At 41.1% G+C, this 60,948-nt stretch overlaps 1 protein-coding gene, 3 long non-coding RNA genes and 1 pseudogene across 6 annotated transcripts in view; 1 reads left to right on the forward strand and 4 right to left on the reverse strand.

The window, feature by feature from the left end:
• The window catches only part of LOC144459390 (uncharacterized), a 7,397-nt gene extending 6,151 nt beyond the window's left edge, over positions 1–1,246 (reverse strand). The window contains exon 1 of the long non-coding RNA XR_013488361.1: positions 1,092–1,246. This is a non-coding gene — a long non-coding RNA (uncharacterized LOC144459390). The remainder of the gene's footprint in view (positions 1–1,091) is intronic.
• A 1,355-nt stretch (positions 1,247–2,601) lies between these two features.
• LOC144459389 (uncharacterized) lies at positions 2,602–18,315 on the forward strand (annotated as a pseudogene). Its single transcript, XR_013488360.1, has 5 exons — positions 2,602–3,207; positions 10,150–10,273; positions 16,693–16,784; positions 16,997–17,059; positions 17,922–18,315. The product of XR_013488360.1 is annotated as an uncharacterized LOC144459389 (transcript).
• On the reverse strand, positions 10,270–14,295 carry LOC144459391 (uncharacterized). Its single transcript, XR_013488363.1, has 3 exons — positions 14,169–14,295; positions 11,755–11,830; positions 10,270–11,654 (listed from the first exon to the last, which is right to left on the reverse strand). It is a non-coding gene; the product is annotated as an uncharacterized LOC144459391 (long non-coding RNA).
• An 11,542-nt stretch (positions 18,316–29,857) lies between the features above and the next one.
• On the reverse strand, positions 29,858–32,987 carry LOC117247264 (uncharacterized). The gene is made up of 3 exons (XR_013488404.1): positions 32,760–32,987; positions 30,552–30,627; positions 29,858–30,448 (listed from the first exon to the last, which is right to left on the reverse strand). It is a non-coding gene; the product is annotated as an uncharacterized LOC117247264 (long non-coding RNA).
• Positions 32,988–42,300: 9,313 nt separating this feature from the next.
• sncgb (synuclein, gamma b (breast cancer-specific protein 1)) lies at positions 42,301–59,892 on the reverse strand. Of its 2 annotated transcripts, XM_033612001.2 has the most exons (6): positions 59,400–59,736; positions 53,579–53,620; positions 52,385–52,512; positions 49,882–49,899; positions 45,320–45,361; positions 42,301–43,767 (listed from the first exon to the last, which is right to left on the reverse strand). In XM_033612001.2, the coding sequence occupies exons 1-6, from the start codon at positions 59,518–59,520 to the stop codon at positions 43,759–43,761; spliced, it is 360 nt and encodes a 119-aa protein (XP_033467892.1). In that variant the 5' UTR covers positions 59,521–59,736; the 3' UTR covers positions 42,301–43,758. The 2 variants fall into 2 exon arrangements, with proteins under 2 accessions (XP_033467892.1, XP_033467893.1); XM_033612002.2 differs by lacking the exon at positions 49,882–49,899 and having other exon boundaries at positions 59,400–59,892.
• Between the last annotated feature and the right edge of the window lie 1,056 nt (positions 59,893–60,948).

A 60,948-nucleotide genomic window follows, 5' to 3' on the forward strand; every position in this document is an offset into this window, starting at 1 on the left:
AAAATAATTTCTGTCCAAACAAGATACAGAAAAACTTGCTCATGCTTTCATTTTCAGCAGGCTGGACTATTGTAACGGTGTCTTCACAGGCCTCAGACTATATCTGACTGAGCCTTAATGAAAGCTGTTGTCTTGTGTTTGAAAAAAAAAAAAAAACCTTACAGTCAAACACAGTTTATTCAGCCTGTGTAGCTGAGGGGACAGGACAAACTGATATGATGCTGATTTACAGGAGAATTCATGTAAAATGGAGGTTAAACCATGTAGATAAACTACAGATTGCCTGTAAAGCATTTTAATAAATTAATCTATCATAATTAAAACAACTAGAGACTGAAAACAAACTGATATATGGGTCTGATCACTTTTTTAATGAACTGTCATCATTCCAGACAAAACGTGATTTAGAAAAAACATAAAAGTTGTGAGTGCTTAGTGTCCACCTCCCCTCCCCCCACTGTTCACATGATAACGACATAACTGCTCTCATTCTGCTGGTTTCAACTGGTGTATTTTTCTGGGGAATCGCGGTGAGAACGGCCACAGTAAAGATATTAGAATATCCTGCAGGTCAAAGCATCGCTCTTTTGTTTTGAGGTGAATTTATTTCAGAGGATTACCTAGCAGTATAATGTACAATGGGCGCGGTCATCTGTTTCAGAGCAGCGCAGCTCATCAGACTAGTTCATATTATTGTAGCGCAGTGTGTGGTGACACACACAGAAAATATGGATCACTTTGAAATGACTGAGTGATTCTGTGTGCCAGTCTGAGTTCTCCAGATATCGCCAGATATCTCCAGATATCGCCCAGCCCTAATACAGGTCATATAAAACAAGAGATGTCAAGTTGTAAAACTGGATGAGCTGGATGAGCTGTCACGGTTTAGTGTTCTCATCAAAGCGTAAGAGCTGCAGGCTAAACTTTTTACTGGCAATCATCGTGCTGTATACAAAGCCATGAATTAGCCCTATCTTGTAAATAGTTGACTTGTAAATAAGTTTTTAACCTTAACTTATTATCTACATTTGAATCAAATATTCCTTAATATATTAACTTAAACATGTACATAATCAAATTAAACAACTTACCACATTAATTTATCAGTCCTTTTCCGTGGATTCATGTGCTGACCTGACGTGGCTTTCCTGCATTGCCTGGTCTGACTGTGTGACTCTGTGTGTGTGGGTGTGTTCATACTGTCAATGATAACTTCCAGCTGTTGTCTTTCCTTCCTTATTCCACTGCAGGCAGTGGCCAATGACTTGCATTTTTTGCTTCTTTTATTTGTGTGTTCCGCATTTATGGTTCAAATAACTTAAAAGTCAGAAAAGGCACAACCACATGCCCTGAGAAATTATAGTAAATATTAGGTCAGTCCAGTGAACGGTTTGAGAGATATGTGACAGAATGACACACACACACACACACACACACACACACATCGTGCATTGTTAGATAGATGGCTGGTATTTGTCATGGTCCAGTAACAACAGATGTCTTTGATGTCTCTTTAATTTCCTGTTTTCTTCTCTTTTCCCTTCTAGTGTCTGTGCAGGAAAGTTTAGAGAGGAAGTTTGGGAAGCAGGGAGGGCCCATTCCCATCGTACCCACCGCTGACTTCCAGGCCAGAGTTGCTGTGAGTAACATCAGATTAATGCTGGTCAAAACTGAAAGAATGATTTTTTTTTCTACTTTTATTGGGAGCTTATTTATATCGAATCTGTATTGTTACGTACTTGGCTCACACTCTAAAGTCTGACACTGACAAAAGCTCTTGGCATCACCCACCTACTCAGCTTATATATGTTATCAAATTAGCTGCCAGCACTGAACAATATGACTGTGGTTCGTTAGATTTTTACCTTAGGCAAGATATGACACAGCAATCAAACTTGATATTCACCCAGATTTGCTATAAAAACTAGATGTATTTCACTTTTTCACCAGTAGGGCGCAGCCATCTTAAAACAAGCTAGTTAGTGACGTCACGCGAATGGTTCGGCTCTGTCGTTCTCTGTTCGCCGGTAGGAGTTAGTGAAGTGGTTGGCAAAATGGATGCTGGTAGAGAAAGCAAAGGAGACGACAAAAGGAGAACCCGAGGAGGATCATTTTGTATTGCTCCTGGGTGTTCAAATGAGTTTTATCGACTTAAAGAAGGTGGTAAACTGGTCCATTTTCACGTCCTTCCTGTGAGGAGACCACAAGTGATGCGCCGCTGGCTGTCTGCTTTGAAACGCGACAGTCCACCTGTCGGACCTGGACTAAGAGTTTGCAGTGACCACTTTCTGCCATCAGATTATGTGGAGGAGGGAGGCTTCGATGAGTCCGGAAGATTTGTTCGTCGGCCCACAAATCGGCTAAAGCCAGATTCCGTGCCATCAGTGTTTGATTTTAGCTGGTACAGTGGTGGAAAAAAGTTTTCGGACACCCCATGCATTTGTGAAATATTGCATTAAGAATCACTCTTAGGTCTTCAAGTGCAATTTCTTTTAGTACAGTCACAGCCAAAATACTAAATAAATCCTAAGACAGCCATTAAAAACTTAAAATTGATTGGTTCCATAAAAATACATAAGAAATTTTGAGTACTGGGTCATTTTGGTACCAGTGATGAAGGTCGTTCTTTTTATTAAAAGACACAATTTTTGTTGCCAAGCTTTGTGTCTACATAAAGCCAGCACATTTGAAAGTTCTTCAGACACAAAAATGGCTAAAACAAGGAACCTAACGCAGGAAACACGCCTGAAGATAAAGATTCTCAGCCAGGAAGGGTACAGCTGCCGCCAGATAGCCAGGAAGTGCAGATGCAGTCTTTCAGCAGTTGGATACACTCTGCAGAAATACAGACGAACCAACAGCTTGGAAGACAAACCAAGATCTGGGCGTTCAAGGGTTTTTTCAGCAAGAAATGACCGCATCCTGATCCACATGTGCAGGCAAAACCGCCGAATGACATCACAGGAGCTTCAGCAGCAGTGGTCAAACCAAACTGGTGTCCAGTGTTCCACCCGCACTGTACGTGGCCGACTTTTAGATCATGGCTTAAGGTCCTACAAGGCTATCAAGAAGCCCCTGATCAATGAGAGACAGAGGTTAGCCCGGCGTCGTTGGGCCCAGGCACACAAGAACTGGACAGCCAGGAATTGGAAGAAGATTTTGTGGTCAGATGAGTCCAGTTTCCAGCTTTACCTTCCTCCTACTAATGTGAGGGGACGCAGAAGGCCAGGCGAAGCATTATCTCCAGCATGTACAGTACCTACTGTCAAGCATGGTGGAGGCAGTATCATGGTTTGGGGATGCATGAGTGCTGCTGGTGTTGGTCATCTCACTGTCTGTGATGGCACATTGAACTCTACCAAGTATTGTACCATTCTCGAAACCCACATGCTCTCTTCTGCGCGTGCACTGTTCCGTCGAGGTAAAAACTGGATGTTTCAACAAGATAATGCCCTTTGCCACACATCCAAGGCCAGTAGAACTTGGCTGCAGGAGCCCAGTATCCAGGTCTTAGAGTGGCCAGCTCAGTTTTGTTAGTTTTTCTTGTAAACAATAAACCAAAAAATATAATTTGTATTTGTTTGTATCTGTCTAATGCAGCCACACCTTTTGAAACACAAAAAAGATTTTTCCACAAATATTTCATGATAATATTTGAGATTGTGTAAAATTTTAAGGGTGTCCGAAAACTTTTTTCCACCACTTTACAGTGTAGGGGAAACGGACAGACCACTACATACGGACACTACGGACTCTGTTCTCCGCCGGAGGGAAAGGGCACAAAAACGTGCGAGCCAGGCAGAAGAGTGAGAGGTAGTGTTACTGTAAATGTAGCCTATAATATTGTAGCGTCTGCCAGGACCATAGACTGTGGCCAGGACGTGTGGAAGGATGACGCGGTTATTCAGCAAACCACCGTTTATTACGTAGGCCTAAGGGATAATTTATAAAGCCTCTTTCACACAGAGCGCGATTTTCGCAGCGCGCAAGACAGGATTTGGGGGAGTACAGGCTCGTTCAGGAGCTACAGCTCCATGGTGACCTCTTCCGGGTCTACTTCAGGCTCTTCTCTGTATTGGACGCCCCGAGGTGTCATCACAGCGTGTTGCGGTGAAATTAAAAAATGTTCAATTCGAGCGCAGGCTGGCACGGCGCAGACGCCGCGGCATACGCCCTCTCGCGCGCCGCTCAGCCCGGCGGTAGAGCGGTGTGCTCTTGAGCCGCGGTAGCACATACTTAATGAATGGGTTCGTCGGCGGAGGTCTGCGCTTTGCGCGCTCTGTGTGAAAAGGGCTTAATGAGCCGGTGGTGAGCCTCCGCTGCACGTCGGGGTTCTATTCCCCTGTCGGGAGTTGTTTTCCCAGTATTCACCCGCTCATTATACATTATCCCGCTTATTACACGGCTAATTATCAGTTAAATAAATAATGTTGTCTGCCTCCGCAAAGTGCATTAAAACCGACCGGATTCGACAACTTTTGGTGAAAGTTGTGTATACTCACCCAGGCTTAGTGGACTGAACCGAGGCATAAAACTTGACTGCCGACTGTGTATTCAAATCCGTGTTCTTTTGTTTTTGGCAGAGAAAGTCCGTATTCTTATTCTTCAGCGGCATCCCATTCCTCAAAATCCTTGTAGCTACTCTCCAAATAAGTTAAAAGAAATGTTAAAATCAGCCACTCTGTTTGTTTTTTCCCTCGGAAGTTGTTTGACAGCTGCAGTGTTGCAGGACGGCGTCCCTAGCAACGCTGGGCTACGTAGCAACTGTGTAATGACCGTTGCTACTAGCAACGGTCATTACACAGTAATATCAGACCACTGAATGCCGCGACTGACCAATCAGAATACAGCATTTAATAGAGCCGTATTTTAAAGCAATAAAATGTATAAAAATCATGGATGAATGGATCAGGATTGTATATTTAGACAATTTTGACCATTTTATTTCATTCTTTCTTTGTTTTTATTGCTTTGTGCTCAGTTTGTAATTTATACTGATACTTTGTTGTGAGCTTGATATTGTAATGGCTAGACTTTGTTTATATGATAAAGATAAAATAAGTCTAAAAACATGTATTGGAGTTGACTAGAAGTGAGGAAGCATGTCAGGAACTGGAAGAAAGTCGAGGCAGCAGAATCATGGTGAATGTCAGTACCCAGACTGACTTGGTGGAAGATGAAAGTGAGGGCAGTGGAAGAACACGTGTGAGCATAGGTACAGTCACCGATGACATAGAAAAGAACATGGTACTCATCAACGACCATTCCTACTGTACATCAGTGGATGACTTTGGTGTATTGGATAGCATCCCAGTGCCAAGGGCTTCATCACCACAGCATAGTGAGGTATCATTCATCATCATCAAGAAGAAGAAGAAGAAGAAGAAGAAGAAGGGGAAATGAGCTTGATTGATGTCAAAGATGAGGAGTTCAATCTCTCAGATGACAGGAAGAGCATAGTATCTGTGCAAGAGCTACTGAAACTGTTCACTGTGTGTCATTGGGAGAATTGTGGAAAATGTCTTGTTGAGCCGCCAACTGTTTCCAAAAGTGGATTTGGGATGAAGGTGAAGACTGAGTGCATTGATGGCCACAGCTATACCTGGCGTTCCCAGTCCCTGGTGAGGGGTGTAATGGAGTGCAATGTGTCAGTACCTGCAGCAGTATTTGTCACAGGGAATGAATGCACTCCATTCATTGAGCTCTGTGAAACAATTGGCTTAGAGAGCCTCTCCAAGAGACAGTGGTTCAAGATTCAAAAGGCCTATGTCATCCCTGAAGTGAATCAAACCTGGTGTTCACACAATGAGGCTGTAATGAGTGCAGTAGGTGATGAACCACTGGTGGTGTCAGGTGATTCAAGGTATGACAGCCCAGGTCACAATGCGTCATATGGCACCTACTCCTACTCCGTCACTGACACAAAGTCAGGGCTGCTGGTTGCTCAGGAGACCGTGAATGTCACTGAAGTAAAGACCAGTTACTAGCTAGAGGTTGAAGGTCTGGAGAGATGCCTTGCAAAGCTGGACGAACACAACGTCTCCATCTCTGTGCTAGCAACTGATTGCCACCCGTCTGTCCAAAGGGTAATGCGAGAAGAGTATGGCAACATCAAGCACGAGTACGATCTGTGGCACATTGTTAAAAGTGTAAAAAAGAGTCTGCTGAAATGCCACAATGAGGACTTGCTTGAGTGGAGCAGGATGAACACCAACCACCTATGGTACTGTGCTGGCTCATGTGATGGAAGTGTGACCAAGCTTAAGGAGAAATGGATATCTGTGCTGCACCACATCACCAACACTCACCAATGGGCATCTGGTGAGATGATACGGAAATGTGAGCACCCTCCCTACAGCCCTGAAGAGGAAAACAAATGCCCATGGCTCCTTCCCAGCTCTGCTGCATTTAAACACCTGCAGAAAGTTGTGTTGGACAAACTGCTGTTGGAAAAAGCTGGAGAAAGTAACAGAGGGCATTCACACTGGCACACTTGAGTCTCTCCACTCCGTCTAAACAAAGTATGTCACAAAGAGAAAGAAATTCCTGAGGGAGAGCTTTGAGGCTCGGCTTCGTGTAGCTGCGCTGGACCACAACCACAACGTGATCAGAGAGACGGCAAAGACCAAACAGGGAGAGGAGCAAATGAAGCACCAGTTCTCCAAGGCTTGTCAGCAGTATGTGGTGGTACCAGTGAAGGTCTGCAAAGACTACAGCTTCAGAAAGGACATTGTGGCAGGAGCACTGAAGTGCTGTGAGGCAATCTCCATTCGGGCAGCACTGAGGGAACACACCAAAGAGAAAGCAGTGACCATCGGCGAACATAGAGGAGTTAAAAAACCAGACAAAGCCCTGTCAGTAGCAAAACATATCAGCAGATTTTCAGCAAAGCCCAGCACTACAGATCCATAAGCCAACATTATTAGTCCGTTGTACCCCCACAACCCTGACAGGTGCATTTCAAGTTCAGATACCCTTCAGTGACACCACCTGTCATGTAGAAAATGTGTTCATTGAAAATGATTTGAAACTGGATGCTATTATTACTATTGATCATATATTATTTAAGTATTTTTTGGATGGGGTGGTATTGCCTTTATTACATTACAGCTTAGAGAGTGACAGGAAAGAGCTATCTGGGTGCCACATTGATTGAATATTGTTGAATATTGTTATAGTATTGTTTCATACAAGACATATTTATCCTGGAGTTTTTAGGCTTGCTCTCTTTCTTCTGTATGTTTGATCAATTGCATGTGTTAGTTATTAATTTTGACTTTTCTGTTAACTAGAGTTTGAGCAAACTAGTTTTCAAGAACTCTGAATTACAGCAGCTGGTGTTCAGTTAATGACTCAGGTTGGTGGTAAACTGTACAGTCCGCTTATCGTTGCTGTTGCTAGTTTATTGGTTATTGTGACTATCAATATACTGCCAGCCACAGTTTGTGATCCTTCTCACAATTTTTCCTTGTACTTTGTGGTGACTGCAGAAGTACACAGTGAACTACACCCAGGTTGGGAATCACTGGCCTGCAGCATGTCATTTAATCATTTTTAAAAATTGTTTTACTGTAATTTCAGCTACAATTAATTCAAAACATGACAATTGATTCAAAACATGATTGGGACGTTGCTACCCACGTCTTGCAAACACACAACTGTCACAGCCCTCTGGCCCACTGGCACTGCTCCTCCCTCATTCATTCATACTCCTCGCTGAGGAGGAAGGATGTGGATCAGCTGCACGCTGAAACAATGGACGGGCACAAAACACACAGGCACGTAACATATACTGTGACATTTTAATGACATTTTGAGTGGCACACTATAGTATGTCTTCTTTTTTCACGATTTTGGACGACATGCTATACTGTGATGTTTGTTTCGCGATTTTGGACGACATGCTATACTGTGACGTTTGTTTCACGATTTTGGAAGACATGCTATACTGTGACGTTTGTTTCACGATTTTGGAAGACATGCTATACTGTGACTTTTTTTCACAATTTTGGATGACATGCTATACTGTGACTTTTTTTCACGATTTTGGAAGACATGCTATACTGTGACTTTTTTTCACGATTTTGGACGACATGCTATACTGTGACTTTTTTCACGATTTTGGATGACATGCTATATTGTGACGTTTGTTTCACGATTTTGGATGACATGCTATACTGTGACGTTTTTTCACGATTTTGGACGACATGCTATACTGTGACTTTTTTCCACGATTTTGGATGACATGCTATACTGTGACTTTTTTTTAACGATTTTGGATAACATGCTATACTGTGACTTTTTTTCACGATTTTGGAAGACATGCTATACTGTGACTTTTTTCATGATTTTGGATGACATGCTATACTGTGACTTTTTTCACAATTTTGGATGACATGCTATACTGTGACGTTTTTTCACGATTTTGGACGACATGCTATACTGTGACTTTTTTTTAACAATTTTGGATGACATGCTATACTGTGACGTTTTTTTAACGATTTTGGATGACATGCTATACTGTGACGTTTTTTCACGATTTTGGACGACATGCTATACTGTGACTTTTTTTCACGATATTGGACGACATGCTATACTGTGACGTTTTTTCACAATTTTGGACGACATGCTATACTGTGACGTTTTTTCACGATTTTGGACGACATGCTATACTGTGACTTTTTTCATGATTTTAGATGACATGCTATACTGTGACTTTTTTTCACGATTTTGGACGACATGCTATACTGTGACGTTTTTTCACGATTTTGGATGACATGCTATACTATGACGTTTTTTCACAATTTTGGACGACATGCTATACTGTGACGTTTTTTTAACGATTTTGGACGACGTGCTATACTGTGACGTTTTTTCACGATTTTGGACGACATGCTATACTGTGACGTTTTTTCACGATTTTGGACGACATGCTATACTGTGACCTTTTTTCACGATTTTGGACGACATGCTATACTGTGACGTTTTTTCACGATTTTGGACGACATGCTATGGATGACGTGCAGGTTTACATTCATACTGCACGGAGCAAAATGCCTCTCATTTCAGCTGAAATTTAATCATAATTTAGATGTTTTATTAACTTTAAAGTGACTTGCTATCAAGGTTCAATGTGCCCCACATTTCAGAGGCAGTGTATTTATTTTAGATGTTATTGTAGTGGTTAACTTTTGAGTTGCCGTCATGTTCACATTCATACCGCACGGCGCAAAGTGTCTCGTACTTCAGCGGCATTTTAAATCTAACATGGTTGTTGAGGATTGTGATTAAAGGCTTCAAAGGGCTGTTAATGCACACACTATTTTTGGGACAATGCTTCAAATACTTAACAATAAATTGTGCTAAATTTTGACTTGTTTCCTGAGTGTTTTCCTTTTTCAGACTAGTTGACTGGTCTTCATTAAAATTTTTGTTTAGTGGACAGGAAAACTAGTCGCCAGGATCATCCCTAGTTGCTGGTGGCATTTTTGCACATCAGTTATAGGCGTTTTGCATGAAAGAATTCCCATTTCTCTTTTTGTCTCAGCTTGTGTCGCTGCTGTGATGTGGGTGGAAATGTGATGCCACACACATCTGAGCCCCAGGCAGGAATGAGCAACATTTCACCCTAAATCTGATGACAGTTATCGGAGCTGCTGGCTTTTGCGTCCAGCACTGTCAATCTACTCTGATCAAACCACACCCCAAACTCCTAATAAATAATCCCTGAGAGTGTGTTTACCTTAACTTTTAAATTGGATTGTTGCGTATCTGGTCATGAATATTTAATGTTAAAACAAAAAATACACACTAAACCATGAATGTGAAACAACAAGCAGAGTAAATTATTCTGAAAACAAGACGCGGGAGTCATGTAAACAACGATCAAGCCTTCATTGTGTACGCAATAGATTTTTATTGAGGTCTTCTGCTCACTTTTACATGTTTCTTCAAACACATTTCAATCACACAAATATCTTTTTTCCCCAAAAACATTTCATTTACAGAAAATAGAAAAAAATTCTCCCCAAATCAGATCTTAAAAACAATACAGAGGACATTTTAAATCAAAGATAATCTTCCACACACAGAGAGGGTAGAGATCAAACAGCCAGAGGTCTGATGAGTTTGTGATGTTTCATCCTGCAGGACATGTACCTGAATGCTGGCGGTGTGACAGTGTCTTATTTCGAGTGGCTGAAGAATCTCAACCATGTCAGCTATGGAAGACTGACCTTCAAATATGAGAGGGACTCAAACTACCACCTGCTCAGTGAGTACAAGGCTGCTCTTTGTTTCCTCTATAACCTGCAGACAGACCAGAGTGTGCTGAGGTCATACAACACAATCAGAAGATACATTATCGTGACATTTCTGTGACACATTCTGAAACAATATATAAACACCAAAACAAATTTCCCCTGTATGTATGAGCACCAATGTTTATAAGAATCTCCCCATACGCTATTAAGTCGCCATGTCAAGGCATCTATATTGCTATAAACTGAAAAACTGCAAAATAAAACTCACACACAACCCAGGGGAAACCGTGCCTTACAAACTAAATACAAATCAGAAAACAATATGTAATAGATTTTACAACCCAATTACATATTCCTAAAATAAAGTAGTAGGATAAAGCTTTAAGAATCAGCTATTTACAGTGTTTTATTCTGTGTTTTTATGCCTTTGTGGGGACAGTGGTTATAAAGCATTCGTGTTTTCACTGTAAGAGAAACTTGACTGGTGCGCAGAGGCAAACAACAGCGTGGCGGTAATTCTAGTTTCTCTCCTTATTCATCAGGCATTCTTTCTCTTCAGTTGGCTGGGTTGGGTGGTGTGTCAAGTGTGCCCTCACCCTCTTGCTCATCAGGATGTTATTCCTCATTGTTTAAGGTTAACCTTCCCATTGCTGCTGATAAGTCAGTTGATTGGGCCGTTTGTCTCATTTGTGGAAAATCTCTCTCAAACCTCTTCATTAGCTTGCCTTCTACCACAACTTTTACATTAGGATATAAACATATAGTACCTTTTTTGGACTTGTACCTGGACCTGAGTTTGATAAGATCATCCTGTGTTGTTTTCTGAAGTTCAGGATATGTTCTCTCCATTTCATCCAGCCATTCTGGTACATGTTTGCTAAAGAAAATGAGGTTGCATTTGGCACCAGTAGCCTTTGTGTCATAAAAGAGAGTGTCTTCCCTTTCACGCAGTTTTTTATTTTTGTACATTTTCTTCTTTTTGCCCTTGAGTCCCTCAGGGTACATAAAAAGGTGAGCTCTATTACCAGTACTATGTATACCTGGCCGGACCGTTTGTTTCATATTTTGAAAATGGTCCTCAAACCTCTCCATCAGTACTTTGCCTTGTACCACAGCCTTTACACTCGGATCTAAAGTTATGATACCTTCCTTGGACTGAAGGATGATTTTACCATCCTGTTGAGTTTCCTGAAGTTCAGGGTATTGTTGCTTCAGTGTATCCAACCATTCTGTTAAACGTGTGCTGAAATACATGAGGCTGCATGTTTGACCATCAGCACCTGTATCATAAAACAGAGTGTCTTTTTTGCTACGCAGTGTTTTGTCTCTGAATGCTGCCCCGTCCTCTTTGCCTGTGTGTTCAAAAGGTTGATCGATATGGCCAGCAGCCATCTGTTTTAAAACAAAAAAAGAACCATTATATCTTACAAATTGACATGCTACTGATAAACGGCACAACACATTCAGTGCCCACTCTTCTGTGGTGTTATACCTTGTATTTCTCTGGGCGTTGTGATGCTCTGGATTTCTCAGCAGGACGGCAGATACTCCGGCTCTACAGCTGCTTCCTGAAGCCACAAAGCAAACCTCACATCAGGATTTACAATCAGATACAGGCGTTATGAAGTCTAACCTACCCATAGTATAACAAATCTGCCTGGGTGAAAATCTTTAGCTGTAGGAAGGTTTTCCAGTTGTTTCAGTACAAGCTGTGGTTGCTGATATAAGCTTTCATAAATTGGGATTTCCCACACAGTCATTTATTGGTGCCACTTCACCACAATATCAGCACTGGACTCAGGGTCACTGGGATTTTGCATCCGTCTCACTCTCGTGAACGCGACATCACAAATTTAGCACAAACATTCACTTGAACTCAACAATGAACTGATTGTATTTTGGGTGGTCAAAGGTCACTGTGAGCAGCTGGACTGGTTTTGAACTGCATTTCTCTTCACTTACTCATAAATCACAACATTTATATGACTCATTGACAGGGTTGCCAACTCTCACGCATCTGGCGTGACTGTCATGCTTTCACCATCAATGTCACTCTCTCACGCCCGTTTAAGAAATCTCACTCCACCGTTGCCGAGTCCTTTTTAAAAAAAATGTTTTATGCCCTCTAGTGCGCTCACCTGTGTGTGTTTGTTTGCGTGCATGTGTCTGTGTGTGTGTGTGTGTGTGCGCTCGCGCACACGCACCGGGGCCGAACTCCGCCGTGCGTGATACAGAGAGCAGAGAACTGTAAACGTGCCACCATGTAGAGACAGAAATGACATGCCCTTGTGTAAATAAGATAAACTAGTCCATACCCATTGAGTACAGCATACCATACCATGACTTAGTCATACATAAATTAGAAAAAAAACAAACAAACATTGGTCCACAGGGGGAGCCACAGCGATCGGTCGATTTTAACCATTTCTAAGCATTTTTCTGTTGTTATAGCGCCACCCAGTTGCCAATTAGAGTTAAATTTCTCCAGTCACCTTGAGACGTCCTGTTCTACATATCTACCAAGTTTAGTAAAAATCAATGTGGCGGTTAGGCCTAGATAAGAAATTAGCTCTCTAGCGCCCCCATTTTGTTTGATGGGGTCAATAATGGAGGGGTCCCCTCAGATTATGTGTGGTCATATGCCTACAAAGTTGCGTGGTGATGGGTGAAACCCTTGAGATGTTATACACCTTTATGTGATGAGCCACGCCCTCCGCAATATTCATTGCCTTATAGAAGCTCAGTTTTAGTAAGTTTTCCAACTTTTGCCAAGAGGGAACTTTAGATATTGGTCCCTAGATTATGTTCACCCAGTTTCATGCAGATCGCTCAAACTTCCTAGGGGGGCGGCATGAAAATAGGATTTAACAGCATGAATTTTCAAAATTTTCTCGGGGGAGAATCCCCCCAACACCCCATGAAATCTTTCTTTTTGTCACAACAGGACATATTACTGGATTTTTTAAGCAGATGATCAAACAGATTGATGACGTTGACCTTAAAACAGCGCCGTAAAACAAATATTGAGGGTCTATGGACGTATGTGGGGCTTAGGCCTATAGATATGAATATGTAAACGTACAGTATTTTCTTCTGTTTGCCACATGTGCATATTAACCTTTTTAAGGTAAAAAAAAACCCCAACAACATGCTGCCGTGTCCACGTCTGTTCATGACCACGCACGCACAAGCAGATATTACGTCACAAGGTGAAATCTACGTGGCTGTTATACATGACTGACAAGGCTGCTAGTGTATTTTTAAATGATACATTAGGAGGGATGAAAGAGATAAAAAAGAATAGCAGTCAATGAGGTTTGCTTGACTAAACATCACAGGGTCTTTTGTATGATACCTCCACAAAATCAAGTCATAAGGGCCGTACGTATATCACCCACTTTGCCCAGAATTTAATGAACACATTCTTCTGAAGATGAAGTGAAAAAGGTAATCTTTTCCATAACATAAATATCATTTACAATATCTGTCCACTCCTCTATTGTGCAGGGTTCATGAAGCAACCAACGCCTTGTGAGGGCTTTCTTGCAAGCCGATAGCAAAACACCAAACATATATTTGTCAGAACGCTTGGCCTTAAAATCCATACATCCTAAAAATAATGTAGAGAATTGCAAAGGAAGATCAGAGTTAAGTATCTTTTTTAGTGCTTTGTGAAATTCTGTCCAGAGAGGTCTGATCACTGGACACTCCCAGAATACATGCCAGTGACACGGTCCCAGCACCTGGCATCCCCTCCAGTGAAATGTGCCTTCTGCTTCGGTGTGATTAAAAAAATGAATAAAACACATTTGTTTGTTTTTGATTTAACTTTAAGACATAGGAAACAAATCTACATGATCAATTCTGTCAGCAATAATTTACAGATGAAAACAGACTTATTCTTACCGAGTCTGTGGCAGTTCAGCTTGGGTGATGTCCCTTTGTAAATTCAGCGTCAGTTGGTGTCAGATGATGTGAAGTGTCTGTCCAAGAGATAAGACCTCCTATTCATTTATACACTGTCTTGTTCACATACAGCCAATCATGAAACAGCATCATCATTTCTACCATAATAGGCCATATCCTGTAAAACAAAATATGTCAAGTTGTAAAACTGGATGAGCTGGATGAACTGTCACGGTTTAATGTTCTCATCAAAGCGTAAGAGCTGCAGGCTAAACACCGAGCTAAATGAAGAAATGAGTCGTCGAATTGAAGACCGTTTTGTGGACGTGGACATTCCATTTATGTGATAGGTGTGCGAGCATTTCCTGGTGTCTTCTTGACATTTTTTGCCTACGCACCTGATGTGAGTTTTTCTTTGGACTTGTAGCAAGAGCGCAAACACCCTCTCCTTCTTCTTAATTGTCATTGTAAGAAATTAATATGTATATGTTTTTAACGTTTCAACATATATAACTGACACACAAAAACGTATAAATATCCAAAATATTTTCTTAAATTGTCTTATAAAACCTTTTCCCCGCAGCTGGCTTTTGATCATATTTAGTCTATATATCCAATTCCCGCACCTGGCTTCTGATTATGTGTGATCAAAAGTCAGGTGCAGGGGGAAAGTTTGAGGAGAGTTGGTGGTTATTGTAAGTGTGAGCATTGGCGAGTTAAATCAATGACTGACATGGATCGGAGAAGGCATCTTGGTGCAGTTATTGCAGCAGGACTGCTGTACCTGCAGGCTGAGGAGGAGGCTGCCCAGCTGAGGAGGCAGATCCCAGAAAGACAGCAGAGAATGAGGCGGAGGATGAGACGTGCGATGCTTGCATGTCTCTATTGTTTGATGTTTGTCCAGTTGTGAACAAAGTACCCAGAACAAGTAGTAATATCACAACAATGAACAAAAACTCAGTCACAAGTAAAAGTGCTGCAAATCTGACTGGAGTAAAAGTATCTGGGTATTGTCAGCAAAATGTAGGACTACTTAAAATTAAAAGTTCAAAGTACTCATTATGCAGAGTGACCCAATTTCAAGTGTTGTGATCATCATATACATGAATATGTATTGAGTATTAATTGATCAACGTAGGCTACATGTAAGCAGCATTATATACTATACTAGTCTAATGTATAACAACACACAGCAACTTGTAAATATGAAACTTACAACATATAAAACAAACTGTCTGAAAAGTAACTATAGCTATCAAATAAATGGAGCTTGAGTAGAATGTACAGTATTTCCCTCCAAGTATAAAGTAGCAGAAAATGGAAATACCCAAAATACAAGTACATCAAATTTGTACTTAAGTACAGTAGCTACTTGAGTAAATATACTTAGTTACTGTCCATCACTGCATTTGTCTCATCATTATGCTTTCTGTCTGCATTTTTATGGAGACTTGACAATTTACTTGGTACACCTAGAAAAAACAAAAGCAGTTTAATATTCAGTCTAACATTATATTGAAGTGTTGAGTTGTAGATTGTGGTGCTGTTGAACTGTACTGGATTACACTGACAGCAGTTTGTCATTTAGTCTGCCCTCACCAATATAAATGGGATCAAACAGGTCAGATGTTCAGAGGAAAACTTTACTCAGCCCCACTTCAGGTATACAATTCATATCAGATAATCAATATTTAAAATGCTGTTGAATAAATACTACAATAAATACAATTAATCTTTAAATACAATAAATAAATTATTGAATGGTAAAAACACATAAATAAGCAAAAGAATACAAACAAAGAACAACAATTAACAATGTTACAACATTTAATAATATAAGAATATATCTTATACTGAGACTGAATGTTGCTCATTAGACATTCCCCAAACAAATTACATTTCATATTTAACCACTACAGAGATATCAGCCACGAATTTAAAAGGACTACCTGAGAGAGGCTGCACTCTGTGGGGCAGCCTGAGCGCTCATACACACATTATCTATGAGCGCTGACACCGCTGTCATCTAGCGGGACCTCACATTCAAGCAGGCTCTATATTAATACATCGACCACGGGTCTGACATTTAAACTACGCATGTTAACACTACGTTCCCTGACAAAACAGTAACATATCGGTAATTACGACTTACAATTGTGCGTCTTTCCCTCACTTGGCATTTCTGATGATTGTTGCGAAATGCATGCTGGGATACCTGGCTGTCTGAAGTCCACACAAGTCTGCTCCGATGCATCCCCGGTGAAAGGGGTGTGGCAAGAACACATCCAGGAATTTGGACTGAACTTGGCTAGATGTCAGCTTTGAATTGGAACAGTACTTGGGCTGTGACTGATGACGTGTCACAAGTCCACACAAGAACACATATTGAGAAACGGCTGGACAGACAGACACACACAGACATCGTGCATTGTTAGATAGATGGCTGGTATTTGTCTTGGTCCAGAAACAACAGATGTCTTTGATGTCTCTTTAATTTCCACTTTTCTTCTCTTTTCCCTTCTAGTGTCTGTGTAGGAAAGTTTAGAGAGGAAGTTTGGGAAGCAGGGAGGGCCCATTCCCATCGTACCCACCGCTGACTTCCAGGCCAGAGTGGCTGTGAGTAACATCAGATTAGTGCTGGTCAAAACTGAATGAATGATTTTTTTTCCCTACTTTTATTGGGAGTTTATTTATATCGAGTCTGCATTGCTACGTACTTGGCTCACACTCTAAAGTCTGACACTGACAAAAGCTCTCAGCATCGCCCACCTACTCACTTTATATATGTTATCAAATTAGCTGTCATTAACATTCACCTTCCTTCGCAGGGTGCCTCTGAGAAGGACATTGTTCACTCTGGGTTGGCCTACACCATGGAGAGATCTGCCCGGGTAAGTGATCACAGACCATAACACAGTCCAGCCTGTTTTAGTGAGCAGTCAACATATTATCCAGTATAATAAACTGAGATGAAACATTCACCTCGCACTTAAAATGAGTGTGCAAGTAGTACATTATGACTGTTTGGGCTGCAGGGCATTTTACATTGTATAAATTAGCCTAGTGCCTAGTGATCTTTTCCTCTTCTCATATGAAGCCAGGGACAACAGCAACATTTAACAAAGGTAATGTTACAAAATTCGGCTCCATTACAACTCACAAGGTTCACTGACAAAACAACTGTCTTATACTAAACACGTTTTCCAAACAAATACAACATGCTAACGTTATTAGCACACGCCTATGGCATTTTACATTGTATAAATTAGCCTAGCAGCTAGCGGAGATTTCCTCTGCTCATATGAAGCCAGGATAAATCACACACAAGACTTAAAATGCTATTTTTGTGGAGGCTTTATTGTCTTCACAATTTATTGTTTCTTATCTGTGAAATTAAAGTAAATAAAAGCTTTGTTTCCACTGAGGGAAATGGTTTCAGCTTACAGAAATAGACAGGAGGTCTGCGTCGCCACAACGTGTGGTTACGTTTCTGGGGAGGTGCACGTCAGGCTACAGCTTAGGCTCTATGTAGACACAGAGCCTACGCCGTAGATATGGCGTCGATTCAACGCCTAAGTATAAATTCCTCCTTACAGTGTTAAACGTCAGCAAGCACAAGTCTGCAACTCCTGCTCTAGTCTAGTTGGTTGCTAATGGTACTGAAGCAGCTCTGTCCTTCAAGGCTTTCTATCAGAGATGTTTGAATTGCTGTCAGCCATGATTGTATAATATGTTCTCTTCTGCCTTTTCTAGCAAATCATGCGCACAGCAAGCAAGTACAACCTGGGTCTGGACCTTCGGACGGCCGCTTATGTCAATGCCATCGAGAAGGTCTTCAAAGTCTACAACGAAGCGGGGCTGACCTTCACATAAATGGCCAAGCATGACCTGCACTTCCTCCTCCCCTCCACCCTTCTGCTATTGATCACCCTCTCCTGCGTTCTTCCACCTTCTCAGCAGCCTTCAGAACATATCACTGTTTGCCGCTGCTCTGTGGCTCTTGACACACACACACACACTCACACTCACACAGTGAGACATTGGCTTGCCTGGTATTTATCCTGTAATCTTTGTGCTGCCATTATACTGTATCTGCATCTCTGTATAAATGTTGCCCCTTGATGGCCACTTAATCCCTTTTCATTAAAGTAAATTTGAGATTTAACTTCATTTGAATAAAAAGAGAACAGTAATTTTATTACTCTTGCGTTTGTCCTCACTTATTAACAAAAGGTTAGTAAGTTGCCAACGCTTAGAGTTCCCGACAAGGATTTCTGTTTTCATAGTTGGTGTTTTTACTGTTGAAAATAGATGTTTTTCAAAAAATGAAGTGAGACTTGGCTCGAACATAAGGGTGGGGAAGTTTGGGGAACTCCAGCCCAGGCTGCTACAGCCTGATACACCTGTATGAACCATACCCAAGGTGGTTCGAAAAAAGATTACACAGTTAAGACATGACTCAGCAGAATGAGAGAACCCTGCCACCAGTATGTTCGGGCTCAAGTAGGAAGGGCTAAAAGAAAAAGGTGGAGAATCACCAGAGTCTTCACCAGCATAAGGGAGAGCACAGAGAGTGAAACTTCAGTCTTGTTCTGGAGCTTGACTCATGAGTTGTATGTGTTGTTGCTTGTGAACACATTAAACTCGGTTGCACCTGATTCCACATGTCTCCAGTGATTTTCTCAGCACCAGCCTTCTGATTCTGATACTTATTTGAGTAGAAGGCGAGCCCAGCCAAAGAAGTTGAAGACAAGGTCTGGAGCCAACTGGCCCGGCTTCAGGCACTGATTTTTGCTTCATCAATGGGCTACTATACTATGACATTTTGAGTGGTCTACTATACTATGTTGTTTTTATGACATTTCCAGTGGCATACTAAACTGCCACGTCCTCGCTGGCAGGTCTAGGGCATGAGGGGAGTAACACAGTGAAGCAGAGGGAACTTTAAAAAAGAAAAAGGTAAGCAAAACAAATAGCCGGTTTAAAGGAAGTTTGTTTAAAACAAAGCTGGGAGAAAAGACCACCAACGAAAAACGAGGTCAAGAAGGGAACCGGATCATCTGTAGAAAGGAAACACACAAAAGAGAAAAGACTGATTACAGCCAACCAAATATCACCGCGCTAACCCTAACTTTTCCTTGTTACCCACGTCTTGAAGACACAACTGTCACAGCCCTCTGGCCCACTGGCACTGCTCCTCCCTCATTCATTCATACTCCTCGCTGAGGAGGAAGGATGTGGATCAGCTGCACGCTGAAACACACAGGCAAGTAACATATACTGTGACATTTTAATGACATTTTGACACAGACTATACTATGACGTTTTTTCATGATTCTGGATAACATACTATACTATGACGTTTTTTTCATAATTTTGAACGACATACTATACTATGAAGTTTTTTCATAATTTTGGACAGCATGCTATACTATGACGTTTTCTTCATAATTTTGAACGACATGCTCTACTATGACGTTTTTTTTTTATAAATTTGGACGACATGCTATACTATGACGTTTTTTTTTTAATGAATTTGGACGACATACTATACTATGAAGTTTTTTCATAATTTTGGACAGCATGCTATACTATGACGTTTTTTTCATGATTTTCAACGACATACTATACTATGACGTTTTCTTCATAATTCTGAACGACATATTCTACTATGACGCTTTTTTTTAATAAATTTGGATGACATACTATACTATGACGTTTTTTCCATAATTTTGAACGACATCCTATACTATGACGTTTTGTCATGATTTTGGACGACATGCTATACTATGGCGGTTTTTTTTTATAAATTTGGACGACATGCTATACTATGACTTTTTTTTTAATGAATTTGGACGACATACTATACTATGAAGTTTTTTCATAATTTTGGATGACCTGCTATACTATGACGTTTTTTTCATGATTTTCAACGACATACTATACTATGACGTTTTCTTCATAATTTTGAACGACATGCTATACTATGAGTTTTTTTTTTAATGAATTTGGACGACATACTATACTATGAAGTTTTTTCATGATTTTGGACAGCATGCTATACTATGACGTTTTTTTCATAATTTTCAACGACATATTATATTATGACGTTTTCTTCATAATTTTGAACGACATACTATACTATGACTTTTTTTTTATAAATTTGGACGACATGCTATACTATGAAGTTTTTTCATAATTTTGGACAGCATGCTATACTATGACGTTTTTTTCATGATTTTCAACAACATACTATACGATGACGTTTCCTTCACAATTTTGAACGACATACTCTACTATGACGCTTTTTTTTTTATAAATTTGGACGACATACTATACTATGACGTTTTTTCCATAATTTTGAACGACATCCTATACTATGATGTTTTGTCATGATTTTGGACGACATGCTACACTATAACGTTTTTTTCATAATTTTGGACGACATACTATACTATGACTTTTTTTAATGAATTTGGACGACATACTATACTATGATGTTTCCTTCATAATTTTGAACGACATACTCTACTATGACGCTTTTTTTTATAAATTTGGACGACATACTATACTATGACGTTTTTTCCATAATTTTGAACGACATCCTATACTATGACGTTTTGTCATGATTTTGGACGACATGCTATACTATGACGTTTTTTTCATAATTTTGAACGACATACTATACTATGACTTTTTTTTAATGAATTTGGACGACATACTATACTATGACGTTTTTTCATGATTTTGGACAGCATACTATACTATGACGTTTTTGTCATAATTTTGGACGACATAATATACTATGACTTTTTTAAATAAATTTGGACGACATACTATACTATGACGTTTTTTCATGATTTTGGACGACATGCTATACTACAGTGGTGGAAAAAAGTTTTCGGACACCCCATGCATTTGTGAAATATTGCATTAAGAATCACTCTTAGGTCTTCAAGTGCAATTTCTTTTAGTACAGTCACAGCCAAAATACTAAATAAATCCTAAAAAAGCCATTAAAAACTTAAAATTGATTGGTTCCATAAAAATACATAAGAAATTTTGAGTATTGGGTCATTTTGGTACCAGTGATGAAAGTCGTTCTTTTTATTAAAAGACACAATTTTTGTTGCCAAGCTTCGTGTCTACATAAAGCCAGCACATTTGAAAGTTCTTCAGACACAAAAATGGCTAAAACAAGGAACCTAACGCAGGAAACACGCCTGAAGATAAAGATTCTCAGCCAGGAAGGATACAGCTGCCGCCAGATAGCCAGGAAGTGCAGATGCAGTCCTTCAGCAGTTGGATACACTCTGCAGAAATACAGACGAACCAACAGCTTGGAAGACAAACCAAGATCTGGGCGTTCAAGGGTTTTTTCAGCAAGAAATGACCGCATCCTGATCCGCATGTGCAGGCAAAACCGCCGAATGACATCACAGGAGCTTCAGCAGCAGTGGTCAAACCAAACTGGTGTCCAGTGTTCCACCTGCACTGTACGTGGCTGACTTTTAGATCATGGCTTAAGGTCCTACAAGGCTATCAAGAAGCCCCTGATCAATGAGAGACAGAGGTTAGCCCGGCGTCGTTGGGCCCAGGCACACAAGAACTGGACAGCCAGGAATTGGAAGAAGATTTTGTGGTCAGATGAGTCCAGTTTCCAGCTTTATCTTCCTCCTACTAATGTGAGGGTACGCAGAAGGCCAGGCGAAGCATTATCTCCAGCATGTACAGTACCTACTGTCAAGCATGGTGGAGGCAGTATCATGGTTTGGGGATGCATGAGTGCTGCTGGTGTTGGTCATCTCACTGTCTGTGATGGCACATTGAACTCTACCAAGTATTGTACCATTCTCGAAACCCACATGCTCTCTTCTGCGCATGCACTGTTCCGTCGAGGTAAAAACTGGATGTTTCAACAAGATAATGCCCCTTGCCACACATCCAAGGCCAGTAGAACTTGGCTGCAGGAGCACAGTATCCAGGTCTTAGAGTGGCCAGCTCAGTTTTGTTAGTTTTTCTTGTAAACAATAAACCAAAAAATATAATTTGTATTTGTTTGTATCTGTCTAATGCAGCCACACCTTTTGAAACACAAAAAAGATTTTTCCACAAATATTTCATGATAATATTTGAGATTGTGTAAAATTTTAAGAGTGTCCGAAAACTTTTTTCCACCACTTTACAGTGTAGGGGAAACGGACAGACCACTACATACGGACACTACGGACTCTGTTCTCCGCCGGAGGGAAAGGGCACAAAAACGTGCGAGCCAGGCAGAAGAGTGAGAGGTAGTGTTACTGTAAATGTAGCCTATAAAATTGTAGCGTCCGCTAGGACCATAGACTGTGGCCAGGACGTGTGGAAGGATGACGCGGTTATTCAGCAAACCACCGTTTATTACGTAGGCCTAAGGGATAATGTATAAAGCCTCTTTCACACAGAGCGCGATTTTCGCAGCGCGCAAGACAGGATTTGGGGGAGTACAGGCTCGTTCAGGAGCTACAGCTCCATGGTGACCTCTTCCGGGTCTACTTCAGGCTCTTCTCTGTATTGGACGCCCCGAGGTGTCATCACAGCGTGTTGCGGTGAAATTAAAAAATGTTCAATTCGAGCGCAGGCTGGCACGGCGCAGACGCCGCGGCATGCGCCCTCTCGCGCGCCGCTCAGCCCGGCGGTAGAGCGGTGTGCTCTTGAGCCGCGGTAGCACATACTTAATGAATGGGTTCGTCGGCGGAGGTCTGCGCTTTGCGCGCTCTGTGTGAAAAGGGCTTAATGAGCCGGTGGTGAGCCTCCGCTGCACGTCGGGGTTCTATTCCCCTGTCGGGAGTTGTTTTCCCAGTATTCACCCGCTCATTATACATTATCCCGCTTATTACACGGCTAATTATCAGTTAAATAAATAATGTTGTCTGCCTCCGCAAAGTGCATTAAAACCGACCGGATTCGACAACTTTTGGTGAAAGTTGTGTATACTCACCCAGGCTTAGTGGACTGAACCGAGGCATAAAACTTGACTGCTGACTGTGTATTCAAATCCGTGTTCTTTTGTTTTTGGCAGAGAAAGTCCGTATTCTTATTCTTCAGCGGCATCCCATTCCTCAAAATCCTTGTAGCTACTCTCCAAATAAGTTAAAAGAAATGTTAAAATCAGCCACTCTGTTTGTTTTTTCCCTCGGAAGTTGTTTGACAGCTGCAGTGTTGCAGGACGGCGTCCCTAGCAACGCTGGGCTACGTAGCAACTGTGTAATGACCGTTGCTACTAGCAACGGTCATTACACAGTAATATCAGACCACTGAATGCCGCGACTGATCAATCAGAATACAGCATTTAATAGAGCCATATTTTAAAGCAATAAAATATATAAATCATGGATGAATGGATCAGGATTGTATATTTAGACAATTTTGACCATTTTATTTCATTCTTTCTTTGTTTTTATTGCTTTGTGCTCAGTTTGTAATTTATACTGATACTTTGTTGTGAGCTTGATATTGTAATGGCTAGACTTTGTTTATATGATAAAGATAAAATAAGTCTAAAAACATGTATTGGAGTTGACTAGAAGTGAGGAAGCATGTCAGGAACTGGAAGAAAGTCGAGGCAGCAGAATCATGGTGAATGTCAGTACCCAGACTGACTTGGTGGAAGATGAAAGTGAGGGCAGTGGAAGAACACGTGTGAGCATAGGTACAGTCACCGATGACATAGAAAAGAACATGGTACTCATCAACGACCATTCCTACTGTACATCAGTGGATGACTTTGGTGTATTGGATAGCATCCCAGTGCCAAGGGCTTCATCACCACAGCATAGTGAGGTATCATTCATCATCATCAAGAAGAAGAAGAAGAAGAAGAAGAAGAAGGGGAAATGAGCTTGATTGATGTCAAAGATGAGGAGTTCAATCTCTCAGATGACAGGAAGAGCATAGTATCTGTGCAAGAGCTACTGAAACTGTTCACTGTGTGTCATTGGGAGAATTGTGGAAAATGTCTTGTTGAGCCGCCAACTGTTTCCAAAAGTGGATTTGGGATGAAGGTGAAGACTGAGTGCATTGATGGCCACAGCTATACCTGGCGTTCCCAGCCCCTGGTGAGGGGTGTAATGGAGTGCAATGTGTCAGTACCTGCAGCAGTATTTGTCACAGGGAATGAATGCACTCCATTCATTGAGCTCTGTGAAACAATTGGCTTAGAGAGCCTCTCCAAGAGACAGTGGTTCAAGATTCAAAAGGCCTATGTCATCCCTGAAGTGAATCAAACCTGGTGTTCACACAATGAGGCTGTAATGAGTGCAGTAGGTGATGAACCACTGGTGGTGTCAGGTGATTCAAGGTATGACAGCCCAGGTCACAATGCGTCATATGGCACCTACTCCTACTCCGTCACTGACACAAAGTCAGGGCTGCTGGTTGCTCAGGAGACCGTGAATGTCACTGAAGTAAAGACCAGTTACTAGCTAGAGGTTGAAGGTCTGGAGAGATGCCTTGCAAAGCTGGACGAACACAACGTCTCCATCTCTGTGCTAGCAACTGATTGCCACCCGTCTGTCCAAAGGGTAATGCGAGAAGAGTATGGCAACATCAAGCACGAGTACGATCTGTGGCACATTGTTAAAAGTGTAAAAAAGAGTCTGCTGAAATGCCACAATGAGGACTTGCTTGAGTGGAGCAGGATGAACACCAACCACCTATGGTACTGTGCTGGCTCATGTGATGGAAGTGTGACCAAGCTTAAGGAGAAATGGATATCTGTGCTGCACCACATCACCAACACTCACCAATGGGCATCTGGTGAGATGATACGGAAATGTGAGCACCCTCCCTACAGCCCTGAAGAGGAAAACAAATGCCCATGGCTCCTTCCCAGCTCTGCTGCATTTAAACACCTGCAGAAAGTTGTGTTGGACAAACTGCTGTTGGAAAAAGCTGGAGAAAGTAACAGAGGGCATTCACACTGGCACACTTGAGTCTCTCCACTCCGTCTAAACAAAGTATGTCACAAAGAGAAAGAAATTCCTGAGGGAGAGCTTTGAGGCTCGGCTTCGTGTAGCTGCGCTGGACCACAACCACAACGTGATCAGAGAGACGGCAAAGACCAAACAGGGAGAGGAGCAAATGAAGCACCAGTTCTCCAAGGCTTGTCAGCAGTATGTGGTGGTACCAGTGAAGGTCTGCAAAGACTACAGCTTCAGAAAGGACATTGTGGCAGGAGCACTGAAGCGCTGTGAGGCAATCTCCATTCGGGCAGCACTGAGGGAACACACCAAAGAGAAAGCAGTGACCATCGGCGAACATAGAGGAGTTAAAAAACCAGACAAAGCCCTGTCAGTAGCAAAACATATCAGCAGATTTTCAGCAAAGCCCAGCACTACAGATCCATAAGCCAACATTATTAGTCCGTTGTACCCCCACAACCCTGACAGGTGCATTTCAAGTTCAGATACCCTTCAGTGACACCACCTGTCATGTAGAAAATGTGTTCATTGAAAATGATTTGAAACTGGATGCTATTATTACTATTGATCATATATTATTTAAGTATTTTTTGGATGGGGTGGTATTGCCTTTATTACATTACAGCTTAGAGAGTGACAGGAAAGAGCTATCTGGGTGCCACATTGATTGAATATTGTTGAATATTGTTATAGTATTGTTTCATACAAGACATATTTATCCTGGAGTTTTTAGGCTTGCTCTCTTTCTTCTGTATGTTTGATCAATTGCATGTGTTAGTTATTAATTTTGACTTTTCTGTTAACTAGAGTTTGAGCAAACTAGTTTTCAAGAACTCTGAATTACAGCAGCTGGTGTTCAGTTAATGACTCAGGTTGGTGGTAAACTGTACAGTCCGCTTATCGTTGCTGTTGCTAGTTTACTGGTTATTGTGACTATCAATATACTGCCAGCCACAGTTTGTGATCCTTCTCACAATTTTTCCTTGTACTTTGTGGTGACTGCAGAAGTACACAGTGAACTACACCCAGGTTGGGAATCACTGGCCTGCAGCATGTCATTTAATCATTTTTAAAAATTGTTTTACTGTAATTTCAGCTACAATTAATTCAAAACATGACAATTGATTCAAAACATGATTGGGACGTTGCTACCCACGTCTTGCAAACACACAACTGTCACAGCCCTCTGGCCCACTGGCACTGCTCCTCCCTCATTCATTCATACTCCTCGCTGAGGAGGAAGGATGTGGATCAGCTGCACGCTGAAACAATGGACGGGCACAAAACACACAGGCACGTAACATATACTGTGACATTTTAATGACATTTTGAGTGGCACACTATAGTATGTCTTCTTTTTTCACGATTTTGGACGACATGCTATACTGTGACATTTGTTTCACGATTTTGGACGACATGCTATACTGTGACGTTTGTTTCACGATTTTGGAAGACATGCTATACTGTGACGTTTGTTTCACGATTTTGGAAGACATGCTATACTGTGACTTTTTTTCACAATTTTGGATGACATGCTATACTGTGACTTTTTTTCACGATTTTGGAAGACATGCTATACTGTGACTTTTTTTCACGATTTTGGACGACATGCTATACTGTGACTTTTTTCACGATTTTGGATGACATGCTATATTGTGACGTTTGTTTCACGATTTTGGATGACATGCTATACTGTGACTTTTTTTCACGATTTTGGACGACATGCTATACTGTGACTTTTTTCCACGATTTTGGATGACATGCTATACTGTGACTTTTTTTTAACGATTTTGGATGACATGCTATACTGTGACTTTTTTTCACGATTTTGGAAGACATGCTATACTGTGACTTTTTTCATGATTTTGGATGACATGCTATACTGTGACTTTTTTCACAATTTTGGATGACATGCTATACTGTGACGTTTTTTCACGATTTTGGACGACATGCTATACTGTGACTTTTTTTTTAACAATTTTGGATGACATGCTATACTGTGACGTTTTTTTAACGATTTTGGATGACATGCTATACTGTGACGTTTTTTCACGATTTTGGACGACATGCTATACTGTGACTTTTTTTCACGATATTGGAAGACATGCTATACTGTGACGTTTTTTCACAATTTTGGACGACATGCTATACTGTGACGTTTTTTCACGATTTTGGACGACATGCTATACTGTGACTTTTTTCATGATTTTGGATGACATGCTATACTGTGACTTTTTTTCACGATTTTGGACGACATGCTATACTGTGACGTTTTTTCACGATTTTGGACGACATGCTATACTGTGACTTTTTTCACGATTTGGGACCACATGCTATACTGTGACTTTTTTTCACGATTTTGGACCACATGCTATACTGTGACTTTTTTCACGATTTTGGATGACATGCTATACTGTGACTTTTTTCACGATTTTGGACGACATGCTATACTGTGACTTTTTTCACGATTTTGGACGACATGCTATACTGTGACGTTTTTTCACGATTTTGGACCACATGCTATACTGTGACTTTTTTCACGATTTTGGATGACATGCTATACTGTGACTTTTTTTTACCGATTTTGGATGACATGCTATACTGTGACGTTTTTTCACGATTTTGGATGACATGCTATACTGTGACGTTTTTTCACGATTTTGGACGACATGCTATGGATGACAAGTGCAGGTTTACATTCATACTGCACGGAGCAAAATGCCTCTCATTTCAGCTGGAATTTAATCATAATTTAGATGTTTTATTAACTTTAAAGTGACTTGCTATCAAGGTTCAATGTGCCCCACATTTCAGAGGCAGTTTATTTATTTTAGATGTTATTGTAGTGGTTAACTTTTGAGTTGCCGTCATGTTCACATTCATACTGCATGGCGCAAAGTGTCTCGTACTTCAGCGGCATTTTAAATCTAACATGGTTGTTGAGTATTGTGATTAAAGGCTTCAAAGGGCTGTTAATGCACACACTATTTTTGGGACAATGCTTCAAATACTTAACAATAAATTGTGCTAAATTTTGACTTGTTTCCTGAGTGTTTTCCTTTTTCAGACTAGTCGACTAGTCTTCATTAAAATTTTTGTTTAGTGGACAGGGAAACTAGTCGCCAGGATCATCCCTAGTTGCTGGTGGCATTTTTGCACATCAGTTATAGGCGTTTTGCATGAAAGAATTCCCATTTCTCTTTTTGTCTCAGCTTGTGTCGCTGCTGTGATGTGGGTGGAAATGTGATGCCACACACATCTGAGCCCCAGGCAGGAATGAGCAACATTTCACCCTAAATCTGATGACAGTTATCGGAGCTGCTGGCTTTTGCGTCCAGCACTGTCAATCTACTCTGATCAAACCACACCCCAAACTCCTAATGAATAATCCCTGAGAGTGAGTTTACCTTAACTTTTAAATTGGATTGTTGTGTATCTGGTCATGAATATTTAATGTTAAAACAAAAAATACACACTAAACCATGAATGTGAAACAACAAGCAGAGTAAATTATTCTGAAAACAAGACACGAGAGTCATGTAAACAACGATCAAGCCTTCATTGTGTACGCAATAGATTTTTATTGATGTCTTCTGCTCACTTTTACATGTTTCTTCAAACACATTTCAATCACACAAATATTTTTTTTCCCCAAAAACATTTCATTTACAGAAAAAAGAAAAGAATTCTCCCCAAATCAGATCTTAAAAACAATACAGAGGACATTTTAAATCAAAGATAATCTTCCACACACAGAGAGGGTAGAGATCAAACAGCCAGGGGTCTGATGAGTTTGTGATGTTTCATCCTGCAGGACATGTACCTGAATGCTGGCGGTGTGACAGTGTCTTATTTCGAGTGGCTGAAGAATCTCAACCATGTCAGCTATGGAAGACTGACCTTCAAATATGAGAGGGACTCAAACTACCACCTGCTCAGTGAGTACAAGGCTGCTCTTTGTTTCCTCTATAACCTGCAGACAGACCAGAGTGTGCTGAGGTCATACAACACAATCAGAAGATACATTATTGTGACATTTCTGTGACACATTCTGAAACAATATATAAACACCAAAACAAATTTCCCCTGTATGTATGAGCACCAATGTTTATAAGAATCTCCCCATACGCTATTAAGTCGCCGTGTCAAGGCATCTATATTGCTATAAACTGAAAAACTGCAAAATAAAACTCACACACAACCCAGGGGAAACCGTGCCTTACAAACTAAATACAAATCAGAAAACAATATGTAATAGATTTTACAACCCAATTACATATTCCTAAAATAAAGTAGTAGGATAAAGCTTTAAGAATCAGCTATTTACAGTGTTTTATTCTGTGTTTTTATGCCTTTGTGGGGACAGTGGTTGTAAAGCATTCATGTTTTCACTGTAAGAGAAACTTGACTGGTGCGCAGACGCAAACAACAGCGTGGCGGTAATTCTAGTTTCTCTCCTTATTCATCAGGCATTCTTTCTCTTCAGTTGGCTGGGTTGGGTGGTGTGTCAAGTGTGCCCTCACCCTCTGACTCATCAGGATGTTATTCCTAATTGTTTAAGGTTAACCTTCCCATTGCTGCTGATAAGTCAGCTGATTGGGCTGTTTGTCTCATTTGTGGAAAATCTCTCTCAAACCTCTCCATTAGCTTGCCTTCTACCACAACTTTTACATTAGGATATAAGGTTATGGTACCTTCATTGGACTTGAGTGTGATCATATTGTCCGGTGTGTCTGGACTAAGTTCAGGATAATTTTGCCGCATTGCACCTAGCCATTCTTTTACAAGCATGCTAAAGAACATGAGGTTCCATCTTGTAGTAACCCTATCTCTGACAGCAGTACAAAAAAACAAAGTGTCGTGATTTTGTCGCAGTTTCCTGTTTCTGAGCCGACGTTTTTGCTCATTTGTACGTGCTCCACGGAACATAAAAGGACGAGCTCTAGTGTTAGCATTGTCAGAGCCTGGCCTGACCGTTTGCTTCATTTGTGGAAAATCTCTCTCAAACCTCCCCATTAGTTGTCGGCCTTGTACCACAGCCTTTACACTCGGATCTAAAGTTATGATACCTTCCTTGGACTGAAGGATGATTTTACCATTCTGTTGAGTTTCCTGAAGTTCAGGGTATTGTTGCTTCAGTGTATCCAACCATTCTATAAAACGTCTGCTGAAATACATGAGGCTGCATGTTTGACCATCAGCACCTGTATCATAAAACAGAGTGTCTTTTTTGCTACGCAGTGTTTTTTCTCTGAATGCCGCCCTGCCCCTTTCGTTCCCGGCGTATTCAAAAGCATGAGCGATACGGCCAGCAGCCATCTGTTTTAAAACAAAAAAAAAAGAACCATTTTATCTTACAAACTGACATGCTACTGATAAATGGCACAACACATCCAGTGTCCACTCTTCTGTGGTGTTATACCTTGTATTTCTCTGGGCGTTGTGATGCTCTGGATTTCTCAGCAGGACGGCAGATACTCCGGCTCTACAGCTGCTTCCTGAAGCCACAAGGCAAAGCTCACATCAGGATTTACAATCAGATACAGGCGTTATGAAGTCTAACCTACCCATAGTATAACAAATCTACCTGGGTGAAAAACACTGAAGTAAATAGCGTGGAAGTCGCCTGTTGTCAATACATTGCTGGTGAGAATTGTACCAAGGTAAGGAAATTGCAGACGATATGAAACCATGTGCCCTGCCTGAATAACTAAAACACACTTATGATGAAAAAAACCTCTTTGTTATTTGAGTCTTTAAGAAAAAAACGAGGCAAGAAGAAGAGAGTAGTTCTAATAGGCGTCCTACTACACAAGAACATGATGAGGTAGGCTAATGTAATGCACTTGTTTATTATCTGTTATCTATTTCTGTATGAAATTGCATGAAAATAGGATTTAGCAGTATGAATTTTCAAAATTTTCTCGGGGGAGAACTCCCAAAACTCCCCGTGAAATTGTTCTTTTTGTCACAACCAGGGGTGAGTGTACACGTGTTTGAGATCATAAACGGTTATGAAAATTAGTACACGAAAAACGTTTTGTTTGTTTTTTATAGGGGGAGGGGGCTGATACTAATTGTTGACTAACTGTGATAGACAGTGAATATGACAAGAAATGGTGTGAGACCGGGTTTGGCAACAGGTCAGTAGCCTGGTTACAGGCCGCCACTCCGAAATACCGCCATTCCGACAGTCCGCCATCCTGAATTCTGGTCCCTGAGTCCTGACAGTAAGCTATGGTGAGCCTGTAGAAGCCGTATTTCCCATGCATGTCAGCAATTTTCACCAGGGACACACGCAAATAATTCAGGCTGACATGACCTGTTTTTCAGGGAACAGAATTCAGAATGGCAGACCCTTTGAAAAAAAGAGGAAGGGCCGCCACTCCGATAAATGGAAATTAATTTTCAGGATGTAGATCCTTCGGAATGGCGAACAACGCCTCAGTAGCCTACGTGCTCCATGCTATTAAAACAGCGCATTGGTTAAAAGGGCCCGTTCGGTTGGTATTCGGATAACTGGGGCTTTACTGGTATAAAGCAATAGCATCACCCAGCGGTGAAACCCGTGTACACGTTTACACGAAAAAAATTATCCACTCTAAATGTTTGGAGATTTTTGTACACGAACTCACCCCTAGTCACAACAGGACATATTACTTTTCTTTTTTTTTAAGCAGATGATCAAACAGATTGATGACATTGACCTTAAAACAGCGCTGTAAAACAAATATTGAGGGTCTATGGACGTATGTGGGGCTTAGGCCTATAGACATGAATATGTAAACGTACACTGTTTTCTTCTGTTTGCCACATGTGCATATTAACCTTTTAAAGGTAAAAAAAACAACAACGTGCTGCCGTGTCCACGTCTGTTCATGACCACGCACGCACAAGCAGATATTACGTCACAAGGTGAAATCTACGTGGCTGTTATACATGACTGACAAGGCTGCGAGTGTATTTTTAAATGACACATTAGTTTTTAGAGGAGGGATTAAAGATACAAAAAAAAAAATAGATTGGCAGTCAATGAGGTTTGCGTGACTAAACATCACAGGGTCTTTTGTATGATAACTCCACAAAATCAGGTCGTAAGGGTCTTACATATATCACCTACTTTGCCCAGAATTGAATGAACACATTCTCCTGAAGATGAAGTGAAAAAGGTAATCTTTTCCATAACATAAATATCATTTACAATATCTGTCCACTCCTCTATTGTGCAAGGTTCATGAAGCAACCAGCACCTTGTGAGGGCTTTCTTGCAAGCCGATAGCAAAATACCAAACATATATTTGTCAGAACGCTTGGCCTTAAAATCCATACATCCTAAAAATAATGTCAAAAATTGCAAAGGAAGATCAGAGTTAAGTATCTTTTTTAGTGCTTTGTGAAATTCTGTCCAGAGAGGTCTGATCACTGGACACTCCCAGAATACATGCCAGTGACACGGTCCCAGCACCTGGCATCCCCTCCAGTGAAATGTGCCTTCTGCTTCGGTGTGATTAAAAAAATGAATAAAACGTTTCATTCGTTTGTTTTGATTTAACTTTAAGACATAGGAAACAAATCTACATGATCAATTCTGTCAGCAATAATTTACAGATGAAAACAGACTTATTCTTACCGAGTCTGTGGCAGTTCAGCTTGGGTGATGTCCCTTTGTAAATTCAGCGTTAGTTGGTGTCAGATGATGTGAAGTGTCTGTCCAACAGATAAGACCTCCTTTTCATTTATACAATGTCTTGTTCACATACAGCCAATCATGAAACAGCATCATCATTTCTACCATAACAGGTCATATCCTGTAAAACAAAATATGTCAAGTTGTAAAACTGGATGAGCTGGATGAACTGTCATGGTTTAATGTTCTCATCAAAGCGTAAGAGCTGCAGGCTAAACACCGAGCTAAATGAAGAAATGAGTCATCGAATTGAAGACCGTTTTGTGGATGTGGACATTCCATTTATGTGATAGGTGTGCGAGCATTTCCTGGTGTCTTCTTGACATTTTTTGGCCTACGCACCTGATGTGAGTTTTTCTTTGGACTTGTAGCAAGAGCGCAAACACCCTCTCCTTCTTCTTAATTGTCATTGTAAGAAATTAATATGTATATGTTTTTAACGTTTCAACATATATAACTGACACAAAAAACGTATGAATAGCCAAAATATTTTCTTAAATTGTCGTTTAAATCCTTTTCCCCGCAGCTGGCTTTTGATCATATTTAATCTATATCCAATTCCCGCACCTGGCTTCTGATTATGTGTGATCAAAAGTCAGGTGCAGGGGGAAAGTTTGTGGAGAGTTGGTGGTTATTGTAAGTGTGAAATAAATTAATAACTGACATGGATCGGAGAAGGCATCTTGGTGCAGTTATTGCAGCAGGACTGCTGTACCTGCAGGCTGAGAAGGAGGCTGCCCAGCTGAGGGGGCAGATCCCAGAAAGACAATGGAGAATGAGGTGGAGGATGAGACGTGCGATGCTTGCATGTCTCTATTGTTTGATGTTTGTCCAGTTGTGGACAAAGTCCCCAGAAAAAGTAGTAATATCACAACAAAGAGCAAAAACTCAGTCACAAGTAAAAGTGCTGCAAATCTGACTTGAGTAAAAGTATCTGGGTATTGTCAGAAAAATGTAGGACTACTTAAAATGAAAAGTTAAAAGTACTCATGATGCAGAGTGACCCAATTTTAAGTGTTGTACTCATACATGAATATGTATTGAGTATTGATTGATCAATTTACACGTAGGCTACATGTAAGCAGCATTTAAATGTTGTCATGGTAGAACTAATTTTAACACCTTTCACTAGTATACTAGTCTAATCTATAACAACGCACATCAACTTGTAAATATGAAACTTACAACATATAAAACAAACTGTCTGAAAAGTAACTATAGCTATCAAATAAATGGAGCTTGAGTAGAATGCACAGTATTTCCCTCCAAGTATAAAGTAGCACAAAATGGAAATACCTAAAGTACAAGTACATCAAATTTGTATTTAAGTACAGTAGCTACTTGAGTAAATATACTTAGTTACTGTCCATCACTGCATTTGTCTCATCATTATGCTTTCTGTCTGCATTTTTATGTAGACTTGACAGTTTACTTGGTACACCTAGAAAAAACAAAAGCAGTTTAATATTCAGTCTAACATTATATTGAAGTGTTGAGTTGTAGATTGTGGTGGTGTTGAACTGTACTGGATTATACTGACAGCAGTTTGTCATTTAGTCTGCCCTCACCAATATAAATGGGATCAAACAGGTCAGATGTTAAGAGGAAAACTTTATTCAGCCCCACTTCAGGTATACAATTCATATCAGATAATCAATATTTAAAATGCTGTTGAATAAATACTACAATAAATCCGAATCGGAAATACTTTATACTTTATTATATTATATTATATTATGTTATATATAAGTTTTAGATGTGTGAACAATGAGAATACTGAGATGATTTCAGCTGATCTGAATGTGTTTGCTTTGCAGAAGTGGAGAAGTACAGGAGAGGAAGAGACATGAAGTCTGAGGAGCACATACCGCAATGTTTAGATAATTAGTTTCATATATGGTAAAAAGAATAGAAAGTGATATACAGATAGTAAGGTACAGCACATGTAGGGAGTTGTGTTGTTCTCTTGTCTTTCAAAACAGGAACCACGCCCCCACCGCCAGCGGGAAGGAGTCAGATTAACACGAGGCAGGGGCGTGGTGTGGTGAAGGAGGAAGTGGAACTGCCAATGAGAAGAGGACAACGCCTTGCGTGCACAATGACACTCTGTTACGCTCAAATATACTGGGTCAGGCAAAGGACAGGAGGCCAGACTTCGTGAACTGACACACCTTTGTTGTTCGTCAGGGATGTGAAGTTGAGACCCAGAGCTCTGTAATTTTATTCCTTTACTGCTTAATAAACTACATTAACTGAGACCGAATATCTTCTCCTATTGCTTCATTAAAGAACACGCAGGACTGAGCTCACACATAGCACATTAGAGAGTAGGATGAGACTCTTAGTCCATCAATATATTTATAAATACAATGAATCTTTAAATACAATAAATAAATTACAATAAATTCTTAAAATCATTATTGAATGGTAAAAATACATAAATAAGCAAAAGAATACATACAAAGAACAATTAAATTAACAATGTTACAACATTACATAATATAAGAATATATCTTATATACTGAGACTGAATGTTGCCCATTAGACATTCCCCAAACGAATTACATTTTGTTCAAAATCATGAAAAAATATCATAGTATAGCATGTCATCCAAAATTATGAAAAAAACGTCATGGTATAGTGTGTCGTCCAAAATCTTGAAAAAACGTCATAGTATAGCATGTTGTCCAAAATCATGAAAAATGTCATAGTATAATATGTCGTCCAACATCATAAAAAAACATCATGGTATAGCACGTTGTCAAAAGTCATGAAAAATCGTCATGGTATAGCATGCTGTCCAAAATCATGAAAAAATGTCATGGTATAGCATGTTGTCAAAAGTCATGAAAAATCATCATGGTATAGCATGTTGTCCAAAATCATGAAAAAATGTCATGGTATAGCATGTTGTCCAAAATCTTGAAAAAACGCCATAGTATAGCATGTTGTCCAAAATCATGAAAAAATTTCATAGTATAGCATGTCATCCAAAATCATTAAAAAACGTCACGGTAGCATGTCAACAGCATGTCGTCCAAAATCATGAAAAAACATCATGGTAGCATGTCAACAGCATGTCTTCCAAAATCATGAAAAAATTTCATAGTATAGCATGTCGTCCAAAATCATTAAAAAACGTCACGGTAGCATGTCAACAGCATGTTGTCCAAAATTATGAAAAAAACGTCATCATATTGTATGTCGTCAAAACTCATGAAAAATCATCATGGTATAGCATGTTGCCCAAAATCATGAAAAAACGTCATAGTATAGCATGTTGTCAAAAGTCATGAAAAGTCGTCATGCTATAGCATGTTGTCCAAAATCATGAAATAATGTCATAGTATAGTATGTCGTCAAAACTCATGAAAAAACATCATGGTATATAGCATGGTGTCTCAAATCATGAAAAAACGTCATAGTATAGCATGTTGGCTAAAATCATGAAAAAACATCACGGTATAGCATGTCATCCAAAATTATGAAAAAACATCATAGTATAGAATGTCATCCAATAATATGTCGTTTTTATGATATATTGAGTGGCATACTACACAATGTTTTTATGACATTTTCAGTTGCATACTTTACTATGTTTGTTTTTCTTTTTTCTTAATTTTCAGTGTCAGACTATACTATGACATTTATGACACACTATGTCGTATTTATTTTATTTTATTTTTTTTTAATTAATCTTTTTATTGAAAGTTTGTGCAGCAGACAGTAGTAGAAGACATCAATTCCACCCTATTAGATATGCCACTATGTCATATTTATGACACTTTTAGTGGTATATTATACTATGGCATTTTTTATGACATTCTGAGAGCCAAACCAAACTATGTCATTAAGACATTTTACGTGTCGTTTGTGTTACATTTTCAGGGGTATACTTTAACATTTTTAAATTGTTTAAGAATGATTTGTAAGGACTTTTTCACATGACACAACTTTATTGTAACTTTTTATTATGTTTAATGACATACTATTTAAAAAAAAATGATGATGGCATTTTTTTTTATAACATACCATACCAGGCCTTTTAAAATAATGTACTTTTGACTTTCCACACCATGACTCTTTCATGAGATCTTTTATGGCATACCATGACTATTTTTTTTTAGCATTTTTTTTATTTTTATTCATACAAGTCTTTTAATATGATGCACTGTGACGCACCGGACCAATAAATGTTTCAGCTGGTGGCTGACAAAATTTGAGCTTGACTGTGTTTTGGAGCCCCATCTCACTCCGAAGTCATCGAAATCTAGTGCTTGGGGAGTGACTTGCGGCATCAGAAACCAACAAAAAAGGCGTCGTGGCAGGACAAGGATAAAAGGTAAGGCGGAGAAAGTCCAAGTGGGGCGCACAGGAGGGGTGGTGGATGCGTCCAACAAACACTGACTTTCACCCCGGGGGGATTGGAGTCCCATAAGATTCTAAAGCCAAACCCTGTTCTTTTTTCCTAAACCTTACCACGAGTTTTTGTTGCCTAAGACCAACCACATCTGTTTGTTGTTGAAGGAAAAATAAATGGCAAGTTGCTGTGTTGTACTGACGTAGTGCATTTATTTTGAAAGATACAGTATGTAAACGATATATTTCCTGTGAAAACAGAAGTACATCTTGAAAGAAGACAATGCATGTAAGAGGCAGAACTTGACACGGTGTCCCAGAACGTGAACAACCAACACACCCAGGGTACCTTGCACGTCGTATGTGGTCATATTTGGAGGAGTCTCTCTCTCAATCCGCTTCTATACTCTTTGCGTCTGTGACGGTGGGCAAATGACAATGTGCAGTGATGTAGTGGTAGTTGATGAGGCCGGTGTACTGCTAGGTTGATGTGTAGGTTACTGAGGAGGAAGTGGGTATACTCTCCAATATATTTTTGGCTGATAGGTGGTTGTAATGTAAACAGCCAGAAAAAGAGGTGGGTATATCCCTTATACCTGCGTATACCCTCCACTGCCCACTGAAAATGCAGATGTATGATCTGCAGTTGGAGCAACAGCTCTAGAGCCAGCAAAAATTGGTAAGATTGAGAAAAGTTTACCACAGTTCATTTACACATACTATCCACACTGTTATCACATGCAGCTGGTTGAGAATTAGCAAAGTATTCTTCTAACCAAGAAATGTCATTCTGGGAGCAAAACTTTGAGGCATTCTCCCAGCAGCTTATGGAGATGACGGCTCGCCAAAGTGCACACTGCCCTATTTGCATACTTTATGCACAGACTTGACAGTGCTATCAGTTATCTGTTCTTAACTTTGGATGAGAAAGCAAACAACAACTAAACAAATTCTCACAAGTCTGCAGCTAAGTTATTCCTTGTGGTCCTCAGTGGGAGAGTGGGGAGACGGTGCTTTCCTAGTGGCAGCAGGAATGAAGCAACAAATTCTGGGTTTAAGGTGGAACATTAACTTGTAATGTTACTCGATGCATGAGGTGACGACGTGAATCCATCAACACACCTTAAATTTCACTGTGACAACTTTGACCATCACTTTAGTTTTTATATGACAAACACTTTGAGTAATAAGTGGATCTTCAAGTGTTTATATATATTAGTTTCGGTTGGGTTATGTGAACTGCATATATTCTAACCCTCACTCAGAAAAAAAAAGCATCGTAGAGCGTTGTTCCTGTGGGCTCCAGCAACACTAAACCCCTGAGCTTGCCTGAGAAGGACTAAATGCACAAACCTGCTATTTTTAAATATCCCATGGAGAGAGACTCTCACTGCAGCCTGTTTTATTTTGTTCTGAAAATGTCGGCGTGCAGCCTCGTTCTGTGGACGATAAACGAGGTGCAGACTTCCATCTGTGTCACCGGTAATGAGGAAATACAGTGAGTGCTGGACGGAGCAGTGAGTGACAACAACCCCGCCCACATTTAAGAGGACTGTTTGCAGTGGAAACACTAGGGTCTAGGTACCATGTCTGAAGGGTTACTGTTGGTTCCAAAGGTACCATACAGAAAGTGTTTGGTGGAGACGGGGCTTTCCATGGCTTTAGTTGCGCTTAGATGCGTCCTAGTTGCAGGGGTGGAGTTAACCATTTTTCAACCTTAAGTGATGGGAGGGGCTTAAGAGAGCTTCCACAATTTTTTTTATACTAAGTTTAGTCGCTTAACCAATTTATTCAGCCATTTTTTATTTAATTATGGCAACGATTACTTAAAATTAAACATTTCAAACAAAGTCAGACTTTTCATTCCAGCCTTTTAGATGGCCCCCTTCCCATTGGAGTCCTGGGTAATCAGTCCCACTTGTCCCCGACATTGACACCCCTGGGTGGCAGCTCCAAGGATTTAATGGAAAAATGGGAGAAAAATGAAAAATGATCCCCCTCCTTTGACAGATCAGACAAAACCCGAGACGTAAATGTTTTCAAAGGCCTTTGTTTGCTATAGTCGCTTTAATATTTTAAAATCTTTCATGTTTTATAAATTGAGCTCCCAAATTTCAGTTCCTCTTCAGGATTTGTGCACGTATGATATTGCCTTGTGATTTTCTGTTGCCATTTGTTGATGTTATTTCACTCGCTATAGTCGCGCTCTTCACTTGTACAGGACTTTGGTCAATATGAATAAACATAACTCATCTGGCCCTGGCTGTGAGATCAGAAATAAAAGATTCTTGACACAGTTGCTGGATTTCAACAAAACCTTTTTAATTTCACTGGTACTGTTTATAAAATCAGCGAGTCTGCTTTGATGCCAACTTAAACATGGTGTGTGTGTGATTTGTGTTTGTGTATTTGAGGTGGGATTAGTGATTGTGTATTGTTGAGAGTGCGCCGTGTGTTGGTACAGGTGAGGTGTCGTGTGTGGTCTGTGTGTGTGTGTGTGTGTGTGTGTGTGTGTGTGTGTGTGTGTGTGTGTGTGTGAATGTCAGATTGCTTGATAAGGCAACATGCAGTCATCAGTTTCCATTGGCCTCAAAGTAAAAACACACAAACCTGCTCCAGACACAAACACACACACACTTTGCTGGCTGAACCGGTTCTATATTAACACACACATAAATATACACACATACACACACACAGTACATACAGACACACACACACACACTGTTGCCGGGCAGACGAGCAGTCAAAGGTGGCATCACACTGACTGAGAGGTGAAGAGAGTCCTCTGACTGGCTGAGAGAGTTGATGGACGGGAGCTTCATAACAGCCAGGGTTCTGACTAGTTAGTGTGAAATAAAAAACTGCCCTAAAAACAACTACACATCCCAGAATTCAAGCTGTACACAGAACTACACATAAAGCTGATCCACGACAAAAACCCGAGCTCTCATTCTGCTCTCTGAGCGGACTGATTCCTCACAATGTTTTTCATCACAGACTTGTTTCTCCTGATGGCATGCAAACCGCTTTCACAAAGACTAAAAAGCAACTACATGATAACAAGAGGTGACCGGTATCAGCTGCTCATATTTCTTCCTTGAATTAACCCCTTACACCTAGTTTCCCTTTTAATTTCCCCTTCAATAGCTTTAAATCTGAAAAAAATCTGACATATATTCTCTACCAGCCTGTTTGAACTCTTCCTTGAATCTTTTTGATGTTCACATTGAGGGAAATATTCAAACACAAGATGTTTGTTTTTTTATGGTCATCACATTGAGTTATTATAATTGTACAGTGCAGCTTTTGAAGCACATTCCCCTTGATATTCAGTTTGTAACCACTGGAGAGGTTGAAGATGTTAATCAGCTTCTTAAATAACTCATACATTCTTCTCCGAAGTTCGAGCAACACTGGTGAAAAAGGAGATGTCAGGGATTTCCATGAACCAGTCGGAGTTAAGGCACCGTCACACATGAGAAAATGGCCAGGGCAATATTCATGCTGGATGTGGGCGGTGCCTGATGTTAATAAACACCGCAAATTATGATGTTATTGCTGCGTTTACCATTATCTTGAGTTCCACGTCTGTCTCCCGTTAGCATCTCTCATGTGGGGCAGTTTGTAATTTTCATGGCCAGTGTCATACAATATTGACTGGTTGCATGCAGTAACAATCAGTTTCTCCTTCACGTCAGGTCACTTCTTGGTAGATCGCCACCTAAAACTCAAGAGACTACTTTGACTGTTACCTTGAGGACTTGTTATGGATCTCTGCTGTATTTCTATAAAGATAATATGTCGCCAAGTGAAACACTTTGGAAACACTGGACCTTCAAACACTTCAACAAACCCTACGTCACTCTGATGACATGTTCAGGTAAAATGGGAGAGTCAAGTTTGTTTTTTTAAATGGTTAAATTCATTTAGTAGTGACGTCATACATTTATGAAATCTTTAATGTTACCTAACTTCCAACTTTTGCGTCATGCTTTCCCTGTTTTCTCGCTGCCTGTTTCCTTGCACTGGACTCACTGCATCACCTTTAATAATTATGAGTCAGGTGGAATTTACACTTCTGGGTTAAATTGTCGCAGTAGCTACGGCGTAGGCTCTACATCAATACAGAGCCTACGCCATCGCCTGACAAGCACCTCCCCGGAAATGTACATGTCGCAGCGACGTTGGTGTGTCTTGTGTGTGATTTATCCTGGCTTCATGTGAGCAGAGGAAATCTCAGCTAGTCGCTAGGCTAATTTATACAATGTAAAATGCCATAGACTTGTGCTAATAACGTTAGCATGTTGTATTTGTTTGGAAAACGTGCTTAGTATAAGACAGTTGTTTTGTCAGTGAACCTTGTGAGTTGTAATGGAGCCAAATTTTGTACCGTTACCTTTGTTAAATGTTGCTGTTGTCCCTGGCTTCAGTTGAGAGGAGGGAAAGTTTGCTGGTCGCTAGGCTAATTTATACAATGTAAAATGCCATAGGCTTGTGCTAATAACGTTAGCATGTTGAATTTGTGGGGAAAATGTGTCCAGATAAAGACAAGTGTTTGTCTGTGAATGCTGCGAGTTATAGTGAAGCTGATTTGTGTACTTGTGTTTGAAATTGTCTCTATTAAGCCATGTTTAATGTGTGTTTAATGTGTGTTTTGAATCAACTAAACTTTACGGCACGTCACAGAAACCTCCACCGCCGACTAGTGTTTTAAAGGTGTAACTGCAGAGTGACACAGACACACCACCGCACAAGTATAAATGCTCACAACGGCGTAGGTCACGTACGCAGGCTACAGCGTAGGGTCTGCCGCATAAGTATAAATCCTGCTTCACAATGGCACTAAACATGTCTGTAATATTACAGGGGGCACACAAAAAGCATAAGTTATGATTTTATGGCACCTGGTAGCCTAAAAACATGCTGGTTTCACTACAGAGAAATATCACATTTTAGCTGAGTGCATTACTCACACAAAACCTTCCCATAAAAACTTAAGTGTATTGTGAAAATATAATGATAATAAAAATGCAACATCCTTAAGCCATTTTTGGCATTACACCTTGTTTTAGCTGCAGTACTCCTATTACCAAAACCAACATTACAGATGGCTTTCCTTTCCTTTTCCTCTTTTGTTTAAATCTTTACTCTGCCCACCCTCATTATCTCAGACCAATAAAAATGATTGTTTTATGCACAGCACCTTTTTAGTAACAATGCAATAACATGTTTGTCGACTTGCTGCTAATATTTAAAGAGCCAGACATGTAAAACCATATTTGTCCCATTTTACCCGACTTCACCCTGCTCCTTTGCAGGTCACAGTTCAAAGCTGAACTCCAGGTGATGCGCAGATGCAAATCTGTTTTTCCATCGGAAGCGTATATTTTATTTTCCCCTTCGCTCACTTTGAATGGAAGTAAACGGGGGCAAATTTCACTCATGTGTGACTGTGCCCTTAAAGAACCAAAATCTGCTTGTTGTCTCGCTTCGGCTTTGCTTATTTAGCCACAAATATTGAACGTTACAGAGAAATTGTGTGAAAATCTGAAACTAAACACCAACTTGCTCGTTTTCTCATGCATCACAAGAACACAGTTCAAAGTTTCCGCTCTAACAGCTGAGAGAAATGAGCATTGTGTATTGCTTCCTGGTTAATAACCCTGTTTCTAATATCGAGGCCAAACTCACACAAAGCCATACAAAGCTACACAGAATAGCTGCTACTCTACAGTTACAACACGAGACAAGTCATTCTACACATCTGTGCATGCAGTCTACTGTAGCTAACTAACTAACTACTGCACACATAACAGAAGGATATCTGTCCTTGATGCACCATTCCCTGCACAAGCCTCTGGAGATTTATTTTATATGCCAGCAGCTACACATGCACACACACACACACGTAGATAAGCTAACATGGACACACAGGCACACAAACAGCAGATCACACACCCTCTCATACCCTGCCTCAGTCACTCAGTGACTTATTGTTATTGTTAAGGAATGCAGAGGCTTAACTGTATTTACACACCCAAAAAATTCCCAATGGTTGCCCGGTGTGTGTGGCTGTGCTGGCATTTGCGGTATGTACTGTATGTGTGTGTGTGTGTGTTTAATGCGTGTGTTAAGTGAAGGTGTGTCTCTTTGTTTGTGTGTACGTGTGTGTTTGTGAGATTTCCCTATCGGTTGGTAGGCGAGGGTGGTTGGCGAGGGGAGGGGGGACTGTAACAACACCAGGGTTCATATCAGGACGACACTAACACACAGGTGAGGCGGAGACGGGCAGTGGAGGAAAAGCTACAGGCTGAAGAAAATCAGAGGGGAGGAGACGGGGTGAGGACAGGTGGCAGCGGGCTGCTGCTGCTGGGAGGGTGGGGGTGAAGGGGGGCATCACAGAGTGACGAGGCAGAGGGGGAGATAGGGGCTGAGGTGCGGCATCCGGAAGAGTCTGTTTCAGTTGATTTTGGTTCTGTAAAGTCACAAAAAAATATGTTGAACATCTGGAGTCTGGTACAGCGAGGCAAGGGGAGCGAGGGGCCGCTGGAGAGCACGGGAGGGAAGGTCCTGAAGACGACTAATAACCCTGGAAGAAAGGAGGGAGGGAGGAAACACGTCAGTTGTGGGAGACATACTCAAATTCTTTAGTTGGATAAAAGTAGCACACCACAATGTCAGAAAAATAGGCCTTTAAATGTTAAAAGGGCACTCTGCGGAGATTAACTATCAAGATCAGCTTACTGGTTACTGAGCAGTAGTGGAAAGTAACTACGTACATTTACTCAAGTACTGTATTTTAACCCGTTCAGATCCTCCTCAGAGTGAATTTAATGTTAGGGTCCACTGCATTAATGTGTTCCGTGAAGGTTTCCACTTCCTCAGTTTTGATCTTGACCCAGGTGTCGTCCACATACCTGAACCAGTGGCTAGGAGCAGTTCCTCTAAAGGTGGTCAGAGCTCTCTTCTCCACATCTTCCATGTAAAGATCGGCCACTATAGGGGACACCGGTGAGCCCATAGCACAGCTGTGCTTTGTCTGTAAAAACTAGCCTCGGTTTTTATTCACTCTGAATTTTGTCTGGATTCTGGTTCCGGTCTAGAGAGCGGATGCAGAATTCACCAAATTCACCAAAGTAAAACTTTAAATTCTGGCGCACCATCGATTTGGGGTGATGAGGGGTGTAAGAAAATCTATTAACTTAATGGCTTGGGGCTTTTCTTGTAAATTATATTCTTTAAATTAAAAGTTTCACCGCATTTTTATTAGCTTGGTGCTTTTATTTTGACGGAAAGGCGCAGCCATCGAATTCCGGATCCTGTCTCACTTGCCCTGGTTCCGGTTCCTTACCAAAATGGCCACTAACGGCCCCAGACTAGTAGAAACCCTCGTTGTACTTGAAGTGGGTGGTGGTCAAACTACGATCCAGCAGGTCACAAATGTGGTCTGGGTGAAGTTGGTCCTGTCTGGAAGGGAGCTGTCTGGTAGCAGATGTGTCCTCACAGTCTTAACTGCTTCTTTGATGGGAATGCAAGTGAAAAGTGAAGTGATGTCGTATGATACCATAGTTTTGTCAGAGTCCAGTGTTATCTCTCTGGTCTTGTTGGTAAAATCCCGAGAGTTCCTTACATGGTGTGGACTGTTGCCAACCAGGGGAGCTATGCTATGCTATTTATGATCAGTAATGTTTGTGGTTTGATATGGCAACAAATTTGACCAATTTTATCAACAGTAACAAGATAAGATGCTGTTAATTAGGAGGTACTCAGTTGAGGACATTGGGACTTTACTGTTGTCTTGTTTGAAGACACTGGGCCTTAATTATCATTGACAAGGTTTAGGGTTTTTTTTTACACTTATCGGGTACTACTGATCCCAAATAGCTAGATGAAAATAAAAATACATACCAAACAGTAAGTTCGGGTCTCAGGCGGATATACATATACATGTGGTAGAACAAAGTACAAAGTCTTACATAATCGAAAAACCTTGATAAAGAAGTCATAAAGAATCACAGAGTGAGTAAATGTATTTAGTTTCTCTCCACCTGCACTTAGCCAAATGAGTCACATAATTTGATTTAACTGAGCTGCTTCTCATAAATGATCTGCTGTGCTTTGATACCAACTTGTTTTCTTACCTCTCCTCCTTCCCCACCCTGCTCCATTCCACCATATTCTCCCTGCCAGAAGAAACAAGAAGAGTGAGAACAAGTTAGACACATAAAAAGAGGTGGAGTGGAGATGATGAAAGGATGAGGTGATGGCAGGGCGGAGGGGCCTCAAGCACCGAAGGCCATCTAGCTTTCGTTTTCCTCCAACTCTGATGTAATAAAGCAGTTAAGACTACAAAGACCATGCTGTAGGATTGACTCGGGTCTTATTATCATGCTCAAGAGTTCCAAGGGGGTTCGGTTAGTTGATTAGAGCTTTACAGCATGTTGCCGGGCTCCAGGTGCACAGGCCTTGCTCAGCCTGAGCAGTGCATGAAGCCATTTTGGTGCATGCCATGAATATATTCACTTGCTAATCTGACGTGCTGGAGATGTGGCTTAGCACTTGTAGGTTACTTAATGCTACCCAGGAGAGCTACATGGTTAGAAATGGAGAGTTTTAGTATCATTGTTGCCTAAACCACACCAGTGAGTGCGCGTCTGAGAGGTCAGAGGAAAATGTTTGCTATATTCAGAGTAGGAAATTGTGACATGTTTTTATGCTGTTAAACCATCAATGGAAACAATAATAATGGAAGCAAAAAGAGACATAAGTATTTGAATTTTACAGCCGCTGAATACTTAATTGTAAAAGGTAAACATCTCTGGATTCATGATTTTGAAATATTTAACTTTGAAAAACGTAGCTAAATTTATTTGTTCTGAATTTACCACTTTGAAATTAAAACATGAAATTTTAGTTATTTGCAATTTAAAAACTGAATTTGCATATATTTTTTGTCAATGTTCAGAAATTTAGATAAAAAAAAAAAAAAAAGAAAGTTTCAGAATTTCCAAAATTAGATTCAGGTTACTCAGGTCGTCTCACAGCAAGAGGGTTGCTGGTCCAGTGTGGGTTTCTCCAGGTACTCCAGCTTCCTCCCACAGTCCAAAGACATGCAGGTTAACTGGTGACTCTAAATTGTCCGTAGGTGTGAATGAGAGTGTGAATGGTTGTCTGTCTCTATGTGTCAGCCCTGTGATAGTCTGGTGACCTGTCCAGGGTGTACCCTGCCTCTCTCCTAATTTCAGCTGGGATAGGCTCCAGCCCCACTGTACTCATGTCTCTTATTTGCTTCCACATTTATCCAAATACTTCAGCATGTTTTGTCCATTTTAATTTCAGAAGCATCACAGCAGCTTCTGTTTCTTCTTTCCCCTGCTGACGCTCACTTAGTCTGTTGTGGGCTCTTAGCTAATATACACTGAGTTACCAGTTTATTAGGTACACTTGTGCCATTTAATGTAACCCAACACAACAGTCCTGCAGTAAATCCTACCGTAAAACATTCTGCAGGAAAAGTCAGATTTATTGCAGGTTAACTGGATTAGATTGTACAGGCATAACCAATAAACTGGTAACTTTGTGCATGTAGCATGCAGTGTATCCCCCCCCTTTGGCTGCGGTCGAATAGTCAAGAAAAATTACATCTTCCATCTTCCTAAAAACTTTTGCTTGACCTCAATGGAAAATGTCATGGGGTCAAAGAAAGATGGATAAGAGAATTCATGATGACTAAGAAGAAGATAACCTCTGTGCTAAAAGAATCCAACTTCACTTACACTAAGCTACGTAATTATGCAATGTTGTTGACATGGGTCTCCTGTGCATGGTGAAACTACAATATGCTACTACTTACGAAGATGGACTATGAAAAGTGTATCTTAGATGTCCCTTGGACTCTTCTAGTATTTTTCTGATCAGTCTAACATGTTTTTTGCAAAGTTTTACATTCCTACAAGTAAAGTTGAGTGACTAAAACCTCACCTTCACATTTTCAAGAAAGGAAGTGATCTATAGAGACAGAGCGCAATGCGTCATAATCTGAAAGCCACGCCCCCAAAGGGGAAACAAGGCCAAAGATACTGTACTATAACAAGATGGCCCACCTACAATATACCCCTATTGTATGAAATGGTATACATTTCCGGTCTCCTACGTAGGCGTTGTCCCCCGTAACCCAATCAAAGATGATGGAGAACCGCCAATCCCGTTGTCGGATACGACATGAAACTACTCCAGTTAGCTCAATCATGTTGTAACTAAGACATCCACTGGAAAAAAATATTTTTTTAATCCAGTATCTTTGGTAAAACTGCACTGATTTCAGCACCAGAGAGGAGCTTTCTGTTGCCAGATCTTGCGAGAGTGTGTTTTGGTGCATTTTGGTGTCGGAATGTTCTGAAAATATGTGGCTTGTGATAAATGGGTCCAATATTTGCTTCCGTGACTATGGGGCGAAAGAATCAGCCATAATCTGTAATCACGTTCATTTCTCCCACTGAAGTCAATGGACTCAGGACCTGCTGTTAGTCTCCTAAAGGGGCGTGGTGGTCGCGAACCCCACGTGACACTGATACAGGAAACTGACTTGCAGTGGACCGTCTTGGTTTATCCACTGTCTTTGACGAGGCCCGCTTTCCCCTCCATTCCCCGCCTGCTGAGTTTTCACTAAGCCCAAATGCCGAAAAGTTGCTGTGTGGTGGGCTGCACGGCCAATAAAAACCCAGAGCTTAGCTTTTATCAGCTGCCGAGCAGAAAAATGGAACCTTGTAGAAGACAAAAATGGATACAGACAATAAAACGTGAGGCTTCAACAGGGAAGAAATTGTGGAGCAAACACTTTGTCAAACCCTCCAAATGTATTTTTTAGAGTAACAGTTAACTGTATTTATGTCCATAAGCTAAAGCACTGACAGTATGAATGCAAATTCTGTTATAATTGTGCCCAGCGCTCCGCGACTCAAGCAGTCCATTCCAGCGGTCCGCTCTAGCACCTCTATCAATCTACCAGCATGTAGAGGCATGTCTTAAAACAACAACGTGTGCCAGTAGGAGCAGGCTGACGGCTGTTCACTGCACAGCAAACAATAAAAAAAAAAAAAAAAAAAAAACAACACAGAATTGCAAGTGAGAATGGGGAAAGAAGAAGTCTGTGGCTCACAGCCATCAAACGGCAGGGTACAGACGGAAAGCCTGTCACTACACCTAGCATTACATCTGTGGCAGGCACTTCATCACAGGTTAGTTGGCTAATGTTAGCTAGCTAGCTAAAGTCAGTTGATCTCAACAATAACATGAGATATTCAAAGCCAAGAAGTTAATTCTAATGAATGTTGAGTAATGAATCGACAGGACATGAATTGAATGAATGAATTGACAGGGTCATTCGTCCACACAGAGGCTAGACTCACATGTCAGTCTTTAGACGCTTTGCTTAACTAAAGACTGATGTCTTTCTCCCTGATTTTGTGTTTAGATGGGCGGATACAATTTCAGAGTTTAAAAAAACTCCCTTCGTTGCAGAACCAATAGTAAATCCGCAGGGCGGTCCTTCGGTGGCTCGCTGAACTCTTGTGCTCATAAACATAGTCCAACTAGAAACATGTGTAGCAGTACAAAATGGCTCAAGTCACTGTAAGTCCTTCATTTCCACAATCTTGTTGACTGAGCACACGTTTGATAAAACGGAGTTAAATCTCTTGGCATCTATTTTCAAGCTCTCTGTGTGTTTGTTTCCTTGCGGACGAGAAAAGGGGGAGCGCACATTTCCAGGAGGGCGTGTCCTTTTCAAAAATGCAAGAGGCGTTGCTTTGTTGCTGGCCGTTTTCGCCGGTGTGTTAAACACACTTTAGAAAGGAGTGTCCCCAGACTATCAGAAGCCGGAGATCTCTGAATGTCTGGTGGCGAGACTACACAGAGGCTGGCAGCTGAAAAGGGCACACACCTCCTATCATTTTAACTTTCTCGTCGTACCGAAGGCGATCAGGACCTCTTAAACTCTCTCCGTTGCATGTAGCCTGACTGGCCATTTCATCCGAAGGGGAAAGACTCAACTGATTTGTTTTGATTTACACTTTATGTGTGTGAAGAGCTCTGCCGCCAGTCAAAATCCCATGTTTCTATCACCTATGACATCACCGGCGCGCGACCTGTTGTAGCCCTGTTGAAGTCATGTATTGCACTGACTTTAATTTGGGAAACTAGCTTAGCTCTGAAGAAGCACAGAGGTATTTTAAAAGAAGCACAGGAGCAGCACACTGATGATGTCAGAGGACTGCAATGTTTGTCCAGGAGCACGATGTGGGATGTTGATCCAGGATCATGCCCAACTTGGCAAAATCACATTGCGCATAATAGACATATGGCTTGTTTTCATGAATGGCAAAATGGCGTGTCACTTGAACTGTTGCTGCTGCAAGCTAACGTGGGACGGCACTATCTCCTTTCCTTTCGTAAAGGATGGTCCAGTGTATCCTATGCAAAAGGAGATCAGAAAGGAAGCACTGAGGCACCTTTCCTTAGCATTTAAAGATTTCAACCAGCTCTTGTCATGGCTGCCACTTAGATACTTTCAGGTCATGACACTCAGTAAGGAACCTTCCTAAGAAAAAAAAAAAAGACCATTCCACCGCAGCCCGTGTTTCTCCTTCACTCCAGCCCACCCCAGCATGACCTATGACCCCACACTGCTCTGTCCAATATGCACCTCGTATACAGGCTCCTCCTATCAGGGAAACACAGATGAGACACACAACATGAACAACACAAGCAGAGAACAACAGCGACACAGAACGACACACAAGACAGAAGCACTGCCACAGTATTGTGACAAAAGAAGTGACACACAAGACAAAAAATTTAAAAAAAAAAAAAAAAAAAAGACATGCATAAGGCACAAAAGTTAGATGAAGGCCATCTAACATCTGAGTCAAGTGTCACGAAGTAAACAAATAACTGTAATATAACTGTGTGGTATACGTGGGCTTTAATGGAGGTGGCATATTTTAAGACCAGGTTAAAACAGTACATAGTTACTAAAACAGTGCAAATACATAATAATTCACATTCTCATGTTGGTCCTTTTAGTGACAACTGACTGATGAATCAAAATAAACACTGCTGATGATCAATTAATAATTTAAGTAAAGCTAGACTGATAAATCAACCACACTAATATAAGTTACAAGAAGATCTGTTACAGAAATTTATCTGTATCAAGATTGTTTCATCTATTTTATGCTTTTTTTTAAAAAAAAATATATATTGGCTGACTTATTCAATAAAAATATCGATACCAGTCTCTGCCTCAAAAATCCAGTATGCCACTGTAAATGCCAGATTTAGTTTGGTCAGCTACACTTTTCTCCATCAACTGTACCCAATCCCTCAAAAGTTACACTGGTATAATCCTACAATTCCAAATATCTGTTTCAGATGGCACTGCACAAAATTAACATTTTGATTTGTGTGACACACTCACTAAAATGATGCACACAAAATTCAATTTCTCTAAGGAAATGTTTAAATTTGAAACTCAATCAAAGCTCGGGGATATTTATCGGTATAGCTCCTGCTGTTTCCTGGAAGCATATTGCATTAAGCAGGGGTCGTATTCACAGACATTCTGAGAATATTCTCACAGAGTTCCTCACTTAGCCTAAAACCTTTAGTAAGGAGTCCCAGTTTAGCGTGATTTAGGAAAGTTCGCAGAGCAACTCTGAGGAAAGGAAGTGACAGAAACTTTTACCCCAGGAAGGAGGTGTGATCGACCCTGTTGGTAGGTATGATGCATTCTTTTAACAGATGTGATTAGTTGTCAGGTGGCCACCATTTTCCCCTCTGATTAAGAAACTCTTAAACCTCTTAAAATTCCTCCTCCCTGCTCCTAACAGTTTTTCACCTTCTGAGTTCTTTTAAGGTCTGAGATGCTCCGTGAATAACTTTTATCTTTACCAGGACCTAGTCTTAACTTTAAGGGGAAATTCTAAGAAAACGTCACAATGAATTTTCTTTGAAAGAATTTTGTCACTAGGAATGACTCTACGAGTAAGCTTTATGAATACGGCCCCTAGAAGTCAGATTCCCCCCTCTCTATATCAAAGTGGACATCAGAAATGATGATCTGTATACCTCTAGAGAAGATCATCTATGTCCTGAAAAACAGGTGCGATGCCTTTTCAAAGATCTGGCAGCCTTTCATTGAATATATAGAAACATTACCTTAATCAACTGTGGATTCACTGTAATCTCTGAACTGGCTCCATTGTAAGCTAATAGTAATGCTCAGGTACAATGGTTGAGATATTTCAGTGATAAGAAGAGTCACAAAATACGTTTTTTTTTTGTTGTTGGTTTTTGTTTTGTTTTTTTGTAATAGGTTCATTTTGTCACTATTTTATACACTGGTGTTTCCCAGTCTTTTTCCTGAAGGGACCCCTTTTCTATCAGAGTAAACTGACGACCCCTGACTAAGGGACATATTTCATGGATATATCATATTATATTCAATGCATAATAATTACAGTACAGCACAACGGATAATCTGTTCAATTAACCCAAATTATCTAAACTTCACAAATAACAATTTCATTTAGTTTTCCTCACAGAAATGAATGAAATCCTGAAATCTTTGCTGTATATATAGTTTCAAAGTTATCCAACACCCCTTGAAATCAAGAAGGCCCCGCGACCCTTTGTGAAACTTTGGCAACCCTCAACAGGGGTCGGGACCCACAGGTTGGGAACACTGAATTAATCAAAAGAAATCTGAGGATTAATTGACATAGGCTGCATTGGAGCTCTAATCCACTTATCTTAAATACCACTAAATAATTGGATGAGGTGCATCCTAATAAATATGAACAGAATCATCAAGAGATTATGTATTAATTTCACAGAAAGCATTGCTTTGATGTATAATTTTGTTGAACAGAGGAAACTGTAAATGAGATTTCTTTAACTCTCTGGAGGTCTCTGATGTGTTTAATGTGGGGAAACAGCTCCATCTAGTGGCTGGCGTTAAACCAGCTGTCTATAAAAGATCACTGCATCAGTTTCAGGCTGACTTAAACTTGAGTCTGGACCTGCGAGTCTGTCGGAGCTTGTTGGAGCAGAAAATCACTCAAAGTTCAGATATTTTCATGGTGCTGCACACAGACATGTTTCTGTGGAGGCCGTTGGTGTAACCCAGTGTTATTGTGGTAACTGACCTGGCTGACCAGCCCGGTTGATGCGGCGACATTCTCGACCCCTTCCACTGTTGCCTGTGACACTTCATTGGCCCCAGCAACCGCTGTGTCTCCAACAATGTTGGCCTGGTCCACAGTCCTGTTGGCCACTGAGACGGGGGGGGGGGGTTAATGAAGCTGAAACACACTCAAATTATGTACAATGACAAAACACACACACCACCTGTATACTGACCTATCAAGAGACCTGGATACAGCATTCTAGGCAGGGCCTGTTCGTTCCTACCAAAGTTGCTCAGTGACTCATGAAGCCATAAAGCTTTGACTTCCCAGGTATTAAATTACCCAGATATTTCACATCAACGGGCCAATAGAGCAAGCATATTGGCATCTTCACGCACAACAGGCTAACTTCAGCCGGCCAAGCGGCTTGCTTCCCCTTTATCCCTCTGCTGACTTGAGTGGGGATACAATGATTTCAACATGGGGCTCTTCTGGACTTTCCAAATGTTATTGGATCAAATGAATAACAAGAAAGAAGTCATTTTGTGGGGGTTGTGACATTCAAAGAAATTAATCCACTGATTTACAGATGGGGAAAAAGGGACATGGGAAAAAGTCTTTTTGGGCCCAATGGCATCAGGTGCCATGAACTGTAGTGACAGTTTGTCACGCTATGTCAAATTGGCGTCAAAGTCCAGCCCACTTTCTTGGGGTCATGCTCTTTGGTGCAGGTAAGGAAATCAACCAGATGTTCATTTGCCAAACCAACCGATTAGTCTTTGCCCATTAAGTCTTTTCTATTGAAAAAACAAAAACTACAGTTTGAAAACACTTGCAACAAAGCAAAATCTTTGCAAACTTTTTTTTCTCTCAGTTTTACAAGAGAAAGGCCATAAAGATTAAGACTAACTGGTCGACTAGTTTGGGAAATGTATGTTTGATTAATCACCCCACCTCCATTAAAGAGCAGGGCTGTGGATAACAAAGTCCCAAAATGAAGCTATGGAGATGATTTTAATTCACATTTTGGTATCGTCCTGGGCAAAGACAGCAAACACCTGTAAGATCACAGAAGAACATCTGCAGATACAAACCACTGCCAGATAATATTTGTATCCCCCCTAAGGTTTGTGCTAAGACGTCACAAATAGAATTAGTAAATGATAACTAATAAAAATTAAAAAAGGCTAGCAGGTAAACAGCTTCTCTTACCTGTGTTTACTGATGACACAACTCCCTCCTTTGTCTTACTGCCTGAGGATCAAAGAGAGAATACAATTACACCCATGAAAATAACTTACTCTCCAACCTCCTGAGACCCTGTGTCCTCATATGAGGACGTCACATTTTGGGTTAACCAGACCTTGTACTTCATTCTACTTAACTCAGACCTGTTGTCCTCGTTCGTGGACACTTCTTTGTGCCATCTGGTGGTAGTATGAGCACAATACATTATGTAAAAACAAGATGGCAGCCATCTCTGCCAAGTCAGTCTGCAGCTGATCACGACACAAAAGTGAACAAGGTCCAAAACTAGGGCATGACCAATAAGGATTTTTTGGGGCCGATGCTGATTCTGATATTAGGGAATAAAAAAATCTGATAACCGATACACTGGCCGATTAAATTTTTACATTTTTCAATTTAAACCCCCCGAAATACCTGCTTTTGATGGCTTAAATATAGTTCAAACACTTGTTACAAAGATATAAATTGAAGGAAGAACATTTTACTATTTTCAAATACTTTTATTATCAGAAATTGTGTGGAACAAGCAGCATATGAACAATTTGAACACAAGAAAATCAAAAATATGATGTGCAAAAAGGCAGTAAACCTCTGGGAAATAACACAAGGACATCATTTCTAAGTAAAACACCATATTCCCTGCATTTTATTAGTGATGAAAATATAAGTGTTAACATCGGCATCAATTGGCCAACTTTTGGCCTAATATTGACTATAATCGGCTGATTAAATCGGCCGGCCGATAAATCGGTTGGGCCCTATCCAAAACCTGATCACATTTAATGGTTGAAACTTATACATGATTGATAACTTTTGTAGTTTGATATGCCCTACGCTCATAGGTGCTATATCGTATATCCTACTCTTTGTGGGTGTGAAGCCTTACAGACTCGTTGAGGTCACGACGAGTCATGACCCACCTGACCGTCATGTGGGTCGTTAGGGTTAGGTGAGACCAGCTGTGAATGGATATGAAGTCGCCTGGGGAGGGATCCCAGGACTGCACTGTAGGTGGATAAGTGGTGTCATAGGCCACCTCCTCTGTTTAACGATGGTCGTTCTAGTTTGACGTAGATGAAGAAGCATGAAAGAAACCCTCTACGTCAAACTGGAATGACTGTAGTTAAACAGAGGAGGTGACCTACGACACCATTTATCACCTACCTACAATGCAGTCTTGGGATCCCTCCCCATTCACACCTGGTCCCATCTAACCCTAACGACCCACATGATGGCCAGGTGGGTCAACGACTCACATGTGACCCCAACAACTCTGTAAGGGTTCACACCCACACAGAGTTTAAAGCCTGCGACTCTGCACCAGTCCTTTAGAACTGAACAAACTTCTTGGATGAGAGGTGAAACGTCTTCAAATAACGCAAGAAAGTCCAGTTGCCTACGATAAAGCACTTATGATTACCATGACCTGGATGACTGAGAATCTTCACCAAAGATTTGCCCTACAAATTTTTGGCAATTTTAGCAACAGTAAAAAGCTAAGACATTGATAATTAGAGAGTACTTGTTTAAGGACACTGGGACTTTATTATCGTTGACAGTGTTTAGTTTTTTATACTTATCAGGTCCTACTGATTCCAAATAGCTAGGAGAAATTAATGGAAATGTTACAAATTTTACAATTCCTATGTTTGTTTGTCATGTTGCAGGTTTTCATTGTTTTAGTTACATTTTCTTTTGATTAATTCTATATTGTGTAATTGTTTATTTTTTGTTTCTTTATTTAGTGACGGGTGATTAAGATGTGAGCATTTAGATTAGTTTTACTCATCAATAAATCAAACAGTGACCCTTACTGTACACCTAACTGATGTTTTGATAAATGTATTAATTCATCTTGTAGTATTCAGAAGACAATTTGTTGAAACCATGATAATCATGGGACGTTGCTGATACAATTAAAATGTAAACATTCATCCCTTTACTTTCACTTTGAAAAACAAATTTTTGGATGTTCATTTTCATACATTTTAAATACCAACATGTACTAACATGAACTGTAACATGAACTGTAGTTCGAATATTCTTACTAACATTTATCCTCCCTTTTTGAACATTTATTAGCAGCTGTTTTCTCACAAGTACTCTGACATATCCCTGCTGAAGATGTCAGGTCAGCAGTCTTCATTGTTCTTTCTAAAATTTCATTTATAGGGCCAGTGTATAGAATTCAGGGGCATATATTGGCAGAAATGGAATATAAAGTAATAGTTTGGCATTTGGATTTCACATCAGTAACCATAGTTAGAGTCCCCTTCGCAACAAGACCATCGGAAATACAGATTTTTTATATGTTAAACTGCTTTATTTAATGTTTGTACCGGTTTAAGTCACCAGGTGTGTTTGTTTTGGAGAAGAGGAGACCTCTGTGGATAATTCAGCTCCCGGTAAAAACTTCCTCAACATTGAACACTGAAGGAATTCTAACCGGGAGAAGTTTCAGCTGGTTGCAATCTGCAATTTTTCACCACTAGATGCCACTAAACTCCCTAAATCTCTCACACAGTTTCTTCAAAGACTTGGTGTCCTTTCACTAATGCATTTCCCTGGATTCTAAAGGTGAGCGTGGTTGGATTATTCAATTTTCTGTTCTCTCTCCCTCTCACTCTCTGTCTCTTGATAAAGCTTAGCTGTGTTTTGTGAAAATACTGGAAAACATCTTGTGAACAGCGGCACCTCTCTGCATTTCCCTCTCTGCTCCCCAGCACTGTGCTCATTATAGTATGATCCCAAGCAGATTAAAATGTGGTTATATAATCTGCCAGAGTGAGGGATAGAAGGAGGGAAATATCTGCTCTAAGAGATGAAAGGGACGGGAGGAAGGTAGAAACTAAGGGAGAATAAATCTGCGGAATGACACGATTTCGTGCACACCGACTGTCCCCTCTTTTACACAGATGCTGCCATTTACGGTATCCTGCATCCACCCATCCTCTCTTTCACTCTCTCCCTCTGTCTCCTGCTTCCCTCCATCTCTCTGCACACTCCCTGTTCTACATGTGCCACGTGCCTGAGTACTGAGCAGTACTGCAGTACAGCCCAACACACACACACACACACACACACACACACTGCAATGACACAGCTTCTTCTTCCCAGTCAACAGAGGGGAGCCACCATGATGTCACCATGAATACCTGTATGTGAACCTGTGGTGATCTCTCTGTCACCATCATACAGAACACACAGTTATCTATGAAGATGAAGATTACATTTGGGCAGACGCAGTTCCAGCTGATGCACAGGACACCGCTCAGCATATAACCAGAAATAGAAAGACATTTATGAAATAATATCCAGATCGAGAGCTTGACTCAATACATAAGGACTGCACGGATTAGAGTGTGTGAATTATTTTTCCTGTTATGAAATTACGTGCAAATATATGGCTTTAGTTTTCCAGAGAGGGATTTGTGCTTTTGCTCAGACATGTCCCGGATTCAATGAGAGATCTTATCAATGATGACATTTGCACCAATGTAACACATAATATATGCACTGAGATGTTCACATTTGATACAATTACTACATATATATGTACAAAAGAAAGCTGTGTAAGAGAGGTAATGAGCTGAGGGCTCCATAAACCCATGATTAAAAAACAAGAACAACATAAATCATAATAAATAAGGGATGTAAAGGCAGTTACAAATCAGTGTTGAAATTATTTAATAGCCTGACTGCAGAAGCATAAATCCCTGTCTGGAAGACTGACCAAAGACAGTTTTTAATATCGTCGCAGAAAATCAGCATCCTGAATTTTTTTTCTTGTGTATTATTGATGAGACTTTTGGGAGTATTATTCATTCATTAAAAACATGGACGGTACAGTGCTTCCGTCCTAATCAACCAACCCTTAAACTGGACTTAAAGGGGGACACAGGGGACACGTCCCTCTCAATATTTACAGCATGTGCATTTGTCCCCCACAGTAAAAACATTAAAGAGGCAGAGGACTTTCATTTGATGCAAGAAAGGCATAAATTGCTGCGTAAACATTTACTGGAGTGTCTGACACTCAGTATTTCCTGGGGGAGGACCTCCAACCTCCCCTGTTTCACATATGTGTTGAAACCGTGTTGAAACAAAATTTACGCCCTCGCATCCAGCTGTCCGACCGGCTTCGGCCTGTTTGTGAACGCAGGCGTGCAGACCTTGATACTGTGTACCCACACTCAAACGCTGACGTATGCACTCTGCTGCAGGCAGTTACAGTGGTTTATCGGCGCCATCGACCCTCCTCACTTCAGCGATCACATCCCCCCACTTCGTGATTTGCGTTACCATTTTCTTTTTCCTCCATTTACTTTGCTCTACATCTCGAAGTCACCCCATCTTCTCCTTTACCTGAGCTTGTCACCAACCTGCACTCTCTGCAACATCCAGGTTTCATTTTCCAGTGAGTGTCATCCCTCCACCCTCCGTCATCCCTCTTTCTGCCCCTCCATCTGTTCATACAGGAGCCACGGGACTAGAAGCTCAAAGCTCTTTCTGACATAACACCCCTCCCTTCTCTCCCCCTCTTTTCTCTCCCCCTGCATCCCTCCATCTTTCACGGCGGTGTTGGGGGAAGGGGGGGAGGAAGGTGGTTAGTCATCACAGAAGCACACACTGGCAGGCAAATCCTGCTGCTGCAACGCCACAAACGCGCACGCACACGTTCTTGCATCAACACCAGGATGGGGTGAGGGTGGAGGGTGAGTTGGGAGGGGGGAAGGGGGGTGGGGGGTGGCGGGGTGGTGAGAGCAAATTGCTGCAGTGCTCAAGTGATCCTTGCCCCATCTCACCTCCCTCCCCACTCTCTCAGCTTGGGACTCGTGCACGCATACCGTTGCATTTTTTTCCATCACTGTCATTAAGGTCTTTGAAGCTGCTGTGTGACGGTCAGTTCCGGGAGCCAAAGGGACGGACTGCGGACCACGACGAAGACTTTCATGCCGCTAACTCCTCACCCACCCTCCTACTTTTACAACGCCCCTCCCCTCTCGGGCGGCCTAAAAGCCTGGTACTCGAGGTAACCTTGAGATGTGACGCATTTGCTGCTTGAGCTCAAAGTGCAGGGAACCACAGCGTGACCATAAAGCTTCTGGATCATTCTCAGCATCTTTATTGTGAATGTGTACATTTATCTGCAGATGTACCTCAGGCAGCTTGTCAAATGTAGGTCAACTCTAGTCTGCAAATTTAAAAATGGCAGATAAACTGAGTCTCTGGGGACTTTATCGCTGCACGGAGTCCATCACCGGACGTCCAACTACACAATGTGAATAAAATAGGGCAGGAGATAAAAGCTTGAGGCAGCGCCATCGCAAGATCCTGCAGAATCACTCTTTCCTCTCCTCTTTCTCTTTTACCCCCACCCCCCAAAAAAAGACCAGTCCTCCACCAGCAACTGCCCAGCTCCCCATTTACAACTTTTTCCATCTCTTTCTCCATCTAAGTCCCCCTCCTCAGTCTGTCTATCCTTCTCTCTCTCTCTCAGACCCCCACCCTCTGCCCTGCACCAGTCCTGCAGCAGTATGTGCTCTCTCCATCCCCTCCTTTCTTCCTCCTCCTCCTCCTCCTCCTCCCTCTGTCCCTGTCGCTTCTCACAAGTGTCCCAGACATGGACACCCATGGGACCCCGCCTCAAACAGTGCAAAAACACATGATGCAACAAGACAAATCCAAATATGAGTGCGTCTCCCCCAAACTTACCCACTTTTTTTTTTTTTTTTTTTTTTTTAATAGAACTCGTGCAGCTCCACAGACAAGATGTGTTACGTACCTACATACATCACCCCTTCCTTGGTTTTGGCTGCTGCCTCCTCCATGCCGGCTTTGGTCTTCTCTGCGGCGGCCACCACCCCCTCCTTGGCCATGGAGAACCCCTTCATCAGTACATCCATCTTGGGCGATGAGACGGCTGGGCTCCCCTGCTCCAAACGGGCCTGGCTGGCTGGCTGGCTGGCTGGCTGGTGCTTACAGTGAGCGTGCAGAAGAGATGATGTGAGAGTGTGTGTGCCTTGTGTGAGTATGCGCGTGTGTGCTGGTGGCTCCTCCTCCCTTTTGGTGCTACAGCAGAGGGCTGAGAGAACTGCACAGCAGGGCTACAGCACGCAGACTGAGACACGGGGGGGAGGAAACAGCCGGTATGCACAGAATGGAGAGAGGAGGAGGAGGAGGAGGAGGAGGAGAGACGGCCGGTTGCTGCAGCATTTTCAAGTCATGCTGCAACCCCGGGCTTCAGCCACACCTCCACCCGTCATCCATCTTTCTCCTGATGACTCTCACTCAAGCTCAGTGCAGCCTCCAGCCTGCTGTTTGCATATTCTGATTGACAGTTTGCTCTGGACACACCTTTCTAGATGCTGAGCTTGTGAGCTCTGTTACATAACCAGCAGAGCATCAGCACTGGAAGCAGAGAGGATTTTTCCCCCCACATCATATGCCCTGTGAGATTCTGTCATGTAATCTGTAGTCACACAGCTCGTCCCAAAGATATGACTCGCTCTTCGTTTTTTCCTGAGTATTCCTCACGTTGAGCACCCAGATGTCTGTGCACTGTGTATCACCATTTCATTTAACTGAATTAAGAGAGAAAAAGAGAGCACCTGCAGCCATTGCTAATCCTGTGAGGAGGGGAGAAAATGCTTTGTCATCGCCACCTGAATGAGTCACAACTGCCTCCATGCTCCCCCTCCCCCTCCACCTCCTCGTCCCATTTCTCCCAGACATGCCAGCTCAGCAGAACCGCAATTCTGTGGACACTTCCACATGACAGCCGCTCCATTTTTGTTTTATTTTTGCAAAAATTTGTTTTAATCAAAGAGGAGAAAAGCAGAGCGAAATAATTGTGAACACAAACGAAAACAAGCTGCCGCCTCTCTATATTTTCTTTTTACATTCAGTCCATCAGACAGCCAATAAAACAACACCGAGGAGTAAAGTGATTTTTGGAAGAGTGCAGTTTGCAGAGAGGAGGACCTCTCATATTGCCAGTCTTGCTGTACAGAATCGCACTGCCCTCTGGTGGCCTCAACACATACCACATCATGACACAGCATTATGGTTTACTGATGGTTCTCTTCAGACACGTTAAGGACTATTCAAGCATTTAATAAACAACTATTAAGTCTCAAGTCAGTTTCAAATTAATTTATTAAGTATCAAGAAACTAAAATGTAAATGGTCAACTCCTGGTCGACTCCAATGCTGATTTTTTTTTTTTTTTAATTAAAGATGCACTAATCAATATCCTGCCTCGTGTAATAATGGATCCACAAATGCGTAAGTATGACCTCATGTGTATTTGCTGTGGCGAAACTCTTTACATT

This window comes from Epinephelus lanceolatus, chromosome 21 (genome assembly GCF_041903045.1).
Source record: "Epinephelus lanceolatus isolate andai-2023 chromosome 21, ASM4190304v1, whole genome shotgun sequence".
Lineage (NCBI taxonomy): Eukaryota > Metazoa > Chordata > Actinopteri > Perciformes > Serranidae > Epinephelus > Epinephelus lanceolatus.

Bases quoted from the DNA above. Each gene is read 5' to 3' on its own strand.
- sncgb (XM_033612001.2), bottom strand. From the start codon at position 59,520: ATGGATGTACTGATGAAGGGGTTCTCCATGGCCAAGGAGGGGGTGGTG. The intron at 53,621-59,399 runs GTACGTAACACA...TTTGATCCTCAG, and splicing joins GGAAGGGGTGATGTATGTAG to GCAGTAAGACAAAGGAGGGA. The intron at 52,513-53,578 runs GTAAGAGAAGCT...CCCCCGTCTCAG, and splicing joins TGTGTCATCAGTAAACACAG to TGGCCAACAGGACTGTGGAC.